Genomic DNA, 72,089 nt, shown 5'->3' with positions numbered 1-72,089 from the left:
GAATGTGACTTGTTTCCTCCTGAGTGTGGCAAAATGAAGTGGTCATTCTTCTTCTCTCCTTGCACATATTTCCTCTTATTATGCCTTTCTGTTTCGATGGTCTTCCTGAAGGAGAATAGCGATCGAAAACGCAGCGGAATTTAAAATTTTCTCCTTTAGTGATCCTTACGAACGGGCATGATCAGTGATAGAAATCATTACCTCTTGTGGCGATTGAATCCTTTGATGCAGATCAAAGGAGTGATCACGAACGTTGAATGGTGACAACGCCTCTACTCAGTCCACACGAACAGATTCTTTCAATCTCATTGCTAGCTGTTACGAATGAAGGCTTTGAGTGTGTGTGTGTGTGTGTGTGTGAGAGAGAGAGAGAGAGAGAAACGAAATTTTCATCTAGTTAAATGCTTATGCACAAGGGTTTTATTTATAGAACCACTTGTGTGGGCTACAAACTAAAAAGCTCACTTAAGTGTATGTGGTCCATATCTTATGATATACCAAAATCACTTAAGCGTGTGGTACTTTATCATATTTCGTATTCTACTTAAGTTCACCGTACCTTATGATGTTCTACAATTCACTTAAGTGCACCGTACCTTACGGTGTTCCTTATTTACTGTATCTCTCATCAATCTGTCCTTTTGTGTGTGACCCTGCAGGTTTTCGCGACATTGGCAATTATATTAAATCACGTATTTAACATAATAAACAGTAAACGGTATCTAGCAACACATCACTGCTACCTGTCATACCCTAAATTTTACCCTGATTTTTTCACTCGCATCAGCATAGCATGAACTGATCCATTTTGTCGTGCATTTCATTAGTTAAAAAGCATTTATAAGAGTTTAGAGGAAAAGTCATGAATTCTGGCATTTTATCTGGTCTTGATGACATTCATTCAATCATCTGTTGATTGAGAAGTCGAAAGACTTGATTTCTCTATCTCAGTGCATCATTTATTCTGTTGCATCTTGTTTCAGAGATTCATAAGGTGATAATCAAGAGAGTTGTTATCATCTAAATATGTATAGGTTTTGTTTGTGTTTGTGTTTGAGAATGAGAAGCAAATGGTCCAAGGGAGATTCATCTGCGTCTAATTGTATGTTCGTATTTATGGAGTTAGAAATTCAGTGCATTTACAAGACGTTTGCATTTTTATACTTGTCACATCATGTATTTTGTTTCGCATAGCGCTTAAAATATCAGTCAGATAATTTTTTTGGATTCACAGACAAACCGGTCGAATCATTTCTCAACTGTGCATCAAATTGGCAGTTGAAAATTTTCAAAATTGAGCTTTCGGATGTCAGTTTTCTTAATCTCCAGTTCGCGTAATTTAACATCGTGCGCTCGTTTTAATTTTTCGACTACTTTTTTAGTTGCATTTTGATCAAGTCTGAGCCTTTTAACCGATCATTTTCTTATTTCAAAATTTGATCAAAACCTGTATGTTTTCAAGGAGTTTATTTTGCACTGATTATTTTAATGCGTTTAGTTTATTTTTTCTAGCATTTTTTCACCCGATTTTTATTTGATTATTTTTATTTTTTAACCAAAATAATCGTTGGAATTAAAATAGAATTTTCCACATTTTTATTTCGATTTTATTTCTGTGATTTCAGTTTTATTTTAATTTGTTAACATTTTAGTTTTTTTTAATTAAGAAAACAAAATCAAAAAATATATTTCTTCCTCCATTAATGCACCTCCACGTGTCCCAAATTTTTTCTGTTATCCAAATGAAGCCACGTCTCCTCTCTTTCACACCACAAGATCTCTTTCTCTCATGTAACTTTCCTCTCACTCTCTTTCACATTCTTGAAAAAGAAAATGATATAACACTACTCACTCACTTCTAAAGATATACTCAGAAAGAAAAAAAAAGAGGGAGGAGACTTTTTTTCTTCAACCTCAACATTTACATATTTCATCACATAACCTTCAACAACTCAAAAACACACACATCTTCAACATAACTACTCCCTCCGCCATTTTTCCGAATGATCTGCAACCTTAAGCATCATCTCCTACCTCACTTCAAACCCATCATTCCATAGCCACCCAAGGCCTCTATGTCTCTGCTCCGTTCCGTTACCGACGACCATCCAGATCCGACAACAATCAGTGACAACATCGAAACGAATCACTACGGGTTTGTACTCTCATTTCTCATGATTGATTTATGTTTGGATTGATAAATTATATTATTGTTTTGAGTAAGGATTTGATGTTTTAACTTGAGAGATTAAATAAAGGTTATGAGATTTGTTTTATTTTTCTGGAAATCTTTTAATATGAAGCTTTTATGTTGTGGAAGGAAACCTTTATGTTGTTGTAGTTTCATTTATCCTATTTTTTTTCTTTTAAGTTCTTAAAAAGTGGCCAAGTGTAGTTAGTTTTGAATCATTCAAGCTTCTTTCATTTTAAGATGAGAAACAAGTAGGTGGATTGGCAGTGGAGTGTCTCCTTTTTCATTTGTTAGTTAGATTTGTTTATTTGTTCTATTATTTTGAGGGAAGTTATCCTAGTTTTTATTAAATTTATAGTTGATATACTTTGTGTGATATTTTGGTTGTATTAATAGTTATCCTGCTAAAATTCTTTTGCTTATATTTCATCTTGTCTGTCAAAAAATTGCACTCATGAGAGAAAGTGAAAATACTATTTCACATTGGTTAGATTGCTGAAAGTGCAACTTGGAATTTTATTGAATATGTTGAAGTGTATCTTTTTAATATTACTGGTAATTATTAGTGAATGTTTTGTTTTGTTTTTTTATTTTGTTATATATGGCATATTTTCAATTTTTTAGTTAGATATTAATATTAGTGGTACTAGTAATACTGTTCATACTGCATCTAATTTATGGTAGAAATAGAGTTGAATTATGTGCATCACCTTACTGTTTTCATTTTTATTTTCTTGTCCTACTCAATCCCCTTTCTTTTCTATTCATATAGACTATACAAACCTTGTTAAAAAATGTGAGATCAAACATATTTTAATACATATTATTTCAGTAAGATGCATGCTTGAGAAGTACTTGAATGTATCGTAAGGTATTCGGCGGAGTCTCTGTGTTACGGTAGCATATGCTAGGTAGCAGCAACAGTAGGCATATAAAGAATTAAATGTGGTCTCCTTTGAAAATTATGGAAATTAAATTATACTATTTTTTTAAGTGATTAGAAAGATAAATATTTGGTAGTATATATATAGATAAATATATTTTGATATTGTTAAGTGTAAATAAAATAATATGATTTAATTTGCAAATATTTTAAGAATCTCATTTTTGTTCCTTTTCTTTTTTATAAAAATAATTCATTTTTGTATTAATTCAGGTTAAATTATTTTATCATTCGGTTACTGAATTCTTCAAGTCTTATGTCCATTAATTTTTACACCCTCATCTTTATATAGCACACCCTTTTTTTTCTTTTCATATTTTAATTTTCTTATTTGCTTTTTATTTTTTATTTTTATATTTATATTATTATAATAATAATAATAATAATAATTATTATTATTATTATTATTATTATTAATTGTTATTATTGTTATTATTATTATTTATTTATTTATTTTATTTATCATTATTTGTTTATTTTTATTTGATTGTTATTATTATTATTGTTATATTTGTTTATTGATTAATTAGTTATTTTATTTTAATTATTAAGTAGAAAAAAATTGATTTATTTGTTCGATCGATTTTACTCAGATGCGTAGCAATTTTAAAGTTAAAAATTCAATTTAACTTTTGATTTTTACTTCGAGTCCCGTGGCTTTCTCTTGGGCCTTCTCACAACGAGATTCTTTTATTTCTTCAAATGTCTTTCAAAACTTGTATGATTTAGTTATTGTGTTGTATCCCCATTCGATAAACTGTACCCTCATTCCCGAAAATGTGTAATAATTTACCGCTTTCGTTTACTTTATTGTATTAGTTGATTGTCAATTCCAAGATTAAAATCAACCCATTCTATAAAAGAATAAAAACAAATACTCGATCCAACGTCGAGCAATTTTCACACAAAAATTAGAACCATTTCTACACCCACATATCTATCATTTTCAAAACCTTTAAATCACCCCATCTTGTTTCAATTCAAACACAAAGAATAAAAACCTCGATCCAACATCAAGTGTCTTTTCCCTAATCAAATCCAAATTGGATACAAAGTCGAGCAACGCCCCCGCCACATCCAAATTATTTTCATAAGTCAACTTCAGACGCTTGATCCAACATCAAGTTTTCCCCTATTTTCAAAAGCTTTTCACAATAAAAATGGAAGAAACTGATTAAGTTTAGACTTTCTCTGTTTCAGATGTTAGGATACTGCTGTAGAGCTCAATGTTCAAACATTCGTCTTCCATATTAAAATACAATAACTACTAGAATTAGGTCATTTCTCTTATAGAAGAAAAAGATTGATTGGGTATCGACCTTCTCTTTCCCGATTATTTGGACACTGCTGTAGAGCTCTCTGTCTGATTAATCGTCTTCCGTTAATGAACTTTGACCTAATTTGCCACACATTTTCATAATAAACTTTTGGATGAAAAGAGAGTGATTGGGCTTAGGCCTCTTCCCTTTCGAGCATCTGAGTATTACAGTAGAGCTCCCTGCTTGGATGCCTGTCTCTGCTTAAAATCAACTCAAACTCATCAAACTTATTTTCCGCCCTCGTGCGATCCCGAAAACATTTTTAGAAAAGAGTATGCAACATCCATTTTGATGCGAAACAAACAAAGACTTCAGCCTCCAAGAGCGAGCAGCAAATAAAGGTTTAATCGCTCAAATTTGATCCAAGCATCACTCTTTTTAAAAGCAATCCACCCAGTAGTTCTCTTTGGGTAGAACCCGTATGCCTTGAGTTCTTCATAGCACCTGGAGATACGTAGGAGCAGGATTGCGAAATCTTGTCAGGCACATTAATATTAGAAAACCCTAAGTCTTTCCTTTCTTTCTTTCTCTTTCCTTACTCGTTAAGTAGAAGATCGCAAACGATATCACGCTAACACTCTTACACGAAACTAGCTAAATGGGTCCCATCGAGTACGATGGATGTGAGGGGTGCTAATACCTTCCCCTTGCATAACCGACTCCCGAACCCGATTTGGTTGCGATGGCCATTTCTTTTTGATTTTTGTGGGTTTTATCGATATTTCCCCTTTCCATCTTTGGGAATAAATAAAGTTCGGTGGCGACTCTGTTTTGTTTATATTTCGAGCGTTCCTTACGCTCGGGTATTTTTCGCGCCGCGACACTACCCAAGGCACGAAAATATTGTGTGATCTGACAAATCCTTTTGTGATAATATTTATGTGTACAATTACCCTTTTACCCTTATGTATATATTGAACATAAGACATAGACTGTGTCATCCTTGTCCAATTCAATATTGGGCCCTTAGACATTTATCATGTTACGCAGGATGGGAAAATTCCGTCTAGGTCACTCATGTCCCTCAGCATGCTTCGTGGAGTATCCATCAACTGTCTTTATGGTCATCCAGTTACGGACAACGTTTGATCAGAAATAAAACACTCAACTTTACATCTAGGGTCCATAGTGGTTTCAGGTCGAAGGGTGGTATACACCACTATCACCAGGAGAATAACTTATGACACTTTGCATAACATTCTATATAGTATTCTCATAGTGGGTCAATCCAGTATAAATATTACTCCTAATATTCATACTTATGTTTAAGACTTGATAACTCCTTATCCATGATCCATGAGATGTAATCATCAGTCTATATACATAATAGTCTTAATGCTTTAATGTTAGCCCACTTCACAATAAAGCTCGACTACAGATACTTTAAGAATAATGTCCTTATGTTTAACGGGATCTCATGATTAAGTCACACTTGATACATTAAACGGACTAGCTATTCTATGGACTTTATTAAACAAACATAATAAAGAAAAAGGCTTTTATTACTAATAAATAATTCGATACAAGTACCAAAAGTATTGGTATCTAGGGCTTATACCAACACTTCCTTGATCATTTTTGCTCTGTTCTCACACACATAACCCTTGTGGTTATGTTTTCTATTTAGTGTATGTTTCTTAGATATGTGTTTTCTGAAGAAAAAAAAACACAGTCTCTCTCTCAACCAATATTGTGAACTAGTATCACATCTTTGTGAACACAGTGACATATTCTTTAACTCACATTCATCTTAGTCAGAATAGACTCTTTGGATGTTTTCAATCTTCATCTATAAATAGATTCATATAATAGATTCGTTGAAGATTGAAACTACCAAAGGTACAAGTAGCCGTTGAAGGTCTTTAGCCATTGTAAAATTGAGTGAGCCAAAACTCAGCTAGCATAAAGATGTTGGAAGAAGAGAGTATACTTCAAAGTAGTTGGAGATATAAGATCCTGACAACATAGTTTTGGATAACTTCAAACTTGAAATCTTCTTGTAGACGTTTGTCGAAGCTTGTTCAGAGTCGTTGTTATCCTTATACTTAGCTTATTGATTTAGAGGCTTTTTATAGAATTAGTTAAAGCTTGATCAGAAGTTAAAGTATGTCTTCAAAACCTGGTTGGAGTGAGACTTCAGAGTCTAGAGTTCACAGGTTCTGAGCTTGTCTTCATCAGAGTCTTGATCAGAACTAGTCTGAATAAACACTTGCATAGTGGGTGACTTGATATAGACAAATTCCTTTGAAGTAGATTCTTCAGAAGTGTTGATTAAGCATGTTCAGAAGTTGGAGGGTCATTCCTTGCGACAATGAATGTTTTCTTTAAACGATTCCAGTCTTCAGAGCTTTATTGATATTTGTATTACACGTAAGCTTAGTTTCAGCATCTGAAAGACTTGAGTAGACTCATCAGAGTCTAGAAGTTTGGTTCTGATCCTTCAAATTCATAACATATTTGCTTCCTTTAATGGTTCTTCTTAGTGATTAACTTGATTTATATCAAGGTTATTGTATTTTGATCCCGCGCACTAGAATAACCATTAGTAAATCTTATTGTTCTTTAAAGATTTTGTTATCATCAAAAACTTTTAGGCTTAAACAAATCTTGTTCTAACATATATTACCACAAGGCTTTTACCCAACCCTAAAAAGCCCGAGGCCCGCCAGGGTCGGCCCGTTTAGGACTAAGTAACCCATTTTGACAGCTCTAGTGAGAATGATTCATATCATGATTCCTTGACAAATAGTTACTCAATAGTCTCCCCTAATCATGGGGGAGCGGTTGCTGCCCTTAAGGGTTTCCTAAACTCTATGTCTAAAGAGCCTCTATAAATAATCGAAAGGAGACTCAGTAATCGAAAGTAAATCAAAATGAAAGCGATAAGACAAACAACAAAATAATTGTATTGGGGTGTTACCCATGAATGTATTAGGAACATGTAACTACATATATGAGTTCAGGTACAAATACTTTAGTACCCACCCCGCCTCATACCCTAACAATATATATTTTTATGTTGTTATTTTTATTATTATAGACATGTATATGATTATAAATACATCAGTATTAAACTTGTATGCATTTTAATATATGTGTTTGTTTATTTATTAACTCAACAATAACATTCTTGAACTTTTTTAAAATGTTGTTACAAACTTAAAATGACATGATAATATTTTGAAATGGCAAAGTGGAGAAAATATATTAGAATACAAGATAAAAATAAGCGCACCAAAGGTGCATTAAAACCAAAAACAAGAGAGAAAGAAATAACATCAAAACCTCAAATAAAAATAACACAAGACAACCTCTTAATCGATGAAAAAGCCCACCCGAAACACCAGGCATGCCACCCCACAAAAAGAGAAACTGAAGAGAGGTAAACACAACCATTTGGTAAACAAAGAGAGAAATTGGCTGACCAACCCATCTCTAAAACCTGTTGGAACAAATTTAGTTAATTCCATATCTATTGAGTTTTAATCATAACAAAGTATTTATAGAAAAATTGGGTATTCTAACATCTATTCAAGTATGCAGGATTATATCATTAAGAACATATGAAGAAAACCTTGAGGAATCTAAATTTGAAGATCAAACTCTGGCTCCAAAGATCACTTATGAAGATTCTGCCTCTGATGGAGATCCAGACTCTAAAGAAGTCAACTCTGAAGAAAGTCATCCTTTAGTGATCCAAACTATGAAGCTTCAGAATCCAAGAAGAGGGTTATGATATGATCAACTTCTGAAGAGTGAAGTCTGAAGGGAAGCCAACCTCTAAAGCAGAAGCTCTTATACCAAGGCAACTCTGACAAATTAAGAAGCTTTTTTATCATGTGAAGACTTAAGGAAATATCTCTCTCTTGGTTGTTTGAGCTTCAACAAATCATTCATCTTGCAGAAAGGTGTTTGCTTGATGTGTCTAATCAAGTACAACAGTTAACCAACCTTTTGTTGAAAGTCTTCAACGTATCTTTGCTCTCCTATCTATATAAGGAACTGCAGACCTAAGAAGAAGACTACAACACAACAATACACCGTACCACAAGACTCTGAAACTTGACAATCAAAGAGAAGATACTCTGTCAATATTGTTGGACTTATAACATCTTAACAATTTTATATTTTAGAAGTTATTAAGTCTTAAAGTTTTTCTAAGCTATATTCTGTCTACACCTCTGATTGTAGATCAAGTGTAGTTATTACCCAAATCTTTTAACAGTTTGTTATAGAGTCAGATGTTTGTTGCTTTAGTGCTTGAGCATTTGAAGTCTTTAGCTTGTGTGCTACAACAAGGAAGTCTTAGGCTTATATAGTTTAGCAAGGAAGTCTTGACCTTGTGGCCTTGAGCAATAAAGTCTCAAGCTTGTGTTTTTGAGCAGGGAAGTCTTATACTTGTATGTGTAAGCAAAAAAGTCCTTTTCTTATGAGCTTGAGCATTTGTAATCAATTTGATTATAGTGAAAATACCTTGGAAGTACAAGGGGATTAAACTACTCTAAAGTTGTGAGAGGAACCAGGATAACTGCTTGTGTCTCTTGTGCTTTTACTTTACTTGCTTCTGAACTATTCCACTGTTATCATTTGTTAAACATATGAGTTAGATTATGTTTCAAAATCTGATAAAGATATACAAGAGTTCACACTCTGAGTAACTCTGATTCAGACTCTGAACTGAAGGTTCAAACTTTGATTAAAATCAATCAGAAGCTAAACAAGTCTTTCTGAGTCAGAATTTAAACTAAGTGTTCAAAATATGCTTGAAAGTCATCAGAAGCATAAGTAAACCAAGCTTAAAAGAAGAAAAATCCAACACAGTCCAACCCCTTTCTTATGTTTTTCTCACCTTCAGTTGGCATCAGAGCAAGGTCTGAGCTGAACACTTAACAGTGGTGCAGAAAAGATCCTGAGAAAAATACATATTCCTTCATGTCATCTGAATCTGGATTTAATGGGGGTACTCCTAGCGATGATATTAATCGTGATCAAATTACATCTGAAAATAATAATTATATTGCTAAACCTCTAACATTCAGTCGAGACTCTACTGAATTTGAATGATGGAAGAGCAAAAGGAGAAATAATGGGGGTTGGAAAACTAGACTATCCAAGACTGCCTAGTCTTGATGATGTACTGTTTGTTATAGGGTTGACTGCTAATTTGATAAGTATTAGTCAACTTTGTGACCTCAAAGTGAACTTCAGTAAATCTGAATGTATGGTAACAAATGAGAAGAATGAAGTTATCATGAAGGGAGCCAGATTAAAATATAACTACTATATGTGGACTCCTCAAGAAACATATTGTCTCTCCACATGCCTAATTTCAAAAGAGGATGAGACTAAGCCATGGCCTTAAAATATTGGTCACTTACATCTGAAAGGTATGAAGAAAGTTTTTTTTTCAAAAGAAGCAGTCATAGGAATGCCCAAACTGAAAATTGATGAAGGAAGAATCTGTGGTGAATGTCAAATAGGGAAGCAAACAAAGATGTCACACAAAAAGCTCCAATATCTGACCATTTCAAAAGTGCTAGAGCTACTTCATATGGACTTGATAGGACCTATGCAAGTTTAAAGTCTAGGAGGAAAGAGGTATGCCTATGTTGTTGTTGATGACTTCTCAAGGTTCACCTGGGTGAACTTCATTAAAGAAAAGTCAAAAGTTTTTGAGGTGTTTAAAGAACTTTGTCAAAAGGTTCAAAGAGAGAAGGATAATGTCATTGTCAGAATTAGAAGAGACCATAGGAAGGAATTTGAAAACAAAAAGTTTGAGGGATTCTGCACCTCTGAAGGAATTAGTCATGAGTTCTCTTCACCCATCACCCATCAACAAAATGGTGTGGTTGAGCGCAAGAATAGGACCATTCAAGAATGTGCCAGGGCCATGTGTCGCATTACGCGAAAAACCGGCGGGAAAAACAAGAACAACAGAGCCGCCACCGTGCGTTATTTATCCCAAAAGAGGGAAAGGAAACGCTCAGAGTAAACCTGGAAAAAGCATGGTCTCGCGACCAAAGAGAATGGGATCAGGAGTCGGTTATGCGAAGGGAAGGTATTAGCACCCCTACGCATCCGTCGTACTCGACGGGATCCACGCACAAAAGGAAGGAAGATTGTTGCTAAAACACTGCTCATAAACAAACAAATTGGCTGAAAGAGACACAAGAAAACAAACATGACTGACTCGGCAGGATATCACATCCTGGGCCTACTTAGTCTATCAGGCATAGACATCAGAGTCGAAGTAGTTCGTACAGGGGGAAAATACATGCTCGCTAGGATGTCGCATCCTATGCATACGTATCTTCTCGGACGAAGAAGAATCAGAGCATTCGTAGCTCGGCTAACGCACGCAAACAAAACTACACAAACACGGGCAAACATGGAACCCGAATGCCAATCGCTGGACTTACATCAGCTTCCGAACCGGACACACCCACACTGGAAACCAGATGCCACGTGATGGACTTATACCGGACTCCAAGCACACAACAAGAGAATATGGAATGCCAATCGCTGGGCTTACATCCATCTCCTGACACCAACACAGGAAGAAGAAGGGTCTCGATTGCAACCAAGGCAAGAGAAGGGGAAGGTCTCAATCGCAACGAGGGCGAGAGAAAAGAATTAGTGTTAGTTGTTAGTCAAACTCGACAAGACATCGCATCTCGTGCCTACGTACCTCATCTGGACATGAGAATCAGAGTTGCCGTAGTTCGGCTAAACTATTCCTGTTGGTTTGTGTTTTTTAAGTGGATAACGTCACTACGCAATCTACCGGATGCTCGACCTTTGGAGACTTACTCACCTGTAGTAGAAGGAGTTGACGTATCCTTAAGAGGGGATAATGTTTATTTGTGTTTTAGGAAAGCTCAAGCAAGAAAGGAAGTCCTATACGAAGGAACCGTGCTACCTTAGTTGACATGCAAACGAGACTACGCGGAGTCTAGCAAACCTAGGGGATACAATCACACCACACAAACACATACATCATGAAGTAAACACACCAACAAGGGACTCAAACATCAAGGCTAGGCTTTAGTCGAGGGGTCATGTCAACCTCGACAAACAAGCCTCTGTATCAAGGTGAGGTTAGCTCTTAACCTTGACATTGAGAGTCAAGGTGAAGCTGATGAAAGGTGAGTGAAGATGAGACTTCACAGCTCTTATCCCTGGCCTGGGAGAGCTTTCAGACAAATGAAGTGTGGGTCCAGAAAGCGGGAACCCTTCTACACTTATGACACTGACTCAACTGATCTTGGGTTTTTACTCACTATGCATCAACACATGTGGTGTGAGCAAGGTGAGTGACTCACAGAATAGTAGGAGATAGGCTACATATCTCTTTTGTCTACCAATTGCCTCATATGAGGTCTTTTCCTGCTTGGGGACAAAGATAAACAAGCACAAACATTGCCTCTTAAGGAGGACTTCAGACAGGTGCCTGGCTAAGTAACAGGCCAGGTCTTCCAGACTACATGGAGACAAGAGATTCTACCTCAATGCCAATGCTATCAAGCAAAGCAATGCGAGTTCTCAAAGAACTATTAGCAACTAATGTACCTGAAATCAATCAAATACAATCAGTATACCAATCACAAAGTCAAAACAAGCAAATAAGAATCAACAGTCAACACTATCAATCACATGTGCAAATCACAAGCCCAAAGCAAGTGAGCTAAGCATCCTACAAAATAGAACAAGTTAGTTCATAACAATCAACCAAACTCAATCAACTTGCATTAATCTCCTTAAAGCATTTGCTTCCTAACCTGAAAAGTCAAATTCAAACATGAGAAGTAAGACCACTAGGACAAGCCTAGGGTCAAAAGGAGGTGAAAAATTCAAAACAGCAAGTGAAAATTGATCAAAACCAAGATTAATCAAGCAAGAATAGAATCCAATTGGTCTCACATCAAAACTATGCACCAAATCCATTTCATACACAAAACATGTCAAACTATGCACTTTGGAATCACATGGGAGCAAACAGAATGATCACAATCAAACCAATACCAAAATAGCTCAATAAATCCTCAGAAAATTCATGATCAAACTGTTGGTGTAAGCCCTAGAGGCCAATATTTTTGGTACTTGTATCGAATTATTTATTAATAATAAAAGGCATTTTCTTTATTATGGTTGATTAATAAAGTCCCTAGAATAGATAGTCTGTTTAATGTATTAAGTGTGACTTAATCATGAGAACACATTAAACATAAGGGCACTATTCTTAAAGTATCCATAGTCGAGCTTTAATGTGAAGTGGGATAACATTAAAGCATTAAGACTATTATGTTTGTAGACTGATGATCACATCTCATGGATCATGGATAAAGAGTTATCAAGTCTTAAACATAGGTATGAATATTAGGAGTAATATTTATACCGGATTGACCCGCTATGAGAATACTATATAGAAAGTTATGCAAAGTGTCATAAGTTATTCTAATGGTGATAATAGTGTATACCACTCTTCGACCTGAAACCACTATGGATCCTAGATGTAGAGTCGAGTGCTTTATTGTTGATCCAACGTTGTCCGTAACTGGATAACCATAAAGACAGTTGATGGGTACTCCACGAAGCATGCTGAGGGACATGAGTGTCCTAGATGGAATTTGCCAATCCTGCGTAACAGGATAAATGTCTATGGGCCCAATATTGAACTGGACAAGGGTGACACGGTCTATACCTTGTGTTCAATATAGACATAAGGGCAAAGAGGTAATTATACACATAATTATTATCACAGGAGGTTTTGTCAAATCACATGACATTTTCGTGACTTGGGTAGCAGTGATGTGTTGCTAGATACCGCTCACTGTTTATTATGTTAAATGCGTGATTTAATATAATTGCCAACGCCGCAAAAACCTATAGGGTCACACACAAAGGACGGATTGATGAGAGATAGAATAATTAAGGAACATCGTAAGGTACGGTGTACTTAAGCAGAATACGAAATATGGTAAGGTACCAAATACTTAAGTGATTTTGGCATATTATGAGATATAGGCCAAAATGCACTTAGGTGGGCTTTTTGGCTTGAAGCCCACACAAGTGGTTCTATAAATAGAGCTCTTGTGCAGAAGCTTTGTATGGGAATACAACACAACTGAAGAGTTGGAATTTCGTATCTCTCTTTCTCTCACTCAAAGCCTTCATTCACAAACAGCTAGCACTGCGATTGAAGGAATCCGTTCGTGTGGACTGAGTAGAGACGTTGTCATCGTTCAACGTTCGTGATCGCCCCGTGGATCTATATCAAAGATTTGATCATTATCAGAGATCTGCACCAAAGGTTTGAATCGCCACAAGAGGTAACGATTCTATCACTGATCATGCCCATTCGTAAGGATCACTAAATGGAGAAATTTTTAAATTCCGCTGCGCCTTGGATGGCCATTCTCCAACACAAACAGCATTCATAACATGTCAATCATACCAAATTTCAGCTCATTTGGACCAAGGGAAGCAAGTCAATGAAATTCAAAAAGTTCAGACAAGTTTAAACAAGTCAATACAAGGCATCAAAACATGCATTCACTTCAACCAATCATAAAACAGAGACAAAACATGATAAATGAATGGGATTAAAACCATGATGCCCTTCAACATGTCTACCATAGACATGTCAAATTTCACATCCATCCAATTAATAACCAGAATTTCCCAAATCAAATACAAACATGTCTCGCAAATGGTCAACAATTGGTCAAACTGCAAAGAAAATTCCAATCAAATAGGAAATGCATCCAAAAAATCCAGAAAAAATCACAAGCATTCTCAACATTCATAAGTATTCTCATACAAAAATCCAGCTCAATTCAAGTTCAATAAGCATTGCAAATAAAATCAGGAAGATGCACAAGGAATGGTATGGCACAAAATGTAACACCTACAAAGATTATATCACAACTCTCAATCCAGGAACTCAAAAATTACAAACCACATACCAAAATGACCAGGAATGAGTCTAGAACATGCATGCAAAATTTCAAGAATTTCTTATTAAGCATCAAGATTTTATGATCAAAAGAGTAGGCATGGTGCACAAAAGGACATGTCCAAACAAACCCTAGCCAAATATTTTTTCCACACGTGCACAATATTATTAAAAATAACCAGAAAATCAAGCACATGATAAGGAGAATGGCACAAAAAATTGCATCAAATTTGGATTAAAATTGAGTGAGATACGAATTTTTGATTGTGGAAAGAAATAAAAAAAATGAAGAATGAAGCATGGAATTATGTGAACATGTAGAAAATAAATGGAAAAAGCCAAAGATGGACTTGGCACCAGCAAGGATCGAAGCCGGTCCTTATTTGAACAGAGGCGCGCGCAAACACAATTAAGCATGAACAGTAACGTGAATATGGATCTAGCAACCAAACTCTGGAAAATTTCTAAGCATTCGTACGCGTTCTTGACCAAATCCAACATGAACAAATCTTAACCAAATTCAACAAACCGCATATCACCAGAAAGATCTCTCAATGCACAGCATGAATATCAAATTAATTTGACCTAATTCCTCATGATTAAAAAGAATCGAAGCAAAACATGTTCATGTATGAAACTTCAAATTCACATATCTTCCTCAAATCTCAATGAAAATTCATGATTCAAGTTGCAGCATGCTATACAATAGGAGATCTATCAAAGCCATATCATAGTTTTGAGAATTAGCTCGGTCGAGTTCTAACCTTTTGGATGATGCAGGTCTTGATTCGGTGATTTCAATGCTCCAAAGTGTGAAACAGATGCAGGTTAATGCTTAGGAAGATGATTGGAATAGGTACTTCAGCTCGATTACGCTCCAGATCCAAGAATCATCAAACTGCCATGAGAGAGCTTGGATGCAACAGTCGAGAATCTTCAAGGATTTGGCCACGATTTTGTGCAACAGTTCTTCACAAGTACCTGCAGAAGATGAATTACACCAGCACGAGCACGATGGATGATGAATTTCAATGGAAATGGTGAAAAAAGTGTGAAAAAGTTTTGAAGAAAATTGAGAGAATTTGGTGATTTCTGTTCAGATCTGAAATTATGATTGTGATTATGTGAATTCAGTTATGATTAATGCTTTATACCACTTCCTAATCCAATTGTTAAGCATGATTAGCAAGAATGATGTGAATTAGCAAAATGCAATTTTCATGTAATTGGCAAAAATGACCTTTTCTAATTATAACCAATGTAACAGTGCAAATGCAATTGAGGCAAGTCCAATTTGCTGTTTATGATGTGTTAGAAGTGGTTTGAAGTGCAAATGACATGTATTTCTCAAAATCATCTTTTTTCCCACAAAAATGCAAATTAGTTCACTTGAAAAATGGCCTTTTGCTATGATGATTTTTGATGAAATGTGATGATGCATCATGAAAGTTCATGTTAAATGTGATTTGCTCAAAAAAGAATCACCCAATTTGGCCTTTCCATTCAAAAGTTATGCCACTTTGAATTTCAACATTTTCTGAAAATGTTTTGATCATAACTTGCCAACCACACATGAGAAATGAGTGTTCTTGGACTTTTTGGAAAGGTGAGATCAAGATATTCAACTTTCATGTTGGACAAAATTCCATTTGAAGCTTGTATGATGATGTAAATTTGAGGAGAAGAACTTTCCATTTTTGGCAGTTTCCAATTACAGGTCACCTGCTATTTTAGGAAACTTTTCATCTGACTTCAAATTCTTCAATCTTGATCTTTGAAATGTCAAATGAGACTTGTATGGACATGAATGCAGCCTTTCAAACCATCTCCCACCTTTAAATCCATAAAATCAGGCACAGTTGACCACAGTTGACCACAATTGACTTTCTAGGGTTTCAGCTGAAATTCAGCTTGACTGATGACTTCTGAGCATCCAATCTTTGGCCAAACCACTTCACAATGATCACATAATCATATGAACTTGATAAACCAACCCTAGGGCTTTGTCTCCATGGAAATGCACTTGCTTGCTTGCTTGACTGATCTCCTGATCATCTTGACCTAATCTTGTCAGATGACTTGCACTTGGGCAAAGGACAATGCAATGCTATGCAGTGGACTATGTTATGTTAATGACCTAATCATGAAAATGAATGTACAAAATGGGAGGTGCAAATTTGAGGTGCTACAGCTGCCCCTATTCAATCAACTGGGAACCCGAATGGATGAGAGCAATGGCTATCAGACTTTCAGGGTAAACAGGGATTGAATACCAAGAACCGTAGAATTTGCACACTGCTGGGAATTTTTCATTTTCTTTCTTTTCAGAGGGTAAAACCACATCCAGACATCTCAACACGATGAATGGGAATAGAAATCACAACTAGATGCCAACGGACAACTAGGAAAAACTCAACGTTTACCAAGACCAACGGAGAGGTAACCAGACATCAACAGACGACGGATGAACTGGGAAGGATACAAACACATGTCAGCGGACATAGTGGGAAAAACTCAACGTTTACCGAAACCAACGGAGAGGTAGCTCTACTGGGGACGACCAGGAAAAACTCGACGTTTACCAAAACCAACGGAGAGGTAACCAGACATCAACGGACGACGGATGAACTGGGAAGACTCGACCAGACGTTATCGGACGAAAGGGAGAAGCTCGACGTTTATCGACACCAACGGAGAAGGAGACCAGACATCAACGGACGACGGATGAACTGGGAAAGACTCGACCAGACGTCATCGGACGAAAGGGAGAAGCTTGACGTTTATCGACACCAACGGAGAAGGAGACCAGACATCAACGGACGACGGATGAACTGGGGAAAATACAACTAGATATCAACGGATAACTAGGAAAAACTCGACGTTTATCGACACCAACGGAGAGAAGGAAACTTCACTAGGGAAGGAGTATAACAACCTGAAACCAAATAGGACGTCACCGACGACTCTACTGGGGATTCTGGCGGGGAATCAACCAGACATTAATGAATGACTGGAGAATAGGATGTACAATCAAACGTCAACGAACGAATGAGAAAAACTCAACGTTTACCGAAACCAACGGAGAGGTAACTCTGCATGGGGAAATATATCGCCAACAACCGTCAACAGACGATCGGGAAAAACTCGACGTTTATCGAAACCAACGGAGAGGTAACTCTGAGGGGAATCAACAATCATTAACTAATGATCTGTGGGGACAAACAACTATACGTCATCAGACGCATAGGAAACACTCGACGTTTATCGACACCAACGGAGAGGAGGATCTGCAGGGGAAGAAATACAACCAAATCATCAACGAATGATCGGGAAAAACTCGACGTTTATCGACACCAACGGAGAGGAGGAATACTTCACTAGGGAAGGAGAACGACGTTACGAACATCGAAAGATGATGTTTACCGACACCAAAGGAGACCAGACACTTACGCATGACTGGGAAAGCACCGAAAGACGGTGTTTACCGACACCAAGGAAGACCAGACACTTACGCATGACTGGGAAATCACCGAAAGATGGTGTTTACCGACACCAAGGAAACAACACACGCGGGTGCTGACAGGACGACATCTACATATGTCAGGGCCAGGCTACACACTTGCAGGGGATCTCACTGGGGATCAAGGTCACGACAGCGAGCAAACGGGAAGGAACACCAAGGATACCGGGTTGTAGGTATGAAATGAATGACCGACCAAAGCGTGAATTGGTTTGTATTCTAAAACACTCATCATCCTGAAGAGGGCTAGAAAAGCAGTCTTGTTAAAGGATGGACATTCGATTCCGAACAAAGGAATACGAATCCTACTCAGCTGGGGAGGACGACTTCGACCCAAGAGCGCATGAGATATATTATCTATAGACGTCATAACGTAGATAATACACTCGCAAGGAAGATTATCCATAACCGGGTTGAGGTTGTTAGATGGATAAATCGACCGACATCATCCTGAAGAGAGCGAAAGCAAACTTGTTAAAGGATGGACATTCGATTCCACAAGGAATACGAATCTTACTCTGATGGTGAAAACAATCAAAAGACTGACCAAAGAGCGCATGAGGTATATTATCTATAGCCGTCAAAACGTAGATAATACCCTCGCATGGAGGATTATCCTAACCGGTTTGTAGGTTGTTAACGGATAAATCGACCGAAAAAGAAAGGCATCGGGGTACCAGACTAGGTATGCAAAGATGACCAATCAAAAGGGGAAACCACAAACATTACCAGCAAACGGTGAATGAAAGAGGACCCACTGGGGATAAGGTTGCTGACTCGGAGCAAATATCTGAAAGGTGAAAACCCGCTGGGGGATAAGATTGCTTAATCAAAGCAAATATCCGAAAGGGGAAAGGAATATCAATACCGATTGGATAATGATAACCACAAAGAGGGGATTACATCTACCGGTTAGTAGGTAGAAAACCACGGAATAGTAACCGCCATCACTAGGATGAGCACAAGGGTTGATTCCACAAAGGGGAGAAAAGAGGATTCACATCTACCGGATAGTAGGTAGAAAACCTCAAAGATAGGACTTACAACTGCTGGTTTGTAGGCAGAGGCCACCAAAATCTGCTGAGGATAAGATGAATGATTGTCGGTTAGTGAGCAACTATTCATTTATACCACAGGGAAGCACAAGAGACAGCCCCAAGGAAGCCAGTTTAGGATCGATCCAAAAAGGCATACTGAATCAAGACTCATCCTAATGAGGAAAGAACTCAATAGGGAAAACCCATCCCATTATGTGTGGGAGGGAACGGAAACAACCGTCATCCACGAGGATATAACTCCGTGGGGAAATGCAGAAGGAAATGACAGACACTTTCTGCTTAAGGGGTCGACTCTATATGGAGAGATCAGACACACCCACCTCTGCTAGGGGAACAAACCAAGCTTGCCAAATGCTACCAAATCCGGGGAGTAACACTGCCGGGGATACCCGCTCACTCGCGGAGTCACTTGTTGGGAAAACACTTTTCTACCCTGCTGGGGAACCCAATTCTGAAATCGATCCAATGGCGTGATGCTAAACTCTTTCCGACAACCCAATCTCGGATGGTCACCACGGCCTAGGGCTAATGGATATGCTTGCAATGCAAATGCATAAGTTTTTGTTTTGTTTTACACAATGCCCCATGATCATGGAAATGCTACGCACTAATGATGCAATATGCTATGCTTATCTAAATGATGAATGCATAAACACACGTCTCCTCCAGAGACAACACCGGGGAGCTTCAGGAACTCTGCTGAAGATTTCGATATCACATCCATTTCCCCCCTGCTGGGAAAAGACAAACCTCGCTGGGGAGACAGCTTCAGACTTGGAAAACAAACACAACTCCGCTGGGGATATGCAGCCTATTGGACACGGAACACCTGTCGATTCGCCGAACAGCGGCATCCATCGTCCACCCACAGTGTCGGCTTTCCACTTTTGAGAACTCCCAGGCTCGCCTGGACTTTTCTGATTCATCCCACGAAGATCGAATTCCTGGGATTCATACAAACTTTCCAGTCCTTAGGCTTTGAAGAGTCTTCTTGATTAGCTTTCAGGGATCGTCGTCACAACTCTGTCACGGGCTTTTCACCGTTCGTCTGTCCATTGCCCCTGGTCGGGCTCTGCAGGGATCTCCTTTGTCAAAAGGTTTCATATCACTACTTGCCAGCGAATGAAGATATCTAACAGCACCTGCACAAGAGATTGTTAGATAAAAGCGTGCCCCAGGCGTGCCCCCTATTTCAACATCTAGGTCACTCAAACTTCCGAATATGATTTCCAGATTTCAATCTTATAAGCATGCATCGGAAGGGACCTCTATGTTTCAAAATGCAAATATTCTTATCAAAACGAACGGATGTTTTCGTAATCAAAGCGGTAATGAAAACAAAAACAAAACTATTTGACTGAGCACGTATTTATTGACTGAAAAAGACGGCTCAAAACCGAGCAATACACAGGAAGCAAACCCTGGAAAGAGGTGATTGCGCACAAAAGAAAAAATCTATCCTATTGGCAATGTGAAACCGTGATCTCATCGGGTTTCAGCTCGGTTACATCCCATATGTCCTCAAGACTTTCCGCACTTTCGGCCTTCTGAACCAGACGCTTCCGATCGATCTCTGTCGGAGATTAGCTGAGTCATCTAAAGCTCAAACGATCATGCTAGACGCAGTTGTTCCTTTCAATCCCTCTTTTGCCTGGACCGCCCTTTCGGGTTTCAGTCCACCGGGATACCCATTTTTGCCCAAGTCGCCCTTGTGGGGTTTTCGACTTGCCGGGTGTACAGTTCTTTTCTTTTATTATCCCTAACTTTTGCCCGAACCTTTTCTCTTTTTTTTTGGTTCGCCGGGATGCCCTTTTTTGCCTAGACTCTTTTATTCTTTTTGTCCAGCGGGTCTCTTTTTACGAAGTATTTTCTAACTGCGTCCGCATTCACAGGGGATGGAAAATCCTCGCCACTCATGGTTGTCAGCAACAAGGCTTTGTCGGAGAAAGCCTTCTTGACCATGCTGGGGATTCATGACTGTATATCCACTTGCCCCACGATCGTCTTGAGGAAGAAGGATCCTTTTCAACACCGCATCTCTTCCATGGCACGCACGAGATCGCATTTCTTAGTTAACAACACGCTTCATTTACTGGGTACAACTGCCCCATGACAAGTAACTGTCAGCCTCTTTTCACAATCAGGCTCAATGCGTCATACTGAGTCCTCATCCACTCAGCCTTTTTCAAGTTTACGTCCAACGGGACCCCATGACGAAACCTGAGTCTCAAATGGTAATACAACCTTCATCCCATACCGGAGTGAGAAAGGCGTTGCCCCAGTAGATGCACGCACCGAAGTACGACACTCAGGATACCAACTTCGTACTCAGCCACCATCGTTGGTGCATTCAAATGTTATCAGGGAAACACTAGCTCACTCACTTTAAATTCTCCCCATCAGACATCAGAATCCGTTCGGATTCAGGGTCAGGCCCCTCCTCCGGGATCGGTCACTCTCAATCTTTCGATTCGAGCACCTCGAGATATCCTCATCAGGGAATTCAGACTTCCTGGGTTGAGAATCATCAATGGGTTGTTGGGCGAGATAACCATACAATACCCTCCTCTTGGTTGCTTTCTGGGAGGTATACTGAATATCGTATTCAGTCGGCACCATTTGCCCTCTCGCAACCCGTCCGGTCCATGCTAACTTCTCAAGCACATACTCGATCAGATCCATCTTGGACATCCACAAAGTGGTATGAACCAGCATGTTGTCTCAGTCGGCGAGCAGCCTATGCCAAAGTACATCAAGTTTTCTCGAGCAGTGAGTGTATTGTTTCACAGTCGATAAACTTTTTGCTTAGGTAAATCGCATGCTCTTTTCGACAAGACTCGTCATGCTGACCCAATACACCTCATAGACCCCTTGAGGGCTGTCAAGTACCAGATTAACAATTGTTTCTCCCACGGAAGGTATCAGAATCAGAGGTTCCTGCAACTTACCTTTTTTCATTTTTCCATGCCCCTTGGCAGTCATCATTCCACCTGACCATTTGATCTCTTTTGTTTTCTTATTCGTTTTCGGTTCAGGCGTTTCTTGTATTGTTTTTTTTTTTTTTTTTTTTAGGATCAACCTTGACTCCCCCTATCCGCTCACAAGCCTCGGCAACTTACCGGACAACACTCCACAAGTGCACTGATTCAGACTCAACCTCAGTCTGAGTTGTCTCAACCCGGTCAAACGACGTGCCCCGGACTAACCAGATGCCCTTTTTCTGCTTGGGACTTTGTTATCATGTCATCAACATAGCATTTGATTCCATGATGAATCATATCATGACACAAAGTCACCATGGCTCTCTGATAAGTAGCACCGGCGTTCTGCTTCTCTAGAGGACAGTCTTCTTTCCATGGTAGCTTGTGCACAACGACACCGGTATCCGACCCTGGCATATCCTGACACGACCAGGTGAAGGTATCCACATGCTCTTTCAACAGGGCTACCATTCTGCTTTCGACTCGCCTCTGAAGCGGCCTCAACTTTCATTTCCCTTCTGACCTCGGCGGTGCCTGAAATATCAATCTTGAATCGCTCCTCGTGTGGTTGAATCACCTTCTCCGCTTGTCTTAACAACCTGGCTAATTCCAGCAGATCACAATCTTCCTCGCCTTATTCTTCGGCATGATAGATCGGAGTGTCGAAGTCATACAGAGGTGTAACCAAATTGTTATCGATGAGATCAGGAAGGTAATCACTTTTGTGGTCGGAACCAAATGAATCAAAAGGAAAGAGAATAAAAACATTGCCATTTTTATTTTTATTTTTTTAAAACTGCAAAAAGTGAAAAACAGGGAACACCGCTTTAATCACAAAAACATCCATTTATTACTGATGCAAAATGTTGCACAATGAAACACATGAGATGGACCTTACAATGGACCATTACGTTTCGGGCAAAACGTATGGCTTTCATGCAAACAAAATAAAACCAGAAATCCTACACCTCAGGATGAGTGACAGTGGTGATTTTGGAGGCCTTCCAGTTGCCTGGTACGCACGACTTTATCCACAACTCGAGCTCGCGGTCACGGTCGGTCTCTTCACTCACTGAACAAGCATGATCAGAATCCAACATTCCTGCACTGACAAATATGTACGGCGGACGACGTCCTCTGTTTGGTCTAGACGACTCTTGATCTGGATAACCAATCCCGAACATGTCTGCCTTTACCACTATGTCAATGATCCTGCCCCAGCCTTGGGCCCCTTGGTTCTTCACCACCTCCAAAGCTTGTTCATAAGAAGAAATGGACAACTTCTTCTCCTTCTCAGTAACAACAACATTCTCCACCTTGACGGTTTCGATTGCTTGACTGGGCATTTCAAGTTTTCCACTGTCCATTTCTACTTCCTTCATCTTCTGGGTCATATTCCCCATCAGTACACACCCCTTTGTGGCGACGGCCGCACAACAAATATCAGCACTAGAGAGAGCTCCATCCTTCATCAGAGGTTTTGGGACCACAGACATTGGAACCTTTAACTGATCCTCCTCAGTCGCCTCCATTCTTCTCTTGTCCTTTTTCACCATCTTCACTTTTACAGGACCCTGCCTGGGTACGGGGTTGACATCCTCATTCATTATCTGTGCCAAGCTGATGGTCTTGGAGTCCACCATGTCCTGGACGACATGCTTGAAAGCTCTACAACCCTCAATGCTGTGCCCGGGTGCCCCAGAATGGAAATCGCACCTGGCATTCTCATCATAGCTTGGAGGCCTCCGCTGCCGTTCCACGGGAATCAATATCCTTGGCCGGACTAACCCCAAATCCCTCAATCTTTTGAAAAGGAGAGTATAAGTCACATGTGGCTCCTCAAACTGACGATCAACCTTCTCCTTCTTCACTAGGCTCTTAGCCCTCGGTGCTCTCTGTTGAGGTGGTGGTTGTTGTTGTGGTACAGTAGGATTATCAACAGGAGTGATTACAGCGGCAGCATAAGGGTGATAACGATCCTGACTGCGTTCCCTTTTTACCGGCATACCAACTGACTCAACCTCCTTCTTGAACGGACCACTGTCAGAGGGTTTCTTGGCTACAGTGCTAGAGGGTTTGTTCACTTCGGAGGACGGAGCCTTCCCCTGAACTTTCTCCACTATCAGCCACTTCTCAATCTTGTCCAATCTCTCAGACATGGCTTTCTGCCCCAAGGCAAGCCCTTGCACAACACTGAGCAAATCCCTCACCATCTCTTTCAGTTCAAGGATGTCGGCATTGGGAAGATCCATCAGCTTGGATTTGTTGCTTCTAGCAGGATATATGAGCAAACGAGCTATGCGCACCGGTTGACACCTACAAAACAACAAATGGGTTAGTATGACTCACACATGCAATGTCCATCCGTACCAGGAATATTCCGTCCTTTGATTCTAGCATCACTGAGACAGATAATTTTTCATCAATAACAATCTGACATCTGGATGTCTCTTAACCAGAATCTTAATCAAAATGGACCCTGAGTACGGATGGACATGGGTTGAATGCAGATGAATGCGAAATGAGATGATGCAAATGCATGAATGCCGGTTACTGTGCCATCTAGTCCTCTGAAGACCCATTCTCTGAACCAGTCACAGTCAACTGAGTCACCATAAATCCGACTTGGGGAGTTCCGAAATAAATGGAACCGGAGATTACATCATCATCACAGAAACATCCGCTGAACGGATGACAGCCAGATCCTCTGAACAGGTACTCTCAAATTCAACCCGGGGATCCGAAATAAACGGAACCCGCTGATAAACCACGGACAGAACTCCAGCGTCCCAGAAATAAATGTCCATAATCCATAGTCACCATCAGTACCAAGAGTCACCAACAAGTCACCAACTGTACCTGTTAAAATGATCATTCCCTCCCCACTCACGGGTGTCATCTAGGCCAGGGTAAAGTCAAGAGAAACGCAACATAAATAACCTTTCACAGAATATCATCATATACACACCCGAAGTATGTAACGATAATACCCCACCAGGGTCTGAACTGCTCGTGATATCAATGTTCCGCTAAGTGGCGCATACCACCCGCTTCCCATGAATCACTTTATTCCTAGGTTTCCTAGATTTCACTCATAGCCTGGGTATTGGGCCTTTTACCTCGAGTAACTTCCACCCCCAAACAGAGAAACACAACCAGCACAACAGATGAATATGAATGAATGCAAACATTAATGCAAACAATAAATGCAAATAATAACCAATGAATGCAATAAATAACAACACAAAGCAACCAAAGCCCTAACCTAGAGAACGCTAGGAGAGACTCGCTTAGGGAAGATGGACCAGCAAGAGGTCAACTTCTCTATATCCCCAGCAGAGTCGCCAGCTGTCACATTACGCGAAAAACCGGCGGGAAAACAAGAACAACAGAGCCGCCACCGTGCGTTATTTATCCCAAAAGAGGGATAGGAAACGCTCAGAGTAAACCTGGAAAAAGCATGGTCTCGTGACCAAAGAGAATGGGATCGGGAGTCGGTTATGCGAAGGGAAGGTATTAGCACCCCTACGCATCCGTCGTACTCGACGGGATCCACGCACAAAAGGAAGGAAGATTGTTGCTAAAACACTGCTCATAAACAAACAAACTGGCTGAAAGAGACACGAGAAAACAAACATGACTGACTCGGCAGGATATCGCATCCTGGGCCTACTTAGTCTATCAGGCATAGACATCAGAGTCGAAGTAGTTCGCACAGGGGGAAAACACATGCTCGCTAGGATGTCGCATCCTATGCATACGTATCTTCTCGGACGAAGAAGAATCAGAGCATTCGTAGCTCGGCTAACGCACGCAAACAAAACTACACAAACACGGGCAAACATGGAACCCGAATGCCAATCGCTGGACTTACATCAGCTTCTGAACCGGACACACCCACACTGGAAACCAGATGCCACGTGATGGACTTATACCGGACTCCAAGCACACAACAAGAGGATACGGAATGCCAATCGCTGGGCTTACATCCATCTCCTGACACCAACACAGGAAGAAGAAGGGTCTCGATTGCAACCAGGGCAAGAGAAGGGGAAGGTCTCAATCGCAACGAGGGCGAGAGAAAAGAATTAGTGTTAGTTGTTAGTCAAATTCGACAAGACATCGCATCTCGTGCCTACGTATCTCATCTGGACATGAGAATCAGAGTTGCCGTAGTTCGGCTAAACTATTCCTGTTGGTTTGTGTTTTTTAAGTGGATAACGTCACTACGCAATCTACCGGATGCTCGACCTTTGGAGACTTACTCACCTGTAGTAGAAGGAGTTGACGTATCCTTAAGAGGGGATAATGTTTATTTGTGTTTTAGGAAAGCTCAAGCAAGAAAGGAAGTCCTATACGAAGGAACCGTGCTACCTTAGTTGACATGCAAACGAGACTACGCGGAGTCTAGCAAACCTAGGGGATACAATCACACCACACAAACACATACAGCATGAAGTAAACACACCAACAATGGACTCAAACATCAAGGCTAGGCTTTAGTCGAGGGGTCATGTCAACCTCGACAAACAAGCCTCTGTATCAAGGTGAGGTTAGCTCTTAACCTTGACATTGAGAGTCAAGGTGAAGCTGATGAAAGGTGAGTGAAGATGAGACTTCACAGCTCTTATCCCTGGCCTGGGAGAGCTTTCAGACAAATGAAGTGTGGGTCCAGAAAGCGGGAACCCTTCTACACTTATGACACTGACTCAACTGATCTTGGGTTTTTACTCACTATGCATCAACACATGTGGTGTGAGCAAGGTGAGTGACTCACAGAATAGTAGGAGATAGGCTACATATCTCTTTTGTCTACCAATTGCCTCATATGAGGTCTTTTCCTGCTTGGGGACAAAGATAAACAAGCACAAACATTGCCTCTTAAGGAGGACTTCAGACAGGTGCCTGGCTAAGTAACAGGCCAGGTCTTCCAGACTACATGGAGACAAGAGATTCTACCTCAATGCCAATGCTATCAAGCAAAGCAATGCGAGTTCTCAAAGAACTATTAGCAACTAATGTACCTGAAATCAATCAAATACAATCAGTATACCAATCACAAAGTCAAAACAAGCAAATAAGAATCAACAGTCAACACTATCAATCACATGTGCAAATCACAAGCCCAAAGCAAGTGAGCTAAGCATCCTACAAAATAGAACAAGTTAGTTCATAACAATCAACCAAACTCAATCAACTTGCATTAATCTCCTTAAAGCATTTGCTTCCTAACCTGAAAAGTCAAATTCAAACATGATAAGTAAGACCACTAGGACAAGCCTAGGGTCAAAAGGAGGTGAAAAATTCAAAACAGCAAGTGAAAATTGATCAAAACCAAGATTAATCAAGCAAGAATAGAATCCAATTGGTCTCACATCAAAACTATGCACCAAATCCATTTCATACACAAAACATGTCAAACTATGCACTTTGGAATCACATGGGAGCAAACAGAATGATCACAATCAAACCAATACCAAAATAGCTCAATAAATCCTCAGAAAATTCATGATCAAACTGTTGGTGTAAGCCCTAGAGGCCAATATTTTTGGTACTTGTATCGAATTATTTATTAATAATAAAAGGCATTTTCTTTATTATGGTTGATTAATAAAGTCCCTAGAATAGATAGTCTGTTTAATGTATTAAGTGTGACTTAATCATGAGAACACATTAAACATAAGGGCACTATTCTTAAAGTATCCGTAGTCGAGCTTTAATGTGAAGTGGGATAACATTAAAGCATTAAGACTATTATGTTTGTAGACTGATGATCACATCTCATGGATCATGGATAAAGAGTTATCAAGTCTTAAACATAGGTATGAATATTAGGAGTAATATTTATACCGGATTGACCCGCTATGAGAATACTATATAGAAAGTTATGCAAAGTGTCATAAGTTATTCTCATGGTGATAATAGTGTATACCACTCTTCGACCTGAAACCACTATGGATCCTAGATGTAGAGTCGAGTGCTTTATTGTTGATCCAACGTTGTCCGTAACTGGATAACCATAAAGACAGTTGATGGGTACTCCACGAAGCATGCTGAGGGACATGAGTGTCCTAGATGGAATTTGCCAATCCTGCGTAACAGGATAAATGTCTATGGGCCCAATATTGAACTGGACAAGGGTGACACGGTCTATACCTTGTGTTCAATATAGACATAAGGGCAAAGGGGTAATTATACACATAATTATTATCACAGGAGGTTTTGACAGATCACATGACATTTTCGTGACTTGGGTAGCAGTGATGTGTTGCTAGATACCGCTCACTGTTTATTATGTTAAATGCGTGATTTAATATAATTGCCAACGCCGTGAAAACCTATAGGGTCACACACAAAGGACGGATTGATGAGAGATAGAATAATTAAGAAACATCGTAAGGTACGGTGTACTTAAGCAGAATACGAAATATGGTAAAGTACCAAATACTTAAGTGATTTTGGCATATTATGAGATATAGGCCAAAATGCACTTAGGTGGGCTTTTTGGCTTGAAGCCCACACAAGTGGTTCTATAAATAGAGCTCTTGTGCAGAAGCTTTGTATGGGAATACAACACAACTGAAGAGTTGGAATTTCGTATCTCTCTTTCTCTCACTCAAAGCCTTCATTCACAAACAGCTAGCACTGCGATTGAAGGAATCCGTTCGTGTGGACTGAGTAGAGACGTTGTCATCGTTCAACGTTCGTGATCGCCCCGTGGATCTATATCAAAGATTTGATCATTATCAGAGATCTGCACCAAAGGTTTGAATCGCCACAAGAGGTAACGATTCTATCACTGATCATGCCCATTCGTAAGGATCACTAAATGGAGAAATTTTTAAATTCCGCTGCGCCTTGGATGGCCATTCTCCAACACAAACAGCATTCATAACATGTCAATCATACCAAATTTCAGCTCATTTGGACCAAGGGAAGCAAGTCAATGAAATTCAAAAAGTTCAGACAAGTTTAAACAAGTCAATACAAGGCATCAAAACATGCATTCACTTCAACCAATCATAAAACAGAGACAAAACATGATAAATGAATGGGATTAAAACCATGATGCCTTTCAACATGTCTACCATAGACATGTCAAATTTCACATCCATCCAATTAATAACCAGAATTTCCCAAATCAAATACAAACATGTCTCACAAATGGTCAACAATTGGTCAAACTGCAAAGAAAATTCCAATCAAATAGGAAATGCATCCAAAAAATCCAGAAAAACTCACAAGCATTCTCAACATTCATAAGTATTCTCATACAAAAATCCAGCTCAATTCAAGTTCAATAAGCATTGCAAATAAAATCAGGAAGATGCATAAGGAATGGTATGGCACAAAATGTAACACCTACAAAGATTATATCACAACTCTCAATCCAGGAACTCAAAAATTACAAACCACATACCAAAATGACCAAGAATGAGTCTAGAACATGCATGCAAAATTTCAAGAATTTCTTATTAAGCATCAAGATTTTATGATCAAAAGAGTAGGCATGGTGCACAAAAGGACATGTCCAAACAAACCCTAGCCAAATATTTTTTCCACACGTGCACAATATTATTAAAAATAACCAGAAAATCAAGCACATGATAAGGAGAATGGCACAAAAAATTGCATCAAATTTGGATTAAAATTGAGTGAGATACGAATTTTTGATTGTGGAAAGAAATAAAAAAAAATGAAGAATGAAGCATGGAATTATGTGAACATGTAGAAAATAAATGGAAAAAGCCAAAGATGGACTTGGCACCAGCAAGGATCGAAGCCGGTCCTTATTTGAACAGAGGCGCGCGCAAACACAATTAAGCATGAACAGTAACGTGAATATGGATCTAGCAACCAAACTCTGGAAAATTTCTAAGCATTCGTACGCGTTCTTGACCAAATCCAACATGAACAAATCTTAACCAAATTCAACAAACCGCATATCACCAGAAAGATCTCTCAATGCACAGCATGAATATCAAATTAATTTGACCTAATTCCTCATGATTAAAAAGAATCGAAGCAAAACATGTTCATGTATGAAACTTCAAATTCACATATCTTCCTCAAATCTCAATGAAAATTCATGATTCAAGTTGCAGCATGCTATACAATAGGAGATCTATCAAAGCCATATCATAGTTTTGAGAATTAGCTCGGTCGAGTTCTAACCTTTTGGATGATGCAGGTCTTGATTCGGTGATTTCAATGCTCCAAAGTGTGAAACAGATGCAGGTTAATGCTTAGGAAGATGATTGGAATAGGTACTTCAGCTCGATTACGCTCCAGATCCAAGAATCATCAAACTGCCATGAGAGAGCTTGGATGCAACAGTCGAGAATCTTCAAGGATTTGGCCACGATTTTGTGCAACAGTTCTTCACAAGTACCTGCAGAAGATGAATTACACCAGCACGAGCACGATGGATGATGAATTTCAATGGAAATGGTGAAAAAAGTGTGAAAAAGTTTTGAAGAAAATTGAGAGAATTTGGTGATTTCTGTTCAGATCTGAAATTATGATTGTGATTATGTGAATTCAATTATGATTAATGCTTTATACCACTTCCTAATCCAATTGTTAAGCATGATTAGCAAGAATGATGTGAATTAGCAAAATGCAATTTTCATGTAATTGGCAAAAATGACCTTTTCTAATTATAACCAATGTAACAGTGCAAATGCAATTGAGGCAAGTCCAATTTGCTGTTTATGATGTGTTAGAAGTGGTTTGAAGTGCAAATGACATGTATTTCTCAAAATCATCTTTTTTCCCACAAAAATGCAAATTAGTTCACTTGAAAAATGGCCTTTTGCTATGATGATTTTTGATGAAATGTGATGATGCATCATGAAAGTTCATGTCAAATGTGATTTGCTCAAAAAAGAATCACCCAATTTGGCCTTTCCATTCAAAAGTTATGCCACTTTGAATTTCAACATTTTCTGAAAATGATTTGATCATAACTTGCCAACCACACATGAGAAATGAGTGTTCTTGGACTTTTTGGAAAGGTGAGATCAAGATATTCAACTTTCATGTTGGACAAAATTCCATTTGAAGCTTGTATGATGATGTAAATTTGAGGAGAAGAACTTTCCATTTTTGGCAGTTTCCAATTACAGGTCACCTGCTATTTTAGGAAACTTTTCATCTGACTTCAAATTCTTCAATCTTGATCTTTGAAATGTCAAATGAGACTTGTATGGACATGAATGCAGCCTTTCAAACCATCTCCCACCTTTAAATCCATAAAATCAGGCACAGTTGACCACAGTTGACCACAATTGACTTTCTAGGGTTTCAGCTGAAATTCAGCTTGACTGATGACTTCTGAGCATCCAATCTTTGGCCAAACCACTTCACAATGATCACATAATCATATGAACTTGATAAACCAACCCTAGGGCTTTGTCTCTGTAACACCCTTCTAAAATACCCCAATTTCGTTCATCAATTATTTCCACAAATTCATCATAATCATCCAATTCAAAGGTAAATTAAAGGTCTATCACTACCCATGACATATTATCATACAATACCCGTTAATCAACGATAAACCCCCCTTACCTGAGTTAATCCGGCAAATTCTGCAGCTTCAAGCTTTTCCTCCCTTCAATCCCTTGTTCTCTGGTTCTCTTTTTGCCCTTTTCCACGTTCTGTCTCTTTTTCCTTTTCACGTGAAAACAATAACCTTTTTACTAAATGGGACCTTTTTACTGATTTCCACTTTATTCCAATAATAAAAATAATAATCCAATAATAATAATCCCAATAATTATTATTCCAAAATAATAATATTATTAATCCAAACTTCTAATTATTCAATTAAATTAATAAATAAAATATTAATTTAAATTAAATAATTAGCTTATTTTAATTGGGGTGTTACAACTCTCCCCCACTAAAAGAGTTTTCGTCCTCGAAAACATACCTCAAGCGAACAACTCCGGATAAGACTCCTTCATCTGACTCTCAAGTTCCCAAGTCACATTGCCACCTGCTGGTCCTCCCCAAGCTACCTTCACCAAGGCAATCTCTTTACCCCGCAACTGCTTCAACTCTCGATCCTCGATCCTCATAGGTGATGTTTCAACAGTCAGGTTATCTCTCACCTGTACATCATCTATTTGGACTACATGCGACGGATCATGAATGTATCTCCTCAACTGAGACACATGAAAAACATCATGCAAATTCGCAAGCGACGGTGGTAAGGCGATACGATAGGCTACCTCTCCTATCCTCTCCAAAATCTGATAAGGACCAATAAATCGAGGTGTCAACTTCTTCGACTTCAAAGCTCGACCAACACCAGTTATCGGAGTAACACGAAGAAACACGTGATCTCCCTCTTGGAATTCAAGTGACTTCCTCCTCTTATCATGATAACTCTTCTGACGACTCTGAGCAATTCTCATCTTCTCCTGAATCATCTTAATCTTTTCCGTAGTTTGTTGAACAATCTCCGGTCCAACCACAGCACTCTCACCGGACTCATACCAACACAAAGGTGTCCGACATCTCCTACCATACAAAGCTTCAAACGGTGCCATACCAATGCTCGAATGAAAACTATTGTTGTAGGTAAATTCAATCAAAGGCAAATAACAATCCCAAGCACCTCCTTTTTCCAAAACGCAAGCTCTCAAAAGGTCTTCTAATGACTGAATCGTCCTCTCAGTCTGACCATCAGTCTGCGGGTGATATGCAGAACTCAATCTCAGCTTAGTTCCCAAAGCTCTCTGCAACCCATCCCAAAACTTTGATGTAAATCTAGGATCTCTGTCCGAAACAATACTCGACGGAATACCATGCAAACTTACAATCTTCTCAATATACAACTCAGCCAACCTCTCTAACGGATAATCCATTCTGATCGGAATGAAATGAGCCGACTTCGTCAATCTATCAACAATCACCCAAATAGCCTCAAAATTCTTATTTGTCCTCGGCAAACCAGCAACAAAATCCATACTGATACTATCCCACTTCCACTCTGGAATAGCCAACGGTTGCATTAGCCCAGACGGCTTCTGATGCTCAATCTTTGACTTCTGACAAGTCAAACAGGAGTAAACAAAACTCGCAATTTCTCTTTTCATTCCCGGCCACCAAAATAACCTTTTCAAATCATGATACATCTTCGTAGCTCCAGGATGAATACTTAAGCCACTACGATGTCCCTCCTCAAGAATACTCTTCTTAAGCTCAATAACATTCGGAATACACACCCGATCGCCAAATCTCAAAACACCATTCTCATCAACTCTGAATTCACCACCCTGACCTTGATTCACTAACGTCAACTTATCAACCAAAAGCATATCGGATTTCTGACCCTCTCTGATCTCGTTCAGAATACCACTTATTAATTTCAACATTCCCAATTTAACACTATTGTGAGTACTCTCACACACCAAACTCAAATCTCTAAACTGCTCAATTAAATCCAACTCTTTAGCCATTAGCATAGACATATGCAATGATTTCCGACTCAATGCGTCAGCCACAACGTTTGCTTTACCCGGATGGTAATTCAAACCAAAATCATAATCCTTCAGAAATTCTAACCATCTCCTCTGTCTCATATTCAGCTCTTTCTGATCGAACAAATACTTTAAACTCTTATGGTCACTGAAAACTTCAAATCTTGACCCGTACAAATAATGCCTCCATAACTTCAGAACAAATACCACAGCTGCCAACTCTAAATCATGTGTCGGATAGTTCCTCTCATGAACCCTCAGTTGTCTCGAAGCATAAGCTATAACCTGCTTATTCTGCATCAACACACCACCTAAACCCAACAATGAAGCATCACAGTAAACCTCAAAGGGTTCCGACGAACTCGGTAATATCAGAATAGGAGCAGTAGTCAACCTTCTCTTTAACTCTTGGAAACCTTCTTCACATTTTGAGTCCCAAACAAACGCTTGCCCCTTTCTGGTCAACATTGTCAACGGTAATGCCAACTTAGAGAATCCCTCAATAAACTTCCTATAGTAACCTGCAAGTCCAAGAAAACTTCTTATCTCAGAAACTGACTTCGGAGCTTCCCACTTAGATACCGCTTCTATCTTAGAAGGATCAACAGCAACACCACCTCTTGAAATCACATGACCAAGAAAACTAACCTCTTCTAACCAAAATTCACACTTTGAGAGTTTAGCAAATAACTGCTTTTCTCGCAGCACTCCTAAAACCACTCTCAAATGCTCAGCATGCTCTTCTTCAGATTTCGAATACACCAAAATGTCATCAATAAATACCACAACGAACTGATCTAGATACGGATGGAAAATTCTATTCATGTACTCCATGAATACTCCCGGCGCATTAGTCACACCAAAAGGCATTACAGAATACTCATAATGTCCAAACCTCGTTCTGAAAGCAGTCTTCTGAATATCTTCAGTTTTCACACGTATCTGATGATACCCAGATCTCAAGTCTATCTTGCTGAACACACTAGCACCAACCAATTGATCCATCAAATCATCAATCCTCGGTAAAGGATACCGATTCTTGATCGTCACTTTATTCAATTGCCTGTAGTCCACACACAACCTCATAGTACCTTCTTTCTTCTTAACCAACAACACTGGTGCACCCCACGGTGACACACTCGGACGAATAAATTTCTTATCCAACAGATCTTCCAATTGACTCTTCAATTCAGCTAACTCAACAGCAGACATACGGTACGGAGCCATCGATATTGGTCTAGTACCAGGTACCAAATCAATCGAGAACTCAACTTCACGTTCTGGTGGCAATTCATTCACTTCTTCCGGAAACACCTCAGGAAAATCACACACTACAGCTAGATCGCCAATCACCAGTTTATCTTTAGCTTCCAAAGTCGCTAACAGCATAAACAACTCTGCCCCATCTGCCACTTCCTCATTCACCTGCCTGGCTGATAGAAACAAACTCTTTCCTTCTTCAATCTCAGGAAATATCACAGTCTTATCAAAACAGTTGATAGAAACTCGGTTGAACACCAACCAGTTCATACCCAGAATAACGTCAATCTGCACTAATGGAAGACACACAAGATCTATCCCAAAGGCTCTACCAAAAATACTCAAGGGGCAACTTAAACAAACAGAAGTAGTAGTCACTGAACCCTTCGCAGGAGTATCAATCACCATACTACCACGCATCTCAGATATCTCTAACTTAAGTTTCACAGCACAATCCAAAGATATAAAAGAATGAGTCGCACCTGTGTCAATAATAGCTACAAGAGGAAAGCCATTAATATAACACGTACCTCGGATCAAACGATCATCTGCAGAAGTCTCAGAACCCGATAAAGCAAAAACCTTGCCTCCTGACTGATTCTCTTTCTTTGGCTTTGGACACTGTGGACTGATATGACCCAACTCTCCACAGTTGAAACAAGTCACAGTCTTCAACCGGCACTCTGCAGCCAAATGACCACCTCTTCCACACTTGAAACACTTCATCTCAGCACTGGTACACTCATGAACACGATGTCCAGCCCGACCACATCGGTAACACTTAACAGGAGCACTAGAGTCTCCCCCACTAGGCCTTTTCATCCCACTCTGCCTCTAAAAACCTTTGCCAGCTGTATACGGTTTTCCACGATCAATCTGATTCTTGCCTTTCCTATCAACCCTCTGCTGATAGCTCTCAGCTCTGGCCTTGGAATCCTGTTCAAAAATCCTGCAACAGTCAACCAGATCAGAAAACACTCTAATCCTCTGATATCCAATCGCTTGCTTGATCTCGGGACGCAACCCGTTCTCAAACTTCACACACTTGGAAAATTCCCCAGCAGCCTCAGCATAGGGAGTGTAATACTTCGACAGCTCTGTGAACTTGGCAGCATACTCCGTAACGGACCTGTTGCCCTGCTTCAATTCCAAGAACTCAATTTCTTTCTTTCCTCTGACATCCTCGGGAAAGTACTTCCTCAGAAATCTCTCTCTGAACACAGCCCAAGAAATCTCAGCATCTCCAGCAGTTTCCAACTCAGTGCGGGTAGCAACCCACCAATCGTCAGCTTCTTCTGACAGCATATGTGTACCGAACCTGACCTTCTGATTATCAGCACACTCAGTTACTCTGAAGATTCTCTCAATCTCCTTCAACCACTTCTGAGCACCATCTGGATCGTATGCTCCCTTGAACATTGGAGGATTGTTCGTTTGGAACTCACTCAACTGACGAGCAGCTCCCATTCCCACCACATTCGGATTTCCTCCAAGTACTCCAGCTAGCATACCCAGAGCCTCAGCAATCGCAGCATCATCTCTACCTCTTCCGGCCATCTCTATTCTGAAAACCCAACAAGCTAAAATAGTAAGTACTGATAGGGTTACACAACACCTATCCCGTACAGGGGAAACAGAATAACTACGACTCGACACGACCGACTATGCTCTGATACCACTAATGTAACACCCTTCTAAAATACCCCAATTTCGTTCATCAATTATTTCCACAAATTCATCATAATCATCCAATTCAAAGGTAAATTAAAGGTCTATCACTACCCATGACATATTATCATACAATACCCGTTAATCAACGATAAACCCCCCTTACCTGAGTTAATCCGGCAAATTCTGCAGCTTCAAGCTTTTCCTCCCTTCAATCCCTTGTTCTCTGGTTCTCTTTTTGCCCTTTTCCACGTTCTGTCTCTTTTTCCTTTTCACGTGAAAACAATAACCTTTTTACTAAATGGGACCTTTTTACTGATTTCCACTTTATTCCAATAATAAAAATAATAATCCAATAATAATAATCCCAATAATTATTATTCCAAAATAATAATATTATTAATCCAAACTTCTAATTATTCAATTAAATTAATAAATAAAATATTAATTTAAATTAAATAATTAGCTTATTTTAATTGGGGTGTTACAGTCTCCATGGAAATGCACTTGCTTGCTTGCTTGACTGATCTCCTGATCATCTTGACCTAATCTTGTCAGATGACTTGCACTTGGGCAAAGGACAATGCAATGCTATGCAGTGGACTATGTTATGTTAATGACCTAATCATGAAAATGAATGTACAAAATGGGAGGTGCAAATTTGAGGTGCTACACCATGCTTCATGCTAAGAAACTTCCATACCATTTTTGGGTTGAAGCCATGAACACTGCCTGCTATATCCTTAATAGAGTGACTATCAGATCTGGCACATCAGCCACATTGTATGAACTATGGAAAGGAAGAAATCCAAATGTGAAATATTTCCATGTATTTGGAAGTAAATGTTATATTCTGGAAGATCATGAGTAGAGCTGAAAGATGGATCCTAAAAGTGATGAGGGAATTTTTCTAGGGTACTCTACAAACACCTGAGCATACAGAGTTTTCAATTCTAGAACCAAGGTAATGATAGAATCCATAAACATTGTTGTGGATGACTCAACTAACAAAGTTGATGTCACAGATAATGTTGAAACATCAATGAATGATGTTCCAGAAGATGTTGCAGAATCAAATGCTAATACTGAACCTACAGAGACCGAGTCAACTAACAAAGGGCTTTCCATTAGAATTCATAAAGATCATCCTAAGGAGCTTAATATAGGAAATCTAAATGAAGGGATAATTACCAGATCAAGGGAAGTTGTGTCAAATGCATGCTTTGTTTCTAAATTTGAACCTAAGAATATCAAGGAGGCCTTGACTGATGAGTTCAGGATTAATGCTATGCAAGATGAACTTGTCCAATTCAAAAGAAATGAGGTGTTGGATTTGGTTCCAAGACCTGAAGGAACAAATGTTATTGGCACTAGATGGCTGTACAAGAAAAAGTCTGATGAACAAGAGGTTGTTACCAGAAAAAAAGCCAGACTTGTTGCTCAAGGATACACCCAAATGAAAGGAGTGAACTTTGATGAAACCTTTGCTCCAGTGGCTCACCTAGAGTCTATCATATTGTTACTTGGAATGGCATGCCTTTTAAAGTTCAAGTTGTTTCAAATGGATGTTAAAAATGCCTTTCTAAATGGCTATTTAAATGAAGATGTGTATGTTGAACAACCAAAAGGGTTTATTGATCCTACGTTCCCAAATCATTTGTTCAAATTAAAGAAGACATTGTATGGTTTAAAACAAGCTCAAAGAGCTTGGTATGAAATGTTGACTGAGTTTCTCATCAACCATGGATATATAAAGGGTGGAATTGATAAAAACTATCTTTGTCAAAGAGAAGGATGGAAAACTTATGATATCTCAGATCTATGTGGATGATATTATGTTTGGAGGGATGTCAGATGAGATGGTCTAACATTTTGTAAAGCAAATGCAATCTGAGTTTGAAATGAGTTTGGTAGGTGAACTAACGTACTTCCTTGGGCTCCAAGTCAAACAGATGGAAGACTCCATTTTTCCGTGTCAAAGCAAATATGCAAAGAGTATTATGAAGAAATTTGGATTGGATAATGCTAGTCACAAAAGAACTCCTGTTCCTACTCACTTAAAGGTATCTAAAGATATGAATGGCACAAGTGAGTATGGAATGTTGTATTCCCATGATTCAAATTCTATGTTAGTGTGGTATTGTGATGCTGATTGGGCTGGTAGTGTTGATGATAGAAAGAGTACCTCTGGAGGATATTTCTTCTTGGGAAACAATTTAATTTCATGGTTCAGCAAGAAACGAAATCGTGTATCCCTATCTACTATTGAAGATGAGTACATAGTAGCAGGCAACATCTGCTCTCAACTAATATGGAGAAACAAATGTTGACTGAATATAATGTCACACAATATGTCATGGAATTATTTTGTGACAAATTGAGTGCTATTAACATCTCCAAAAATTCTATTCAGCACAGTAGGACTAAACACATTGACATCAGGCATCATTTTATTAGAGAACTTGTTGAAGACAAAGTCATAACACCTAAGCATGTTAGCATGGAGAATCAGATTGCAAACATTTTTACCAAAGCCTTGGGTGCAGTTCAATTTGAAATATTAAGAGGAAAACTTGATTTGTATTAATGAGCATTTATAGCAATTACATATATTTAAGTGTGTCAGACAAGAGTTAAACTCTCATCATTACACTGGACACACTTACCTAAACCCCTTACGTCATTGTGTATCCTTTTGGACAAAAATATGCTACCCATTCCATTCAAACGCCTCATTCCTTTCCAGGAATATGTGCTCACCCTCTCTCAAGAGTCTCTCTCTATTCCATCTGCATCAAGTGTCAACTAAAATGTCGAAACAATCTTCACCCACATACATGCATGTCCCAACTGAAACCAGTGAATCATCCTCCCTAATTGTTAGGGAAAATGAACCGCTTCAAATGATCAACCTGGAAGATCTGGTCTTGGATGTTTCTCCTTTATCCATGATTCATCTACCTCCCTAGAAGAAAGTTACACCTTCTGTGTCTAAAAATGTCAAGACTTCCGATAAGTCTTCTGAACCTATAATCCCCAGTAAAGATAAAACTGTTGTTGAAGAAGAATCTAGGTCTAAAGGGTCTGAGATGAGAAACCCTACTATGCATGCTGACGACACTGAGAATCCAACGAAAGAGGAAAGGAGTGCCATTGATAAGGAATTTAGGAAGTTTGTTACATGTGTTTTGAAGGAAGTGAACTCAGATGTTTCTCCAGATGTTCAAACATCTTTGGCAAAAGAATCTAGCCCTAACAATGATTCTAGTGAAAAAGCTGAGGAAAGCATTCCTGAACATGATGCTCTTGAAAGAAGGAGTAAGAAGAAGGAAGATGGGTGTGTCCCTGAGCATGCTGCTCATGAGAGAAGAAGTAAAAAGAAAGCTTATCATGTTGTCAATGCTGATGAACTAACTTCTGATGAAGAACCCCTTACCAATATTGTAACTCCTAGTATAGCCAAGAGGCTGCAGATATGTAAAGGAAAGGCAGTGGTGTTTAAAGATTCTCCCTCAAGGGAAATGAAAAGAAAATATGGTGGTTTGAAAGGAACTCCTTCTAGAAGCTCCATAGGTAAATATCTTCTAGATCATGGAGTAAAGTTGTTACCCCTACTAGAAAGAGGAAATCTGTCTCTTCTAGTGATTATGAGTTTGATGTCGAAAAGGATGTCCAGGACATCACACCTGTAAAAAGATTTGCTAATAAGAAGCCTTATGTTGTTATGCCCAAGGCTCCACTGGACAATGTTTCTTTACATTATGTGAAGAATGTTGAAAGGTAGAAATATGTCATTCAAATGAGGGTAGCTCTGGAGAGGGAATTGGGTAAGGATTCCTTAAGGAGGTTGTAAAACTTATAGAAGCTGCTGGGTTGATGAAGACTGTCACTAAATTTGGCCCTTGCTATGAAAGCTTAGTCAAGGAGTTTGTGGTGACTATTCCTGATGGGTGTGATGATATGAAAAATTCTTACTATTGGAAGGTATATGTTAGAGGAAATGTCGTGACATTTTATCCAGTTGTGATAAAAAAATTTCAGGAAAAAACAGAAGAACCTCGGGCTGAGCTAGAGGTTACAGATGACCAGGTGTGCAAGGAGATAACTGCCAAGCAGGTCAGACACTGGCCAAACAAAAGGAAGCTATCCGCTGGAAAGTTGAGTGTCAAATATGCTATCCTTCATAGGATTGGGACTGCCAACTGGGTGCCCACTAATCACACCTCAACCATCTCTACTGGTCTTGGTAAGTTTATTTATGCTGTTGGGACAAGAAGAGCGTTTGAATTTGGAAAATACATCTTTGTGAAAATGACAAAGCCTTCTCTACTGTTGTAAAAATGACCATCAACTTTCCATCCCTCATTTGTGGAATCATCCTAAACCAACATCCTGGTATTTTACTGCCTATTGGTAGTATGAAGAAAAGGGATTCTCCCCTATCACTCCACTACAAACTTTTTGTTGGAACACATGTCCCAGATATTGTCATGACATCTTGTCAGGTACCTGGCCCTGCCACCTCCAAGAAGAGTGGTATTGCTCAGCTGAAGGAGACTTGTAAAACATTGGAGGATTCCATCAGATCTAGCACTGCAACAAAGATCAAACTTGATACATTGATGAAGGCTATGGTGGAAGAAGAGAAGAAGGAAGCTATACAGGGTGGTGATGACAATGAAGGAACTGGTGTTGAGGATTGTACTGGTGAGGATGATGGTGAAACTGATGAAGATAATGAAGTTGAAGGAGAAGAGTATGCCACTGCTGACTCAGATAGTTAGGAGGATATCTAATTGCAGTTTTGTTTTGTTCTTTATTTGGTTATGATTTATGGTTTGTGACCAGGATTTTATGCATCCTTAGGTGCCCCCTTGTGTGCGATAATTAACTTTATGAATATGGTTTCTCTGTTTTTGGTTAGATGCTTACCTTTGTCATATTATGGCTAAAAAGTGGGAGTATGTTTGTGTGTGCTAACCACTAACCACTAACCTGTTCTGGAACTTTCTGGGCTACCGTGTTGTGTTTTCAAACATGATGTTCTGACATAAAATTGACCGAGGAATTGTTTTGAGTGAAGTTTTTTTCTGCTGCATATACCTCTGACGTGTGTTGTTTAACAGGTAGTGTTTTTTATGGATGATCCCTTGAGGGGGAGTCCCGATTATGTGAAACGAGGGGAGTACAAAATTTGTCTGGTGTGATTGCTTGATTACCTCTGTGATGTGTGTGTTTGATTCGTTTTTCAAACCTATGTAGTTATGTTTGTAACATGGACTATGGTGCTGGTGTGCAAAGGGTATTTGGTTGTTTTAGCCAAAATTTTCCAAAGGGGAGAGATTGTTAATTCTTTGTATTTATGATTGGCAGTAATTTTGGTAAAACTAACTTAGCTGCAACATGTTGAACAAGATGTCCTAACATGTGGATTCGACATCTTGTCTGAAACAGGTTTTACTCTTGGTAACGTTTGATTATTTAACTGATTACAAAATATTCTAGGAATATTAAGTAATCCCATGTGGTGTCCATGAGTGAGGAATCAGAGATTCTAATTGATTTTAAACTTATTCTGTTTTCTAAATGTTGTGACATTTTAGGAAACTTTTGATTGGTAACCTATCGTTGTGCATATGTTTTACCGCGTGTACAAGACCCAAATCCAGTTCATTCTATGGCTATATATAGAATGCCTTAAACCTAATTGAAGCACGAAGAAAAGAAGTATCATTGTGGTGTTAGGGTTTGTGTGGACGTGTTATTTGTGAGTCTCTCTAATATCATCTTGATATATGAGTAGGACTCTGTCAATTGATTGTAAGGGTTGTCAAGCACTCATAAGCTTTTAAGCATTGAGTGATTATGTGTCTGTGAAGTGTGACTTCAGAATTTCTTGTAATTGTTTGAATTGTCACTGTTGTGATTGGAAGGGAAGTGAGAAGGGTCTCACACCTAGGAGTGTCTTAGGTAGAAGTTAAGCACGGGTAGTGATTATGGTGTAGACTGTAAATTGGAGATAGTTTGCAGAAGGTCTACAAACTGATACTATTTAGTGGATTTCCTCCCTGGCTTGGTAGCCCCCATATGTAGGTGTTGTTCTACACCGAATTGGGTTAACAACTCTGTGTGTTATATTATTTTATGTTCCCCTATATATAAGTTATTTTGTTATTGTGTGTTGGTCAGATATCAGTGTCTCAACATCTCTTAGGACATTTGATATTTGCATACCAGAATTTCAATAATTCCAAAGAATCTTGCACCAAAGGTCATGTGTTGAATGTCAATAATAAAATGGTACTGTTGAACGTAAGCATCAACACATCCTCAATGTTTCAATATCCCTTTTCTTTCAAGCGAATCTTCTGAATAAACTATGGCATCTTTCTATTTCTCATGTTGCTCATTTTATTAATCACTTACATTCTCCTATTAGTAATTTTAATTCCCTTTATTTTCTTTTGTATAAAAAAATTCCTGATTACTATTTCTTAAATGCTTTGGTTTCCTTGTGTATGTTTCTACTCTCTCCCATAATCGCACTAAGTTTGATCCTTGGTCCTGTAATTTTGTTTTTATTGGTTATAGAGCAGGGACCAAAGGTTATCTTGTTTATGATTTAACTTCTAACCTCTTCATTGTTTCTTGTAATGTTATTTTTTATGAATCTTGTTTTGCTTTCAGCATCACTCATGATCATCGACCCTTACCTCTTATCCTTACCCTTCATCCGACCTATACTGACCTGGACCCTATCCCATTCTAACCAAATTCCCATCCTAGTACCCCATCTTCTCCACCTTTTAATCCTACCATTCATCAAGAAACTCCTACTTCTCCCACATCCATTACTCCTCCCATTCCTCAACTTCACCTACACACTTCCACCCATCTACCTCATCCTCTCACTCGTAGGCAATCCACTAGGCAGACTAAACAACCCTCTTATCTAAATGATTACCACTGCAATCTCCTTAACAACAATTCAATCACCCCTCAATCCACCTCTGTTACCCCAAAGTTTCCTCTTTCATACATTCTGAATTATAACCGATGTTACACACACTACAAGCAGTTTTGCCTTTCTGTATCTTCCACAATTGAACCCTTTACATATTCCCAGGCCAACCAACATGATTGTTGGATCAAAGTTATGCAAACTGAACTTGCAACCCTTGAACATACTAATACTTGGACCTTAGTTGACCTTCCTTCTAATAAAACCCCTATTAGTTGTAAATGGGTATATAAGATTAAATATCTTGCTAACGGTAACATTGACATGTACAAAGCTCAGTTAGTTGCCAAAGGCTACACTCAAAAGAAATGTGTTGATTACTTTGACAATTTCTCTCATGTAGCAAAATTAATCATTATAAGAACTCTCCTTTATTTGGCTTATATTAAACATTGGCATTTAGAACAACTAGGTGTCAATAATGGTTTTCTTCGTGGAGACTTACACGAACAGTTTTATATGACTTTTCCTCAAGGCTATAAACCTCCTCATCAATCTCTCTAAGGTTTGTAAACTCTACAAAAGTATTTATGGCCTTAAATATGCTAGTAGGCAATGATATTCTAAATCTTCTGAAACCTTACTTTCTCTTGGTTATCATTATTCTCATGCTGATTATTCTCTTTTTACCAAACTAACTGATATTAACTTCATGGCTTTATTAGTTTATGTTGACGACATTGTTTTAACCTGTAATTATTCTCTTGGTTACCATTATTCACATTGCAGAAATTAAGCATGCCAAACACATTCTTCATTCCAAAATTCGTATTAAAGACAAGTCTTTTAAGGTATTTTCTTGGCCTTGAAGCATGCCAAACACATTCTTCTCTCCGATTTTGCAGATATTGATTAGGAAACTTGTCCAACCATAGAAGATCCACTACTAGCTTTGCTGTATTCCTAAGAAAATCTTTAATTTCATGGAAATCCAAGAAGCAGACGACCGTTTCTCATTCCAGCTCCGAAGCCGAATATGTGCACTTGCTGCCCTTACTTGTGAAGTCCAATGGCTTCATTATTTATTCACTGACTTGCATATCACTTTCAACAACCCCACCTTCATCTATTGTGACAATCGATCCACGCTCACAACCCTACATTTCATGAACGATCCAAACACATTGAAATCGACTGCCATATCATGCATAAAAAACTGAAAACCGGTCTCATCAAACTCTTTCCAATACCTTTGTCTGCACAACTTGCTGGCTTCCTAACTAAGCCAATGACTGCTCCTTCCTTATCAAATTTCATTGTCAAGCTTGGCTTCATGTCTCTCTGTAGTCCAACTTGTAGGAGAGTCTTAGATAATAACTCTTACTTGCTAAAATTTTACAGTTACATTTATTTTCTATTTATTTATGATTTTGTTAGAGTTTATTGTACCATTATTGTATATAAATACATGGTCCCCTTGTCTATTTATAGACTATGTTGAATAATAATAAAATTTCAATGATTGAGTTTTAATATTCCAATACAAGTCACGTCATCCGGATGATACATTTAGGAATATTGGTACAATTGGATCTTGGAATTATAAAAAAAAAGAATAGCCGTAATTGAAATGTTAAAGTTTGAAAATGCTATTAAAAATTATGCTCCTCTATTCCAAATTATAACTCATTTTTTAAATAAATTGTCTTAAATTATAAATTATAAATTATTTTATAATTTTAATATAATATTAATGATTTTTTTTCTAATATATCATTTATTATTTATTAATCTATTATTTTCATTTTTTAAATTTCTCTTTTATCTATAATAAATAAAAGATAATATTATAAATCATATATAATTTCTCTTTCCTATACAATAATAATTATATTTTTTAATTTACATAAAAAAACACAAAACATCTTATAATTTGAGACGGAATGAGTAATTTTGATAAACTCATAAATCTAATTAGAATAATTGAAAAAAGTGGTAAAGGTTATTGTTTCACACATTAAAATAATTAATAAATGTTATTACATTTAATATTATTTTTCCTATAATATTTTTAATTATTAGGATTTTATTATATATATTTCTTTCTCTTAAATAAATAACCAAAAGTCTTATAAATCAATGAATAGTTAATGTTTTATTAAAATTTAAAAAATAACAATCAATTTTTTATTTATAAAGGGTTTAATGGTGATGCACTGACATTGTAAAATAGTTTTACACTGTCATCCAATAAAAATATATCATTTCGTCATGTCATACCAGTATTTTAAAATTTTCAATCTGACTTGACAGGATGCATGGTCGTCATTGGTTGACAGTGTAAAATAAATTTACACTGTCATTGCATCATCCTTTTCTCATTTATAAATGTCAGTCGTGGTAAAAAGAAATATTTTTGAAAATGATTTTATACAAGGTGGCAAATTTAAGGTCATAAATAATATGATCTTTAATGAATTTACTACATATTTAATTGAATTTAATAAAATAAATTTATTTTCTTTTTTAATGATGTACTCACTCATTTTTTTATTATAATTTTTTTTTACTTATTAATATTATAAAATAATATAATTAAAAAAAGAGAGTATAATAAATATTTAAGAGTATACTAGAAAAAATAACATCAATAATTTATTGATATTATAAAATAACGTATATTATAATATAAAATATTTTTTCAAGATAATTTATAATAAAAAATAGAGGTAATATTATTGTAAAAGTTAAATAAATGAGGAAGGTGTATTTAATTTTAAATATTAGTTACTTTTGAGTAATTTAAAATTATTATCTCCGTTCTTTTTTAAGTGTTTTTTTTAAAAAAATTGTTTTTTTTAATTGTGACTTACAAAATTTAATGTAGTATTAATTGTATTTTATAAAAATGATCCCAATATAATTATTAAAGAGGGGAAAAAATAAAATGAATATAACAAATAATTAATGATATTATAGGTAAAAGAAGAATGAATGTTGAAAAAGTAACTATGATTAATTTTTTTCAATATGATTGAAAAATTAAAAAATATTCCTTAAAAAGAAACAGAGGAAATAATAATAGATTGATGTCACTATCTGTGCAAGTCACGTCATCCACATGATACATTTAGGAATATTCGTACAATTGGATCTTGGAATTCAAAAAAGAACAGCCATAATTGAGATGTTAAAGTTTGAAAATGCTATATTAAAAATGATAATTTAGCTAAACTCATAAATCTAATTGGAATAATTGGAATAATTGGAATAATTGGAATAAATGGTAAAGGTTATTATTTCACGTATTAAAATTATCAATAAATTTTATTACGTTTAATATTATTTTTTCTATAATATTTTTTCTATAATATTTTAACTATTTTAAGATACATATTTCTTCCTCTTAACGGAAAGAGAAATAATACAAGAAATAATTAAACGTAGTAAAAGAAAATTATTCCTCTTAACTGTTTTATTTAAATTTAAAAACAACAGTTAAAAAATAATTTTCTTTTTTATAAATGTCAGTAGTAATGAAAAAACGGAAAGAGAAATAATACAAAATGATAGGTTGAAAATGCTGTTAGAAATTTGAGATGAGATAGCAGTATAAAACAAGAAAAATGTAAGAGTAGTACTAGAACACAGATTTGGTGGTGACTGGTCCATGTGGGTGACAGGATGAGGATATGATGTTGAAGGTTCAGGATGAAACTCAAACACTATCCACCCTAAAGAGGTTAAGAAAAAAATGTTTTATTGGTTACTTACAAAACTCTTCTTTGTCACTTTGACTCAGTCACATCATAATGTTTTATTAGGGAATATATCTGTCTTAGTTGCAAAAGACAAATCTAATTTGTAATCATTTCATTCAACAAATCGTATAAGACGTCGGATCATTTCCTTAAGTCGTCGGATCTCATGAAAACAGTCTTAATTTTCCAAGATATAAAGCAGAACGTGTATTGTTTTAGAATATGCTTTCAAAATAATAACATTTTCAAAATTAATTTTAAAATAATAAATTTTTAAATTTTTTTTCTTCAAAATAACCACGTTTAAAAAAAGATGCGCTAAATGAACTGATACATTTGTTTTCTACCAAGAGGATGCGCCTGGAAGTCTCATAGGAGACGTCAATGCCCATGACGCCTGCATTGTGTCTCATGAGGAGGCGTCAATGCCTATGGCGCCTACTTAATGCATGTTGAGGAGGCGTCAATGTCTATGGCGCCTGCATGTCTTGATATGTTAGGAGCATAGCCTCTTGACACATGCATTTTATATCTTCTCTGTATAAATACCTCGCCCTGGATGCAATATTTTTCACATAAAATCTTTCCCTGCTACCATATTTTCTTTCATTCAACTCTACTTTCCTTCAAGTTTTTGTGTTTTAACCATGTCTGAATACACTCACAAGCGAAATGCGGATTTAATATTTTCTGCCGTTGCGTCTCCGATAAAGATTCGACTCTAGAATATAGATTCGTTTGAACGTCTTAATCGGACGTTGAACAGTTTGTTAGATGGAGAAATTGGAGATGGTGAAAGGATTAGAAGAATCGAGTGGCTTGTGTCCACGTTCAACCAAAATGGAGAAGTGCGTGAATATGTGGATATAAAGACTGATCGAGACGTTCATAGGATGATGCATTACATGTTCAAAATTGTTTTGATGGTTGTAATCGCTTAGTTATTGTATTGTAGTTGTTTTAATTGTTTGTGTTGTTGTTTATGTAATGATATTTCCTCACAAACTTATAATGTGAAATAAATTTAGTTTTTCATATATTGCAACAGAGGTAGGTACATTTGAATTTATCTGGTTGTGCTCGTTCCAACACTAGGACAGTTAGTACGATTGTGACATGACTGACGATGTGAACTACATAATGAATTTCATAAACATTTGATAGGGAAAAACTAATTTTATAAACATTTGATAGGCTAGTGACTTTGTAAACTTCATATAGCAAGTATGATGGATCCCTTCAAACCTTTGAGCATGCCGCAATGACATGGGAGCAGGACGTACGAAAGGCTTGGAACTTTTCGCAGTCGCACCAACCTCTATCTAGTTCGACTTTGTATTGTCCCATCTGCATGCCCTCATTGTGATCCATGGACTCGGCAACACTATACCAACCTTTAGTGCGGTCAAACACCGTAACCACATGTGTGTTTGCGTTGGCAGCTTCATGTCTAATGAATTTCATTGAAGCACCACTGAACAACTATCCAGATTGCAACACTGAACTCCATTTGGAACGTCTGGTCTCAAATAGCGTCCCTAGCCTGAAATATGTTGCCTTCACCAAAGCGGTTATAAGTAGGTTACAGATGCCTTTGAAGACAAAGTTCATTGATTCCACAAGATTTGTTGTCATGTGGCCCCAACGTTGACCATTGTCGTATGCCCTAATCCACTTCTTCAATGGAATGCTATCGATCCACCGTACTGCATCTGCGTTTGACAATCTTATTTCTTCGCGGTAGTGTTTGAAAGAAGATTCTGATAATGTGTAACCTGCGTTGACAACCTTCTTCCACAACATCTTGTCTTTGATTTTCCGCATGAAATTATGAGTAATATATTTAATACAGAAGACAACACATCTTAAAAGAACCTGTCATCCATGGTGCAAGACCAACTCAACAATATATGGCATGGTTTACGTCGGTAATAACTCAACAATTTGTGTTTGAGCCGCGGTATTTGATGGATCCACGCCAACTAGCTTCGTCATCGTACGCCCAACGACAAGTTCGTCCAACGCCAATGTCAAACCACCCAAACCCAACAACCAACCTCACATCATCAACCTACCACATACATCCAACAACCAAACACCTAACTTCGCAACCCATTCATGCCATCCACCCAACAACCAAACACCCAACATCGTAATCCATTCATGCCACCCAACCAACCATAAAATCAAGAATCAAACCACACCCACCAACAACCATACGCTTCAACCACAACCGTCTAAAGCCCAAATTATTCATATGGGTCACTTCATCGTAACCCCCACCAATGACCACTCAAACATCTCATCACCAAAACAAACAACCATTGTTTAACTATAGTACGCCCCATGAACCATTGCTTTGTTTCCAAAACGATTCAATGTCCCAATTTGAGCAACTATACCGTCCATAATCCACCCAACCCCATCGATCTAACTACGATAACATGGGCACCAAACTCTATTACGGAAGCGCCGTTGGCCATAACCCCTCCGGATATTGGGAACAAATGATGACACATCTGTCAAATACCGCTGGAACTTCTGTCGGACCTTCACATCAGCCATCACTCGATCAGGTCAACACACAAAGACCCCAAACACCTCAGGAAAATCGTGGGAGACCTCGGAGACAAACTAACGCACCTGGATGTGGAATAGGGGAACATTTCGATCGGGTCGGTCATTAAATTTTTGTCAATCCCATGTAACATTTATTATATCATGAATAAATTATTATTTTTACATTATTTTTTATTATTCATAAAAAAAATTAAAAATTAAAAAAAAAATACAAGGGTGTATGCACTAGATGAATTGGTGCATACACCACATATATTAAGTAGGCGCCCTAGGCATTGACTCCTCCTCATGAGGTACAATGCAGGCGTCATGGGCATTGACACCTCCTCATGAGGCTTCCAATGCAGACGTCAAGGCCTTAGGCGCCTCCTCATGAGGCTTCCAATACAGGCGCCAAGACCTTAGGCGCCTCCTCTTGGTAGAAGACGGATGCGCCAGTCCATCTGTCGCATCTCTTTTTAAATATGGTTATTTTGAAGAAAAAAAATTATTATTTTAAAATTAATTTTGAAAATGTTGGTTATTTTAAAAAAATCATTTTTTTTAAATATTATTTCATTCACACATTTAAATTAGTTTCTCTTTCATTCGCTGGTTTAAATATTAGTTTTAATTTTACATATTTACCTCTACATGCACACGTGAGCTACACTTATCTTTGATTCATGTAGTGAATAATTTAATATATGTGTTTGTGAGATTTTTGTTTTATTTTTGTGTCATGTAAAACTTTAATATAAATTATAATACAAATTTAGTTTAAAAATATTATTTTTAATAATCCATCAATTTAATTAGTTTTTAAACTATCTTTCTCTATTTCAGTTCACAAACTATATAAAAACAAGAAGGGTCGTGTTTACTATTGTCTTAAGGTATTATTTAACAAAATAGTAATTTTTTAAAAATTTAATTATATTAATTTTCAATATATTAAATACATATATTTTTAAAATATTTTTAAACATTAAAATATGTTTTGAAGGATCCGTTAACAATTCTCATATAATAAATTCAATGGATACGAAATAAGATCGTCCATAAAATATATGATTTAACTAAATTTGATAAGTTGTATGTATTTTAAGAACTACTTAATATACTATATAGTTTAGTGATTAAATTACAGATATTGTTTTTTAACTAAAATATTTAGAAAAACAGTTTTTTTTTTAATAAATTTTTTAATACAAGTGACACGAATGATCTTTTTACTACTAATTTCCCGTGAGACATAGTGATAGAGTGAGCACTACCCAAATTGATGGTTGATTTTACTTTTTTGTTACAATAATATTTTTAGAAGGCTTAGCTTGCCGTAATTGTGAAATTGTACTATTATATTTGTATCTACATGTAAAAAGTTATTGACTTGATTATAAGGATTAAAAGAATTTATACTAATATAAAATTTGTTTACAATCTAGTACTCTTTTTGTTTCTTTTTAAATGTCATTTTTAAAAAAAATAATATTTTTTTTAATTGTCACTCATAAAGTTTAAGGTAATATTAATTGCATTTTTGTTAAAATTACCCTTAGATAATTATTAAAGAGAAAAAAAAAAAGTAAAATGGATGTAATAAATAATTAAGGATATTATAGGTAAAAGAATAATTATTATTAACGCAAACTATGCTAAATTTGATGAGAGTAAAAAATTTCTCCTCATGGCTCAGAGAGAAGCAAGCACGCATGCCAGAGATGAGATATGATTTCTAGATTAAGGTGTGCAATCACATGATAGGAACAAAATAATGAATATTTGATTTTGATGATTGATTAAGAGAAACTGTCAAGCTATAAGATGGTTAAAAAATGTCAGTTATGGGGAAAGATAACTTGAAACTCTAAATAGGTGGAATTATTCGAGTCATCACTAATGTGTATTGCTTGATCGGCTTGAAGAATAATCTCTTGAGTACAGTCAGTTTTTGCAAAAGAATCTGGCTATAGTATTCAAGGGTGATGCCTACAATGTGTTTCATGTTGACAATGGACTGGTTATGTCTAATCAAATGTAATATAATAGAATGTTTGTCATATTTGCCTCTATGATAATTCACATGTAGACAAAGTTTTCATCAACCAGTAGAAATGTGCTAAAAAGATTTTAGTTAGGTTTGGTATGGATCTGTGCCACAAAGTTTTCAACCCTATTGTCTCGATTGTAGACTAACAAAGGATGGGAATGGAAAAGTAGTATAAGACACTAACTATAAGTAGATGGTAGGATACTTTATGCACCTAATTTCTACTCTACGTGATTTGTCATATTATGTATACTTAATAGCCATATACATAGAGAGACTAACAAATATTCACTTGGCTGCAGTAAGAAGAACTATCAGGTATATGAAAGGGACATTGAGCCTTGGTACTTTATACAAAAGTGTAGCTTCAAGAATGACCAAACTCTTCTTATGGAGGTGACACTAATGATCAGAAAAGCACATCAGGATATATGTTCATACTTGAGTCAGGAATAATCTCGGTCATCCAAGAAGTAACCTATTATTACACTTTCCACCACTTGAGCAGAGTTTGTAGCAACAACATCCTATGTATGTTAGGGAATTTAGCTAAAGAAAATTCTTCAACAGTTGAGGCATGCATAAAGGAATTGCAAAGTGATACTATGTGACTATAGTTCAACCATCAAGATCTCGAAGAACCTTATAATGTATGGAATATGCAAGCATATTCAGGCCATATATTACTTCCTAAGGGATCTCACAAGATATGGAGTACTAGAATTGTCTCATTGTATCTTTGAAGAACAACTTGTTCATGTGATGACCAAGCCTTTAAAGTCAGACTCATTCTTCATGGTAAACACCATTTAAATAGCACTAGTTTTTCCCTTATTTTCTTTACTAGAGAAAATATCATTGAAGTTTTCAGTTAATAACTAACTACCTTGCATCTCTTGACTCTTGTGTGGATCCATGTGCTTGCAGGTATGAATACTACAATAACATGTTGATTTGATTTTGATGTTGATAACGCTCTTAAGAAATGATGGTGTTTGACACGTTGTTTATAAAGTGATGATGCTTTATGTGTTTTCTCAAGTGATATTGCTTGACAAGTTGTTTATCAAGTGATGGTGCTTGGCATGTTACTCAAGTGTTGGTATTTGACATGTTTGCTTAAGTGATGGTGTTTGTCAAAGGATAGTACTTGGCATGTTACTCAAGTTATGGTGCTTGATGTGTTTGCTCAAGTGGTGGTGCTTGATAAGTTGTTTATTAAGTGATGGTGCTCGTTATGTTACTCAAGTTATGGTGCTTGATGTGTTTGCTTAAGTGATGGGGCTTGATAAGCTGTTTATCAAGTAATGATGCTTGGAATGTTACTCAAGTGATGATTCTTGATCAAGATGAAGCATGTGTCGCGGTGCGAAAAATACTCGAGCGTAAGGAACACTCGAAATATAAACAAAATAGAGTCGCCGCCGAACTTTATTTATTCCAAAGAGGGAAAGAGAAAATATCGATAAAACCCACGAAAAACAAAAAGAAATGGTCGTCGCAACCAAATCGAGTTCGGGAGCCGGTTACGCAAGGGGAAGATATTAACACCCCTCACATTTGTTATACTTCAATGGGGCCCATTTAGTTAGCTTCGTATAAGAGTGTTAGCATGATATTAGTTTGTGATCTTCTACTTACCGAGTGAGAAAAGAGAAAGAAAAGAAATATTTTTTATTAAAGGGGTGTCTGACAAGATTTCTCAATCCTGCTCCTATGTATCTTCAGGTGCTATGAAGAACTCAAGGCTACATAGTTCTACGTAGAAAGAACTACTGATTGATTGCTTTTAAGGAGTGATCCTTTAGACATATCGAGTGGCTAAACCTTTACTTGATGGTCACTCTTGAAGATAGAAGTCTTTGTTTGTTTCACGTCGGATATGGATAAAGCATACTCGTTTTTTAAAATGTTTTCGAAGTCGCGCAAGGTCGAAAAATAAGCTTGATTGGTTTGAGTTGATTTTAAATGGAGACGGGAATCCAAAAAGGGAGCTCTACTACAGTAATTAAATGCTTGAAAAGGAAGAGGCCTAAGCCCAATCACTCTCTTTTCATCCAAAAGTTTCTTTTTGAAAAATGTGTGGTGGATTAAGTCAAAGTTCATTAACAGAAGACAATTATTTACAGAGGAAGCTATAATGCAGTGCCCAAATAATCGGGAAAGAGAAGGTCGATACCTAATCAATCTTTTTCTTCTATAAGAGAAATAACTTAATTTAAATATTTATTGTATTTTAATATGGAAGTCGAATGTTCAAACATGGAACTCTACAGCAGTATCCTAACATTCGAAAAAGAGAAAGTCTAAACCTAATTAGATTCTTTCATTTTATTGTGAAAAGGTTTTAAAAAGGGAAGGACTTGACATTGGATCAAGTGTTGCAAGTTGATTTATGAAAAGAGTTTAGATTAATCAGGGGATGCTCGACTTTGAATTCAATTTAGATTTAATTTGGGAAAAAGACTCGACGTTGGATCGAGTGTTTATTTTCGTTCTTTTCTAAAAATGATTGATTTTAATCTTTGAATTAACAATCAACCGACATAATAAAAGTAAATGAAAGCAGTAAACTTATTACACATTACGGGGATGGGGGTACTGTTTTGTCGAATAGTGATACAGTGCAATAATTAATAACGCAAGCTCAATAAACAACTGTAAATCACAAAAATCACGTTATAAGAAGATCCAAGAGAAAGCTAATAGATCATAAATAAATAAATAATTTGAACTATTGAATTTAACTCTATGTTAAGCAATCGTAAAACGATTCGGGTAGGAATCACCCTATCTGAGGTCGGTTAACAAAACTCTATGTGTTTAAGCAATTTCTGAATTTAAATTGAATTTTTAACTCCGAAATTATAATACATATGTGAAAAACCGATGATTTAAGCGACATTTAAAAAAAACAAACGACAATTAAACTAAAGAATTTAGCGTTATGTTAAGCAATCGTAAAACGATTCATGTAGGAAACATCATATCTGAGGTTGTTCAACAAAATTGTATGCGTTTAAGCATTTTCTGAAATTAATTGAATTTTTAACTCCAAAACTATAATGCATTTATGAAAAATCGACGGGACAAACAAATCATTTTTTTTAACAATTAAAAAAAATCAATTTAAACAAATAAATAATAAATGACAACAACAACAACAATAATAATAATAATAGTAATAATAATTAGTAATAACCAATAATAAACAAAAAATTGTATTTAACACTGATAATAATCAAAAACTAAATAATAATATTAATAATAACAGTGACAATAATAATAATAATCAATAATAATAGTCATATAATAATAATAATAATAATAATAATAATAAGTAATGTCAATAATAATCAATAAAAATAAGTAACACTAATAATAGTAATACTAATAGTAATAATCACTAATAATAATAATATTATTATAATAGTAATAATGATAATATTAATATTAATAATAATAATAATAATAATAATAATAATAATAATAAAATAATAATATGATAGTAGTAATTAATAATAATATAGTTAACAATAATCAAACTGAAGAAGAAGAAGAAGAAATAGATGGTACTCATTAGGTTAAGAGACAGAGAGATTTTGTGAAAAATTTATGGGCCTCAAATTAAATATTGACATGTGGTAAGGAGAGGATGAAAAAGTAAAAAAAAAGAAACAATCTCTCTTCTTCTTCGACACGTCCGAATAACATAACAATGGAAGAAAAAATTCAAAACTTCTAAAAAAAAACTCCTTCCTCTCTTAACACAAAATTCTTCACAAACAATTTAAAACTCAAATCAAACATACAAAACGAAAAAAATAAAAGAAATGAAAGAAAAAAAAACAGAAATTGAGGAATGGCGATCGGAACTTGGAAGAGGTGTGATTGTGTTTTACGGAGATGTTGAGAAAGATGGTGATCTATTGAATGTAGGGCGGTGGTTGCCAAAGGCGTGCTCGGTGGAAGGAGTTTGTGTGTATGTTAGTGACATCACTAGAGTTATTGTAATGGATCAGAGAAGTTGTTATCGCCGATCAAGATGGTGGTAAGGCGGAGAATAATGGTTTGTGGCGGTGACAAAGCTTGGTGGTCGGTGTAGGTTTCGGATAAGAGGTGATGGTGAAGTTGTTAATGTTGTGTTTTTTTATGGAAGAGTGAAGTTATGATATTTTGTTTGGAGTATTGTTTTTAGAAGAAGTTGAGAGGAAAAAAAAGAGTATTGAGTTATAAAAGAAGAAAAATGAAAATGAAAATGAGAGAGAGAGAGAGAGAGAGAGAGAGAGAGAGAGAGAGAGAGAGAGAGAGAGAGAGAGAGAGAGAGAGAGAGAGAGAGAGAGAGAGAGAGAGAGAGAGAGAGAGGTTTTAGAGCTCCAAGCCAAGGTCATGCGTGTTCTTTTTATAGGTCTTCCGATTAACATTTTAATTCAAAAAAAAAATTAGCCCTTTTATTTTTACTAATTCAATAAAAAAACAAACACAAATTAAAATCGAATCGAAAATACAGATAATTCTATATAAATATTCCATTTATTTTAACAAAAGAACAAAAATAATCGGGCAGAAACTGAATAAAAAACGAACGCAAAAATGGTCGAAAAATTAAACCAGATGCACTAAACTGATTAGTGCAAAATAAACTTCTAAAAAACATACAGATTTTGATCAAATTTTGAAATAAAAAAATAATTAGTTAAAAGGCTCAAGTTGATCAGAATGCGACTGAAAAAATAGTCGAAAAATAACACTAGCACACCAGCTCAAAATACATGAACCATACATTAATAATACTAACGTCTGCAAGCTTGATTTTGAAATTTTTCGTCCGCTAATTCTGCACATATTTGAAAATTGATTCAACCGATTTGTCTAAAGATCCGAAAAATTATTTTGGTGATGTTTTAAACACTATTCAAAACAAAATGCATGTTGTGGTAAGTAGACAATGCAGAAGTCTAGTGAATGCATTGATTTACTAATCAAATAATTATGAATGGATAATCAAATGCAAACGAATCATTCTTGGATCATTTGCTTCTAATTCTCAATCACAATCAAAACCCTACAAAGATTCAGGTGACGACAATACTCTTGACTGTCACCCTCTGGATCTCTGAAATATGATGCAACGAAATGAACAATGCATTGAAATTGAGAAGACATGCCTTTTATGTTTCTATCACCTTCCACCATCCAAGTGACCTTATCCCTTTGATACCAAATAAGTTCATCTTGATATAGGGTTTTGGATAGAGATATTTGAATCTGCTTTTCATGTTTTCTAACACCTTCATGATCTCTTCCAGCCTGAACCGCTTTTTGAATACCGTGAAGTCTGTAACACCCTTCTAAAATACCCCAAATATTTAATTAAAATAACAACATATAAATCAGAGTAATCATGCAATTAAGGGTGTCACACATTTATTTCGCACCATTCGTCATACTATTTAGTCATGCTCATTATTTAACTCAAAACATAAAGTATTGCACAATACGCAGCGGATAGAGATCAAATCGATCATTCAAAACATGTAACATACTACATGTAAACTGGTTCAACAAACATCAACAACACAATTAAAATGTTCCCTCCCGATGTTACATCTATCAGAGCATGACCCACTAAGGAGACTACACTAGACTCCAAGCATTAGCTTCTACTCAATCACTGCTCGTTACCTGAAAAATAGTTGTAAGGGTGAGTTCCTCAATCGATATAATAAGCATTATAGAATATAATGTCATGTTAAGTAATTTAACGCATTAATCACCCTAATCGTATCACACATTCAGTAACGGCACATCAACTCAAATATCATACTCAATATCAACACAATTCATACTCATGCTCAATGCCAACACAACACACGTATAACATTGGAATACATCCATTCATATTATACACTACACATATATTATGCAATGAGACTCCATGCATGCGGTACCGACTATTCGTGAACATATAGTTCAACTTCACCGACCAAATCCAGGTACGGCTACCAAGCTCACCAGTCCCACTCATTTGAGACCTAGTGACTCACATCACTAATTCCTCACCATGGGAATTAGCTACCACCCCAAGGGCCATGCTATGCACGCTAATTCACCTAGCATGCAAACATCAGAAACAGTCCAAATGACTAACATCACTAATTCCTCACCATGGGAATTAGCTACCACCATAAAGGCCACATTATGCACGCTAATCACCTAGCAATGCAACATCACAACAATAATCCACAATGGACCGATGCTCACTCTCTAAGCCATAAAACAGTCCATTCACAACACATGCATAACATACACATTCACAACGTTATGCATACCATCATACATTATCAACACATGTATCAACACATCATATCATGTCAAATAATTAAACACAGTATTAGCACACTCTACTAATACCTATACTGCTCAAAACAGCGGGAAATAATCCCTACTATATCACACACCGATATAGGCAACCATCAATTAGGCACACAACATTTTAATTAACAATTTTTCCACTCTGCAACAGTGTTAACCGGTTAACGCCCTGGGTTAACCGGTTAACGCAGCACAAACACGCTTCCTGCCCAAAACTTAACAGTGTTAACCGGTTAACGCCCTGGGTTAACCGGTTAACGCAGACAGAACAGCAATATCTCAGCAATCACAACAGTGTTAACCGGTTAACACCCTGGGTTAACCGGTTAACGCAGACAAAACAGCAATTATTCAAAATACATAACAGTGTTAACCGATTAACACCCTGGGTTAACCGGTTAACGCAAGACAGAAGCTGTTCCTGCGCTAACACAAGGCAGAATGCAGAATTCTCCGCATTTTCCGCCGTTGGAGGACTTCCGGACCTCCGATTCCAATTCCGTAAAAAGCTATACGTTCGGAAATTCACAACTAACCCAACCACAGATTCAATTACAGCCTAAACACAGTTTATCCAACATAATTTTCCAGCATTCATAATCCCAATTAGGGTCAATTCAACGGCTTATCACTACCCATTACATGCTAACCCATAATACCCATTAAACGACGATAAATCCCCCTTACCTGAGTTAATCCGGAAATCTCTAAGCTCCAAGCTTTTCTCTTCTCCAACATTTGCCCTTGCTCTTCCTCTTTGCCCTTTCTCCACTTTCCACTTTTCAGCCGCTTCTCTGTTTCACGTAAAACTCTTTTTACCAAATGAGATTCTTTTTCCTTACTTCACACTTATATATTTTCCAATAATTATTATTCCAAAATAATAATAATAATCCAATAATTCCAATTATTTAATTAAATTAATAAATATAATATTAACTTAAATTAAATAATTATCTTATTTTTAAATCGGGGTGTTACAACTCTCTCCCACTAAAAGAGTTTTCGTCCTCGAAAACATACCTCAAGCGAATAACTCCGGATAAGACTCCTTCATCTGACTCTCAAGTTCCCAAGTCACATTGCCACCTGCTGGTCCTCCCTAAGCTACCTTCACCAAGGCAATCTCTTTACCCCGCAACTGCTTCAACTCTCGATCCTCGATCCTCATAGGTGATGTTTCAACAGTCAGGTTATCTCTCACCTGTACATCATCTACTTGGACTACATGCTACAGATCAGGAATGTACCTCCTCAACTGAGACACATGAAACACCTCATGCAAATTCGCAAGTGACGGCGGTAAAGCGATACGATAGGCTACCTCCCCTATCCTCTCCAAAATCTGATAAGGACCAATAAATCGAGGTGTCAACTTCTTCGACTTCAAAGCTCGACCAACTCCAGTTATTGGAGTAACACGAAGAAACACATGATCTCCCTCTTGGAACTCAAGTGACTTCCTCCTCTTGTCATGATAACTCTTCTGACGACTCTGAGCAATTCTCATCTTCTCCTGAATCATCTTAATCTTTTCCGTAGTCTGTTGAACAATCTCCGGTCCAACCACAACACTCTCACCGGACTCATACCAACATAGAGGCGTCCGACATCTTCTACCATACAAAGCTTCAAACGGTGCCATACCAATGCTCGAATGAAAACTATTGTTGTAGGTAAACTCAATCAAAGGAAAATAACAATCCCAAGCACCCCCCTTTTCCAAAACACAAGCTCTCAAAAGATCCTCTAATGACTGAATCGTCCTCTCAGTCTGACCATCAGTCTGCGGATGATATGCAGAACTCAATCTCAGCTTAGTTCCCAAAGCCCTTTGCAAACCTTCCCAGAACTTCGATGTAAATCTAGGATCTCTGTCCGAAACAATACTCGACGGAATACCATGCAAACTTACAATCTTCTCAATATACAACTCAGCTAATCTCTCTAACGGATAATCCATTCTGATCGGAATGAAATGAGCCGATTTCGTCAATCTGTCAACAATCACCCAAATAGCTTCACAATTCTTATTTGTCCTCGGCAAACCAGACACAAAATCCATACTGATACTATCCCACTTCCACTCTGGAATAGTCAACGGTTGCATTAGCCCAGACGGCTTCTGATGCTCAATCTTTGACTTCTGACAAGTCAAACAGGAATAAACAAAACTCGCAATTTCTCTTTTCATTCCCGGCCACCAAAATAACTTTTTCAAATCATGATACATCTTCGTAGCTCCAGGATGAATACTCAGGCCACTACGATGTCCTTCCTCAAGAATACTCTTCTTAAGTTCGATAACATCCGGAATACACACCCGATTACCAAATCTCAAAACACCATTCTCATCAACTCTGAATTCACCACCTTGACCTTGATTCACTAAAGTCAACTTATCAACCAAAAACACATCGGATTTCTGACCCTCTCTAATCTCATCCAGAATACCACTCGTTAACTTCAACATTCCCAATTTAACACTATTGTGAGTACTCTCACACACCAAACTCAAGTCTCTAAACTGCTCAATTAAATCCAATTCTTTAACCATTAACATAGACATATGCAATGATTTCCGACTCAATGCATCAGCCACTACGTTTGCTTTACCCGGATGGTAATTCAAACCAAAGTCATAATCCTTCAGAAACTCTAACCATCTCCTCTGTCTCATATTCAGCTCTTTCTGATCAAACAAATACTTTAAACTCTTATGGTCACTGAAAACCTCAAATCTTGACCCGTACAAGTAATGCCTCCATAACTTCAGAACAAATACCACAGCTGCCAACTCTAAATCGTGTGTCGGGTAGTTCCTTTCATGAATCCTCAGTTGTCTCGAAGCATAAGCTATAACCTGCTTATTCTGCATCAACACACCACCCAAACCCAACAATGAAGCATCACAGTAAACCTCAAATGATTCCGACGAACTCGGTAATATCAGAATAGGAGCAGTAGTCAACCTTCTCTTTAACTCTTGGAAACCTTCTTCACAATTTGAGTCCCAAACAAATGCTTGCCCCTTTCTAGTCAACATCGTCAACGGTAACGCCAACTTAGAAAATCCCTCAATGAATTTCCTATAGTAACCAGCCAATCCAAGGAAACTTCGAATCTCAGCAACAGACTTCGGAGCTTCCCACTTAGACACCGCTTCTATCTTAGAAGGATCAACAGCAACACCACCTCTTGAAATCACATGACCAAGAAAACTAACCTCCTCTAACCAAAATTCACACTTGGATAGTTTAGCAAATAACTTCTTTTCTCGTAGAACTTCTAAAACCACTCTCAAATGCTCAGCATGCTCTTCTTCAGATTTCGAATACACCAAAATGTCATCAATAAACACCACAACAAACTTGTCTAGGTACGGATGGAAAATCCTATTCATATACTCCATGAATACTCCAGGCGCATTAGTCACACCAAAAGGCATTACAGAATACTCATAATGTCCATACCTTGTTCTGAAAGCAGTCTTCTGAATATCCTCAGTTTTCACACGTATCTGATGATATCCCGATCTCAAATCTATCTTGCTGAACACACTCGCACCAACCAACTGATCCATCAAATCATCAATCCTCGGCAAAGGATACCGATTCTTGATCGTCACTTTATTCAGTTGCCTGTAGTCCACACACAACCTCATAGTACCTTCTTTCTTCTTAACCAATAACACTGGTGCACCCCACGGTGACACACTCGGACGAATAAATTTCTTATCCAACAGATCTTCCAGCTGACTCTTCAATTCAGCTAACTCAACAGCAGACATACGGTACGGAGCCATCGATATCGGTCTAGTACCAGGTACCAAATCAATCGAGAACTCAACTTCACGCTCTGGCGGTAATTCATTCACTTCTTCCGGAAACACATCAGGAAAATCACACACCACAGCTAGATCGTCAATCACCAGTTTATCTTTAGCCTCCAAAGTCGCTAACATCATAAACAACTCTGCCCCACCTGCTACTTCCTCATTCACCTGCCTTGCTGATAGAAACAAATCCTTTCCTTCCTCAATCTCAGGAAAGATCACAGTCTTATCAAAACAGTTGATATAAACTCGGTTAAACACCAACCAGTTCATACCCAGAATAACATCAATCTGCACTAGTGGAAGACACACTAGGTCCATCCCAAAGTCTCTACCAAAAATACTCAAAGGACAATTTAAACAAACTGAAGTAGTAGTCACTGAACCCTTCGCAGGAGTATCAATCACCATACTTCCATGCATCTCAGATATCTCTAACTTAAGTTTCACAGCACAATCCAAAGATATAAAGGAATGAGTCGCACCTGTGTCAATAATAGCTGTAAGAGGAAAGCCATTAATATAACACGTACCTCGGATCAAACGATCATCTGCAGAAGTCTCAGAACCCGATAAAGCAAAGACCTTGCCTCCCGACTGGTTCTCTTTCTTCGGCTTAGGACACTGTGGGCTAATATGACCCACCTCTCCACAGTTGAAACAAGTCATAGTCTTCAACCGGCACTCTGCAGCCAAGTGACCACCTTTGCCACACTTGAAACACTTCTTCTCAGCACTGGTACACTCGTGGAAACGATGTCCAGCCTGGCCACATTTGTAACACTTAGCAGGGGCGCTAGAGTCTCCCCCACTAGGCCTCTTCATCCCACTCTGCTTCTGAAAACCTTTGCCAGCTGCATACGGTTTTCCACGATCGTTCTGATTCTTGCCTTTCCTATCAACCCTCTGCTGATAGCTCTCTGCTCTAGCCTTGGTATCCTGTTCAAAAATCCTGCAACAGTCAACCAGATCAGAAAACACTCTAATCCGCTGATACCCAATAGCCTGCTTGATCTCAGGACGCAACCCGTTCTCAAACTTCACACATTTCGAAAATTCTCCAGCAGCCTCATTATAGGGAGTATAATACTTTGACAGCTCTGTGAACTTAGCAGCATACTCAGTAACAGACCTGTTACCCTGTTTCAATTCCAAGAACTCTATCTCTTTCTTTCCTCTGACATCCTCTGGAAAGTACTTCCTCAGAAATCTCTCTCTGAATACAGCCCAAGTGATCTCAGCATTCCCAGCAGTTTCCAACTCAGTGCGGGTAGTGACCCACCAATCATCTGCTTCTTCTGACAGCATATGCGTACCGAACCTGACCTTCTGGTTATCGGCACACTCAGTCACTCGAAAGATTCTCTCTATCTCCTTCAACCACTTCTGAGCGCCATCTGGATCGTATGCTCCCTTGAACATTGGAGGATTGTTCTTCTGGAACTCACTCAATTGACGAGCAGCTCCCATTCCCACAACATTCGGATTCCCTCCAAGTACTCCAGCTAGCATACCCAGAGCCTCAGCAATCGCAGCATCATCTCTACCTCTTCCAGCCATCTTTATTCTGAAAACCCAATCAAGCTAAAACAATAAGTACTGATTGAAGGAGAATTGCCATCCAAGGCGCAGCGGAATTTAAAATTTCTCCTTTAATGATCCTTACGAATGAGCATGATCAGTGATAGAATCGTTACCTCTTGTGGAGATTCAAACCTTTGGTGCAGATCTCTGACAATGATCAACCTTTGATACAGATCCACGGGGCGATCACGAACGTTGAACGATGACAACGTCTCTACTCAGTCCACACGAACGGATTCCTTCAATCGCAGTGCTAGCTGTTTGTGAGTGAAGGCTTTGAGTGAGAGAGAGAGATACGAAATTCCAACTCTTCAGTTGTGTTGTCTGGAGTGTAAATGCTTCTACCCAAGGGGTTCTATTTATAGAACCACTTGTGTGGGCTTCAAGCCAAAAAGCCCACTTAAGTGCATTTTGGCCCATATCTCAGAATATGCCAAAATCACTTAAGTATTTGGTACTTTACCATATTTCGTATTCTTCTTAAGTACACCGTACCTTACGATGTTCCTTAATTATTCTATCTCTCATCAATCCGTCCTTTGTGTGTGACCCTATAGGTTTTCGCGGCGTTGGCAATTATATTAAATCATGCATTTAACATAATAAACAGTGAGCGGTATCTAGCAACACATCACTGCTACCCAAGTCACGAAAATGTCATGTGATCTGACAAAACCTCCTGTGATAATAATTATGTGTATAATTACCCCTTTGCCCTTATGTCTATATTGAACACAAGGTATAGACCATGTCACCCTTGTCCAGTTCAATATTGGGCCCATAGACATTTATCCTGTTAAGCAGGATTGGCAAATTCCATCTAGGACACTCATGTCCCTCAGCATGCTTCGTGGAGTACCTATCAACTGCCTTTATGGTTATCCAGTTACGGACAACGTTGGATCAGCAATAAAGCACTCGACTCTACATCTAGGATCCATAGTGGTTTCAGGTCGAAGAGTGGTATACACTATTATCACCATGAGAATAACTTATGACACTTTGCATAACTTTCTATATAGTATTCTCATAGCGGGTCAATCCAGTATGAATATTACTCTTAATATTCATACCTATGTTTAAGACTTGATAACTCTTTATCCATGATCCATGAGACGTGATCATCAGTCTACAAACATAATAGTCTCCATGCTTTAATGTTATCCCATTTCATAATAAAGCTTGACTACGGACATTTTAAGAATAGTGTCCTTATGTTTAATGTGATCTCATGATTAAGTCATACTTGATACATTAAATGGACTATCTATTCCAGGGACTTTATTAAACAAACATAATAAAGAAAAATGCCTTTTTATTATTAATAAATAATTCGATACAAGTACCAAAAGTATTGGCCTCTAGGGCTTACACCAACAATCTCCCACTAGCACTAGAGCCAATTAGACATATCCCTAATGCCCATAGATCTAGTATGGCCATCATGCTTCTGCTGCGCAAGAGGCTTTGTCAGTGGGTCAGCAATATTGTCGAGTGTAGGTACTCTACATATTTTCACATCTCCTCTATCTATTATCTCTCGAATGAGGTGATAACGCCTAAGTATGTGTTTGGATCGTTGGTGAGATCTAGGCTCCTTAGCTTGTGCGATAGCACCATTGTTATCACAATAGAGACCAATGGGATCCACAATGCTAGGAACTATGTCAAGTTCACTAACGAACTTTTTGATCCAAACAGCTTCCTTTGCTGCACTTGAGGCAGCAATATACTCGGCCTCGGTTGTAGAATCAGCAACTGTATCTTGCTTTGAACTTTTCCAGCTCACAGCGCCACCGTTTAAGCAAAACACATAACCAGATTGCGATCTAAAGTCATCCTTATCTGTCTGGAAGCTAGCATCAGTGTAACCAATTACAGCCAACTCTTCCTGACCTCCATATATCAAGAATGATTCCTTAGTCCTTCTCAAGTACTTAAGGATATTCTTAACAGCTACCCAATGGGCATCACCAGGATCAGATTGGTACCTACTCGTTGTACTTAAAGCATACGAGACATCTGGTCGAGTACATAACGTGGCATACATGATAGATCCTATTGCAGATGCATATGGAATCTTATTCATGTGTTCCCTTTCTTCCTTAGTTGAAGGGGATTGTGTTTTTGATAGACACAGGCCATGTTGCATAGGTATGAATCCTTTCTTGGAATCATGCATATTAAAGCGTCTCAGCACTTTGTCTATGTATGTACTCTGACTTAGGCCAAGCAGTTTTTGTGATCTATCTCTATAGATTCTGATTCCTAATATATAGGCTGCTTCACCTAGGTCCTTCATAGAAAAGCATTTCCCCAACCAAGTCTTTACTTGTTGCAGGGTAGGGACATCGTTTCCAATGAGTAATATGTCATCTACATATAATACCAGGAACACGATCATGCTCCCACTAACCTTCTTGTAGACACAAGGCTCATCTTCGTTCTTAATGAATCCATATTGTTTTACCGTTTCATCAAAACGAAGATTCCAGCTTCTGGAAGCTTGCTTCAATCCATAGATTGATCTTTGTAGCTTACATATCTTATGGGCTTCTTCTGGTATGTCAAATCCTTCAGGTTGTGTCATGTACACATCCTCAAGAAGATTCCCATTAAGGAAAGCAGTTTTGACATCCATTTGCCATATTTCATAATCATGATATGCAGCGATAGCAAGTAAAATTCGAATAGATTTAAGCATTGCAACTGGTGAAAAGGTTTCATCATAGTCAACACCATGAATTTGTTTATATCCTTTTGCAACCAGTCTTGCCTTATAGGTATGTACCTTACCATCCATGTCAGTCTTCTTTTTGAAGACCCACTTGCATCCTATAGGATTAACTCCTACAGGAGGCTCTACCAAGTTCCAAACTTGGTTCGTGTACATGGAATCTATTTCGGATTTCATGGCCTCTAGCCACTTCTCAGACTCGGGACCAGTTATGGCCTCTTGGTAGGTCACAGGCTCATCTTGATCCATGAGTAATACATCACCTTGATCTGTTATGAGATATCCATATCTTTCAGGTAGGTGACGTATCCTGCTTGACCTACGCTGGTCTTGTTCTACTTGAGCAGGTTGTTCTTCCACAACTACTTGTGTTTCCTGCTCTAATTCCTCCATAGGTGTATCAATGCTTTGCGATTCTTGAATTTCTTCAAGCTCTACTTTCCTCCCACTGGTTCCTTTGGAAATAAAATCCTTTTCTAGGAAAACTCCAGTTCGAGCGACAAACACTTTGCCCTCAGAAGGATTGTAGAAGTAATATCCTCTTGTTTCTTTAGGATACCCCACAAATAAGCATTGGTCAGATTTGGGCTCAAGCTTAGTTGAAATTTGTCGTTTCACATAAACTTCGCAACCCCAAATCTTCATGTAAGACATATGTGGTCTCTTACCACTCCATATCTCATATGGTGTTTTATCAACCTTTTTGGATGGAACACGGTTAAGTGTGTAAGCTGCTGTCAATAGCGCATGTCCCCAAAAGGAGTTTGGAAGATCGGCGTGACTCATCATGGATCGGACCATGTCCAACAGGGTTCGATTTCTTCTCTCAGATACACCATTCCATTGGGGTGTTCCAGGAGGAGTAAGTTGGGATAGTATCCCACACTCTTTTAGATGGTCATCAAACTCTAGGCTTAAATACTCACCACCTCGATCTGATCGAAGAGTTTTAATATTCTTACCTAGTTGGTTTTGTACTTCATTCTTGAATTCCTTGAACTTTTCAAAGGACTCTGATTTGTGTTTCATTAAATACACATAACCATATCTACTGAAATCATCAGTAAATGTGATGAAGTATTGAAAACCTCCTCTGGCTGGTATGTTCAGTGGTCCGCATACATCAGTATGTATGAGGGCCAAAAGATCATTAGCCCTTTCACCTTTTCCTGTGAATGGGGACTTTGTCATCTTTCCAATTAAACAAGATCTGCATGTCTCATATGATTCATAATCAAAAGAGTCCAAGAGCCCATCTTTATGGAGTTTGGAAATGCGTTTCTCATTTATGTGGCCTAACCGACAATGCCAAAGGTAAGTTGGATTTAACTCATTTGGTTTCATCCTTTTAGTATTAATGTTATAAATAGGCATTTCAAGATCAAGGACATATAGTCCATTGTTCATCTGTGCAGTAGCATAGAATATATCATTCAAATAAATTGAGCAACAATTGTTCTTTATTATAAATGAAAAACCAAACTTGTCCAAACAAGAAACGGAAATAATATTCCTGCTAATTGCAGGTACATAATAACAGTTCTCTAACTGAATTATTAAACCACTAGGTAAAGTCAATCCATAAGTTCCTACGGCTAAAGCAGCAACCTTTGCTCCATTTCCAACTCGTAGGTCGACTTCACCTTTTGCCAATTTTCTACTCCTTTTTAGTCCCTGCACATTTGTACAAATGTGAGAACCACATCCAGTATCTAATACCCATGTCACAGAAGTAGATAAATTAATTTCAATAACAAAAATACCTGAAGTTGAAGTCTCTACTCCATTCTTCTTATCTTCCAGGTACTTTGGGCAGTTTCTCTTCCAGTGTCCGGTTTTACCGCAATGGAAGCAGGTGCCTGCTTTTGCTATGCCTCCACTAGGCTTCAAAGCAGCAACGGTGGGTTTGGGTTTGACAACTTCCTTGCCTTTCCCTTTATCACCCTGCTTGATGGGCCTTTTGTTCTGTCTCTTTCCATTTCCGATCATCAGAATGGACTTCCCTTTTGACTTCAGATTCTGCTCAGCCGTTCTTAACATGGCTAGCAGCTCAGGAAGCGATTTGTCCATATCATTCATATTGAAATTTAGGACAAACTGACTGAATCTATCTGGCAACGATTGCAAGATCAAATCAGTCGCAAGTTCCTTTCCGAGGGGAAAACCCAGTCTGTCAAGGTTTTCCACATACCCAATCATCTTGAGTACATGGGGACCTACAGAGGCTCCCTCAGCTAACTTGCCTTGAAAAAGGGCTTTTGAAATTTCAAACCTCTCATGCCTTGCTTGCTCTTGATAGAGCAGCTTCAGGTGTTCGATCATATCGAATGCCGACATGTTCTCATGTTGCTTTTGCAATTCTGAGTTCATGGTAGCTAGCATGAGACATGCAGTTTCATTGGCATCATCGACATGCTTCTTATAAGCATCTCTTTCTGCCTTAGGTGCAGAACTAGGAGGTTCCTCTTCAGGAACAGGTGTCTCCAAGACATACAGCTTTTTATCATGTTTGAGGACAATCCTCAGGTTTCGGTGCCAATCCAGAAAATTTGTCCCAGACAATTTTTCCTTGTCAAGGATCGATCGCAAAATGTTGTTAGAGGTGTTTGTTGTCATGGTAATCTACATAAGAAATAATGAAAATATAAGTATCATTGACATATTTAATTAGGCCTTTAATTAAACATGCTCCCACTATTTTACTCAAAACAAATGACCCTCATCATCTGATTCGGAAAATCCCGTTGGAAGATTTTCTAGTGGGTCGAGATCCATATTTCACTTCGTTCTAAGTCCGCGTAGGCGGATTACACAAAACTAGGTTATTTAGGTAGGAACTCCTTCCAATTGTATCTCATACAACTCTCGAAAATTTCAATTGGGTGAATAACTCCTTATTCTAATCCATCATATGGATTATTCCCAACTCTTGCTTCTAAACATATATAATCTTATTATAATTTGTTTAGTTAAGTTTGACCCATTGTTTTAACAGTTGGATATTACAATTATCCCATCGCACCTTACTAATATATAGATCATGCACCTCGCGTAGGCGAAACCTACAATTTCAATTATTAGTCTTGATGAGTGTTAAAACTTGGAAAGCTTAAAACTTAATATTTAGTTTTGAGGGAATTGCAATTTTACTGATCTCACCGGCTTGTTTATCATATAAACCGTCTCTCACATGCATCAACATACATACACATGCATCAACATACATATAAACAAAATGAAACAGTTATGGCCCCTAGCGCAATTGTTCTCCCAAGCCAATGAGAGAACCTAAGCTAACCTATAACGATCTAAGCTTCTCCAAGCAAGATCTTCAAGGTTGTCTTCCTTTGGCACTGACTTCTTTGCTTTCTTCATATCATTACATTACATGAAAGAAACTCGTTTTACATACGAGGGAGTGAGATGAGAAAAGAAGTTACATTTGGGAGATTAAGAGAGAGGCACGACACGCAGGTCGTATTTTAAAATCCAAAACAAAACAAAGGAAAACTAAGGCCATAACCGATCACCACAATAATAAAAACTTTATTATTATTATTAATTCCTTTAATTAATCAAATTAAATTTCGACAACCAATCACACTACGCAGAGTTAGCCGGGGGTCCGCTGCCCGGACAGCGGGAACGGGTGTTCCGCTGCCCGGTCAGCGGACGGTGGTCAAGGGGGCAGCGCCCCTTGCGGGGTCTAAGGGGCAGCGCCCCGCTCGAAAATTTTAATGAACAATTCATTTAAAAATTGACGTCGTTTTTCGTATCAACACTTGATACTTCAAAGCACTTTTTCTAGCCGAACCGGTGAATTTTTCCTTGCGTTAACCGGTTAACCATATGCGTTAACCGGTTAACACTGTTTGAAAACATTTAGAAAACTCTTTTCTGCCTTGCGTTAACCGGTTAACCAAATGCGTTAACCGGTTAACACTGTTTGAAAATCTCAAAAAAATTTATTTCGCATTCCGTTAACCGGTTAACCATATGCGTTAACCGGTTAACACTGTTCCAAAATTAAAAAAATTTATTTCGTATTAAGTTAACCGGTTAACCATATGCGTTAACCGGTTAACACTGTTCGGAAAAGTGTTTAGGACGCACAACTCTTGTGCAATCAAACCCCAATCGCATAACTCTCTAACAACACAACCCTTGTGTCGTCACTAACCCTGATGCACCAATTTCAGACCGTCAAACACGTCTCGATTGTTAATTCAGTATGATTGATCAACACGTCATTGCTTCACCATACTAATGTCGGATCAAGAAGCAAATGACCATTGATCGCTCAAAGGAAAACAATCATCGAGGTTTTTGAATGAATGAAACAAGAACACTATATCATATATAATGTATTTTGCATCAGGGTTACATATATCACATATATGTAACTTGATCGATCTCAATTTAACCTTTGATTCATTCTGTTTTAATCATATTATTACAGAACAAAAACAGTTATCAGATTCATGGTTTCGTAAGTGGCTCTGATACCACTGAAGGAGAATTGCAATCGCAGCATCATCTCTACCTCTTCCAGCCATCTTTATTCTGAAAACCCAATCAAGCTAAAACAATAAGTACTGATAGGGTTACACAACACCTATCCCGTACAGGGAAAACAGAATAATTACGACTCGACTCGACCGACTATGCTCTGATACCACTAATGTAACACCCTTCTAAAATACCCCAAATATTTAATTAAAATAACAACATATAAATCAGAGTAATCATGCAATTAAGGGTGTCACACATTTATTTCGCACCATTCGTCATACTATTTAGTCATGCTCATTATTTAACTCAAAACATAAAGTATTGCACAATACGCAGCGGATAGAGATCAAATCGATCATTCAAAACATGTAACATACTACATGTAAACTGGTTCAACAAACATCAACAACACAATTAAAATGTTCCCTCCCAATGTTACATCTATCAGAGCATGACCCACTAAGGAGACTACACTAGACTCCAAGCATTAGCTTCTACTCAATCACTGCTCGTTACCTGAAAAATAGTTGTAAGGGTGAGTTCCTCAATCGATATAATAAGCATTATAGAATATAATGTCATGTTAAGTAATTTAACGCATTAATCACCCTAATCGTATCACACATTCAGTAACGGCACATCAACTCAAATATCATACTCAATATCAACACAATTCATACTCATGCTCAATGCCAACACAACACACGTATAACATTGGAATACATCCATTCATATTATACACTACACATATATTATGCAATGAGACTCCATGCATGCGGTACCGACTATTCGTGAACATATAGTTCAACTTCACCGACCAAATCCAGGTATGGCTACCAAGCTCACCAGTCCCACTCATTTGAGACCTAGTGACTCACATCACTAATTCCTCACCATGGGAATTAGCTACCACCCCAAGGGCCATGCTATGCACGCTAATTCACCTAGCATGCAAACATCAGAAACAGTCCAAATGACTAACATCACTAATTCCTCACCATGGGAATTAGCTACCACCATAAAGGCCACATTATGCACGCTAATCACCTAGCAATGCAACATCACAACAATAATCCACAATGGACCGATGCTCACTCTCTAAGCCATAAAACAGTCCATTCACAACACATGCATAACATACACATTCACAACGTTATGCATACCATCATACATTATCAACACATGTATCAACACATCATATCATGTCAAATAATTAAACACAGTATTAGCACACTCTACTAATACCTATACTGCTCAAAACAGCGGGAAATAATCCCTACTATATCACACACCGATATAGGCAACCATCAATTAGGCACACAACA

The 72,089-nt window shown here is 37.7% G+C and overlaps 1 protein-coding gene and 1 long non-coding RNA gene across 2 annotated transcripts; one reads left to right on the top strand and one right to left on the bottom strand.

The window, feature by feature from the left end:
* Positions 1-38,387: 38,387 nt before the first annotated feature.
* Positions 38,388-40,725, top strand: LOC127136851 (uncharacterized). The gene is made up of 4 exons (XM_051063365.1): positions 38,388-38,636; positions 39,357-39,960; positions 40,250-40,371; positions 40,429-40,725. Exons 1-4 carry the CDS (start codon positions 38,388-38,390, stop codon positions 40,723-40,725), a joined length of 1,272 nt encoding a protein of 423 aa, XP_050919322.1.
* Positions 40,726-44,140: 3,415 nt separating this feature from the next.
* Positions 44,141-44,781, bottom strand: LOC127135400 (uncharacterized). Its single transcript, XR_007808537.1, has 2 exons — positions 44,599-44,781; positions 44,141-44,505 (listed from the first exon to the last, which is right to left on the bottom strand). It is a non-coding gene; the product is annotated as an uncharacterized LOC127135400 (long non-coding RNA).
* Between the last annotated feature and the right edge of the window lie 27,308 nt (positions 44,782-72,089).

Source organism: Lathyrus oleraceus, chromosome 4 (assembly GCF_024323335.1).
Source record: "Lathyrus oleraceus cultivar Zhongwan6 chromosome 4, CAAS_Psat_ZW6_1.0, whole genome shotgun sequence".
NCBI classification, from domain to species: domain Eukaryota; kingdom Viridiplantae; phylum Streptophyta; class Magnoliopsida; order Fabales; family Fabaceae; genus Lathyrus; species Lathyrus oleraceus.
The sequence above is the reverse complement of the archived record's forward strand: the minus strand, read 5'-3'. Positions and strand labels throughout refer to the sequence as shown.

Excerpts from the sequence above, each read along its gene's own strand:
- LOC127136851 (XM_051063365.1), top strand. The coding sequence starts at position 38,388 with ATGAAGAAATTTGGATTGGATAATGCTAGTCACAAAAGAACTCCTGTT. Across the intron at positions 38,637-39,356 it reads TCAGCAAGAAACGAAATCGT|AAGAAAGTTACACCTTCTGT; the intron begins GTATCCCTATCT and ends CTACCTCCCTAG. Across the intron at positions 40,372-40,428 it reads AAAATTCTTACTATTGGAAG|GAAAAAACAGAAGAACCTCG; the intron begins GTATATGTTAGA and ends AAAAAATTTCAG.